Here is a 67,931-nt window from a genome sequence, read left to right on the forward strand (position 1 = left end):
CTACATATACATGTACGTGAAATCAGAGTCGAGATCACACCCTATCAAAGTAATTGATGAAAAGATGTCTTCCAACTTGGCAAATTAACTCATTTCTGAAAACTTTTAAAAGGCACATCAGATAGGAAACAATCAGACAGCAAAAGCTTCAATAACACCAGTGAGATCTTAGCCTGCTTTAAACAAGCTGGATACATGATGCCAAATGAAGAGATACTGACACTGTCAGGAGGGTTGGCTAGATATTGAAGTACCAAATAGAATGAATGTTAGAGAGCAAAATGTTTACAGCTATGTAGTTCCTACCTCCTGGACTTTTCCTGCTGTATAACAGGATGTAAAGACCTTACTTTTCTGTGTGTCAAATTTTCAAGTGGTGGAAAAGCTGGCTCAAGATCCTTTAAGCCAGCTCAAGCTCCCTTTTCATCTAGGAGATATTGCAGATATTATTTGTAGTTTTTTAATCCAGGCAAACATTATCCCATCTTTTTCCTCTTCCCTTTTAATTGGATAATTGATTAATTAGTACTATCATATGTCAATGTGTGTTCTTACTGTATGTATCACAAACATTTGTATTCTCCAAGCTTGCATTTTCTTACTGTCCCTATTTCACAGACACTTATAATTAAGCTCATATTCCGTGTAATAGGCAGCTGAATCATCTACAGATTTTTTATTTGGGTAAACATTTCCCAAAAATTATTTATTTTAAACATAGTCAGTTTTTTATTTATATAGTCAAAAATACATATAAAGTAAATTCTCAAAAAAATTCAACTGCTATGTTTAACTAATGTTTTGCCTATTATAATTCTGAAAATTAGGAGTCCTGTATTTCAGGCTCCAAATTGAAGGAAATTCTTCCTCCCACATCTATTATCACCGAATGACAGCTCTCTAGACTTTCCCAAAAGTCATTTAACATCAATGTTAGCACTTCTTAGTTTTGCAGCAACTTACAAAGTAACCCAAAATGTGGGGATATGAGTAATATTGATTTATTTTGTTTTCTTAGGCAGTTACCCAGTTGTAATGCTCTGTCATGTCTTTGACATATTACAAAATAAAGCCTTTTAATCACAACTATGTGCATCATGCTTCTCTGCATTAGAGCAGTTTGTCCCCAGCAATTATCAGATTACAGCAGTCCAGATTTCAGTACTCATTTCTATCAATTTTGTGAACAGGGATTTATTCCACAGTGCCTTGATGCTACAAACCCACCATACTTTGTTATCTTTAAGTTCTTGCAGAATGAGAACCTGCTTGAAAATTTCTCTGCATGGTTTGCTATCCCTTTTGAATGACCACAGCTCCTTCATCTCAAGCACTGTCTTCTATTTCATTGCAGACCCACATACTCTGGGCGTGGTGACCTCTTTAAATATCTCACCTATAAACCTTTCATTCTAGTGAATGCTGCATACTGTGGCAATTTGTCTGTTGGGATCATCAGTCTTGCTCTTGAGGTTCACATATGCTCTCTTCAGATGTCTTCATCCAGGAAACACCACATCTCATTCTGCTCACAGATCATAAGATTCCTCTTTGGTTTAGGTCCCTAATCCCTCAGACTCAGAGACTCTTTTAACTTGTAAGAATAATACAGAAAGGGTAAAAAAAGACAATAAAACTGGATGTAACGACAGCCAATCAGTCAGTAACACCACCACCTCCCCCTCTGCCTTATATCTCCCTTTCCCACTTACAATCAGCAGCAGCTGTAGTGCAATTAAACTCAGCAGGTGTTCGGAGGAATTACATTTTATCACCACCATCCCCTCTCCTCCTCTGCTCCCCCTTTTCTCCCCCCACTCCCACAAGACCCAACTGCCTTTCTTTATGGGTCTATAAAAAATAGAGCTAGTCAGATATATAACAACAGTAAAGTATCCAAAGAATTAGTAACAGAAGAGGATGATACATGAAAGAAAATGTGTTCACAGACATTCAGGGGGATTTTTTGGAATAAAAACATTAATATTCCTTAAACTGATAGTTATAAACTCTTCAGGGTGTCTTCATTGCCTTTTCACTTCATGTAAAGCCCTTAACTTGATTGTACAAGGTTCTGAACATTCTTGTCTGGATTCAATAATGTGATTCATCATATGATTACGAAAGCCATGATGATGCTTTCATGTGGGCTACTTGCCTGCTTAAAATTACCTAAGAATGCAAGTGCACTGACGATCATAGTGCTTAGCACCTTGCAGAATCAAATGTTAAATAAGTAATATTATTATCAGCTCTTGAATATACTAAATCTGAAAGGGTTGGATGGAAGACCCAATCTTCTTGTTACTAGCCACTACCATTAGTCAATGAAAAACTAATTCAATAGATTTTTTATACAGCATATTGCCCATTAGAAGAGAAAAAAAATCTTATTTTGGGTTTCTTTCTCTGATTCTTGTTCAGTGTTTCCTCATTTTCTTAGGTTTCTTTAGTCTTTCTCTATGATCAATCATCATGTTTTCTAGCAGATGTTTCCATTTTTATTCATTCAGCTTTATAGGATACTGAATCACTGTAGGACAGTAGTCAGGCAGATGACAGTGGAAGTGACAGAATATTCTAATAATAAAATGACAAAATAAAGTTACCATTTTATATTAAATTTCAGTCTTTTTTACTCTAAAATATGACTTCGTTAAATCTCATTGCATTTAAATTGAAAAGCAGAAGGACAAATTGTAATTTTTAAACATTCTTGTTGATACTAATATTATAGAAACAATTATTTATTTTAAATTGATTATTTTAAACACTTTCAGAATTTAACATTTTACTTTACACAACTTACATTTCTGTGTGCTGTTGTTAATGCAGAAGTTTTTTGTTACAGTTTTGCCTAAGAGCTTATTTAAAACTGGATCTCATGCTCTTCTGCTAATAAAATTTACTGGGGTGAAAAATAAAGGAGATTTAGTTTGCAGGACCGCATGTTTCAGCATCACAGGGAACATTTGTACCACTGACCTATGTACCCTTGTAGGCTGGAGCTGTGTATGCCTCTGAATTAAGTATTTTAGAAACACCTAGTAACAATTTTAATATTTTGCCCCAAAAATACATTGATACAATCTTCTAAAAGTTTATATTTTTTTCTTTAAAATCTTTAAAACACCCAGAAATGTGAGAAGTTTTTTCTCTAGTGAGAAATATGTACAGATCTGAATTATTTTCTAGTTTGCAGTTTAATTTTATGTAAGATGTTGAAAGGAAGCATACATTCAAATGGACTAAGTCAGTGCAAAGGTTTTGTACTGCTCAGGGGATAAGCATGAAAAGTGTGAAGAAGACACTCAGTGACAGGAAAAAATACACTTAAAGGCAGAGGGACATTGCACAAACAGATCTAGCTGCTGCATTTCTAGCCTCACACTGTTGAATATGATATTCTTTCATCATAGCTTTTTTCAATACAATTCTCAAGTATTAAAGAAACAAACACATGAACAAGGCAGGCTAGAGCCTTATTGACTCCTCTGAACAACTTTAGCAGGACTGGAATCTTTAGAGTTAACAAGACTTTTCAACAAGTAAAGCTTTGGAATGTTATAAATAGTGAATTTTGACACATTATACAGATTGATCAATATAGTGGTACTTGGCCCTGTGATAAAGGGATCTAGAACTGCTTCACCCCTAAATCAGAAGGATTGTTGAGCATCGTAAGAAATCCTGGGTGGTAGTTTGGGTTTTACAAGGCAGTGTGCTAAAGATCTTTTTGTTCTCTCCATCCCAGATTTCTTCTTTTTTTTTGCCATTCCTTTTGCGTCAGTCTGTCTCTTTCTCCCTCTAAGCAGCCAAGAAATCAATTGCTCTGGCATTCCTTTCCCTCTACATATAGTTGGAACATTTCTAAACCTTAGTTAATTGTAAAATTTTTGGTTTGGCTTGGAAGTTATCAAAAGATAGACATTTCACCACATTTCTCATAGCAGTTTAAACTTCTAGAAGGAACTCATTAGAACTGAGTGAGGCATAAAGACATAATTCACTTGCCAAAAAATATGACTTGCAGCTAACAATGGACTTAGTTTGAATTCACCAAATATTTTCCATTTTTCAATGTTAGATTTTTAAGTTTGTGTAGGTGTAGTTTCTTCTTTTACACTTTAGTCTTGTGGCTGAACAGCCCTCAGGGTTAGGAAACCAAGTTTGATGTAATAGATCTGAACTGCTGTCTCTCTTCTTTGTCTCAGTGGTACATTACATAATGTGGAGTATGGAAATGGCCCCAACAGAATAATTATTTTGTCTAAATTAACTGGCAGCAATTTCACTGGGACATCGTAGTGAAAGCTCATTAACAGAGGAGTATTAAATCTTTATCTTAGCATTTCAGGAGTGGTATTTGAGGAAAGAGAAATAAATGTCTTCCTCCTTTTTATTTTATTTTTATTTTTTACCTCATAAGCATCACATCAGGCATTCTGCAATGGGATGTGTTAATTCCAGTAAACAGATGCTGCAAGTCGAAGATGTTAACATTATCCCATCTTTTTATAATAAGCAATTAAACAAGGTCTGGGATTTTGAGTACAAAGATACTTTGATCTGTCTCGCAGAAATTCCTGTGTAAGTGATCACAATTCAGGAAAGAAAGCCTTTTTGGATTATTTCTAAAGATGGAAAGAAAAACATGACAGTAAAGCATTTCTAAAAGGTAGCATGGAAAAATGCTTTTTATTTTAACAAATTTTGATTTTGTCTTCTTTGCTGAAACAATCTTTATAAAAGAAAACCTTTTAATACTGTAGGTTAGACTGTACTACGTACAGTTCTGGTCACAGTAAGAAAATATAGTGGAATTAGAGAAAGTACATGTAAGGGCAGCTAAAGTGGTTAGGGGGATGGAGAATGTACTTTGTGAAGGGAGACTAAAATGGCTTGGCTCTTCAGTTTGGAGAAGAGACAACTTAGGAGTGATGGTTTATAACTGTGTTTTACAGAACTGTAAACAGTGCACAAACTGCATGCAGAACTGTTATTCATTAAATCCTGCAGCACAAGTAGAAACTGCTCAGTGCAAAAAGTGTGTGTCTAGTTTAAAACAGTTAAAAGGAAAGCAATAGTGAATTTATGGGGTTTGCTGCCATAAGACTTTAGAAGCAGCAAATATCAGTCAATTTGTAAAAAGGGGTTAAGACTAATACATGGACAATTGGTCCATAAATAGATACTAAAAGCACTCAGCATAGATCTACCTCTTACACCTCTAGCAAAATAATTGTAGGCATTGGTGAAGGAGATGGACTGTAGAAAGTGTCCAGTCTTGTACATTCTCCCTGTAGAGCTTGTCCTATTATCACTGTTGGAGACAGAAAACTGGACTTGATGGTCTGACCCTGAAGAGCATTTTTTTATGTATCTGTCAGTGTCTCATGTGTGATTTCAAAAGCTGGAAGAGCAGGAAGCTATATCATCTTGAGTGAGAGAGTGGTATCTACAAGCAGCAATGGCTTCCATCTTCCGATGTTATCTTAATTCAGAACTGTGTACCAAAAGGGAGTTTCTGTTTGTCATAGCTGTACTATACAAGCTGAATATCAGCTTTTTTCCTTTTTGGAATACAGTTTTCTAGTCTGCTAAATATTTATCAAAATTCAAGCATCTTTTTATGAATGAAGAATACAATACTCCATATCATATTTGACTGTTACCCCAATTTGAAGTCATTAACCATAGTAGTAAATGGGTTTTTTAAACACAGTAGAGGCACTAAATTAATTTGTTGATATTAGCTACTCATCATTGTCTGTCATTTCACTTTGCTCTTAGACCATTCTGGATGGATTGGATTGAACAAAAGATAAGAAAGATGTAATTAAATAGTAGGCTCCAGTTTGATTTACATCACACGATACATTAAAAATCAACTCTATGCATGTGTTACATAAATATAACACATTTTGTCTAAGAGTAAGGGAATGCCATTAAATTCTGTTTTATTTTAGACCTGTTTGAGCAAAACATTAGGAAGTTACATGCAAAAGCATTTGCTCCTTTTCACAGAGCTACATAACTATGAGGTCCAACATGGCCAGAGTCCTGTGAAGTACATAACCAGACCTATGGGTCATGATTACTGTTCACTGAGGCAGGATGAACAGTGAATCATAGATTTCCCTGGTGCATTTTTTGTGCGTGTGAAAACTTGAGATTTGTCGAGACAACAAGCTTGCTGGATTTGGTAGTGTTAGGTTAATGGTTGGACTCAATGATGTTAAGGTCCTTTTCCAATTTAAATGGTTCTATGCTTCTCACACACTGGCAAGCCTCCTAGTGATCTGTTATTCCTATATTCTTTTGTGCATTCTCTTCACCTGCTGCTATTAAAACTTAGATTGCTTACATCTGTTTGTCTCTTAATTCTTTCACAGAAGCTTTAAAAACCTATAGTCTTCCAAGCTGTACTGTGTTTCATATTTTCTGCTTCCTGGAGGTTGTTCTGGGGAAAGGCTTATAGATGTTGATTTGGAGTTAAGGCTCTGTTCCGTTTTCCTGCCTGTATTGTAGTTTCTCTCCTACCACTTCTGACCTGCCAGTGGCTCAGCATCTATTATGAACTTCATTGATCTTTCTCACCACTTCACTCTCATACAGATTGTCTACTCATCATCCTAGACAGCATTGCATAAATTTACATAATGTCCAAAAATATTTACTCTTGTTAAAAAACATAGCTAAGACTCCTACAGTGAAGGAGCAACCTCCTACAGTGCTTTCTGAGCCACTCTCATTCTCTGATCTCCCTGAGAGGGGTCTAGGTCTTAATTTTCTTTGTCACTTGAGAAGGGAGAATCATTTTACTCCTCTCTTACATGAAATCTCTCCGAGTCATCTTACCTGCAGTCAGTTTTCACATATTTTTAGGGACAGAAATCTATGTACTAGTCCTGCTCTTGAATCAGATGAGCATTTGCTGCTGAATTTTCTAGTTATGGAAACTAAACAAGCTAGTCACCAGGGAGTGTACAAAGTATAAATGTTTTATCTGTTTTCCACCTTATCCTGTCAATCTTTTCCTGAGGCCTCTGGTATTGGGAATGGCACTGTTGGCTAACCTCAAAGACTATCTAGATATTATATTTCTTAACAGTGTAATTCACTTTACAATAACAGCCAAGGGAGTAAGTCATACTTTTTGCTGGTTTTTTAGTTGTGGACTTCTAAGTAATCTCTGTGTGTATGCTTAATTCCATGCTTTTCCACCCCAGTTTTTCCTTCCATTTTTCAAATATTGTAATTATCCATTAGGTTATAGAGGTGCCTCTCTTTGAAGTACTAATTATATTTATTACTCTTTATGATTCTCTTTTTTCTTTGACCATATTGAAAGTTAGAGCTTAATAATCATGAATTCTTAGCTAACTATCAGTTTCCAGCTCAAAAATTAAACAGTCTTTATCTCTTATGATGATGGTCAAAACACCTTTAATTACTATAGCATTATGCAGTAGCCATATTTCTTAAAAAAAACACTAATGATGAGTTATTGGTAGATACTGTAACACTCATTTCTAATCATTCCTTTTCTTCTCCTTGCTTCTTTGTATACAACTCTGACAGTTTCCATTCTGATTTTTGTCCAAGTGCCAGAAGCAGTTTCTTTTCAGTCCTTAATTTTCAGTTCTGCTGTCTGTTACCATTACAGCCTCAATGTGTAAATAGCAATCACAGCAAATTCTTTCAAGTTGAGCTGAAAACTGATCTGTTTCAGGTGGGCTGTTCAAGAAATTTCGCATCTGGGGGACACATCATGTTACTGGGTTTGCCTGCATGGCTCAACCTTGGCAAAATGCTGGGATAACAGCAACTGAAAAAGGCAGGAAAGAGTTACAGGATGGGTGAGTGTGACAGTCAGACTATTCACCACAGACTGATAATTCTGAAGAGAAAGATGACCATCAGCTGGATTATGTGCTAACCAAGGGACTTCTGAGACTTTTGAAACAGAAGAGTGAGCTTGAAAAGAAATACAAAGTATACGAGAAGAGAAGCTCTGAGACCTGTAATGTGGGGGACAAAAGGGAGCACAACAGGCAACAGGGATGACATGATCTTAGTGGATATGACCCGGTGGCCCTTGGAGCTCTCACTGGGCCTGGCCACATGACCTCCCTATGGATGCCCCGAAGGCCAGCATGGACGCACCCAGCTTGCATTTCATGGAAGGGTGTTAGGCATTTGGACATATGTGATAACATTTTGTAGTGTTGTGGTTTATCTCTTGTGTTGCTGATATATATCCTAATGTATAGATCATTGCTTGACAGTTAAATCTTTAATAAATCAATAAACAAGTTTAAATCTGATTTGATCGAAATAATATGAATATTTTTTCCTTTTTTTTTTTTTTTTCCAGTGTATACACACTCAGTCAGTGTGTATACAAACTTGAACTAAAAAAGAATGTGCAAGTAGATTATTTTTGGAATTAAATTAAGCCACACTGGATAATACAAATGCAGCACAATGAATTTTTGGAACTCAACAGACAATCAGAAGTTATTGAGTTGCCACCTATCAGCTGTCCAACTGGGCATAGGCAATGTCATCTGTTTCATCACTCAATAGCAATTCAAAATCAAGTTTGAAAGCAAAAAGCAACACATAATTTAATTGCATATTTGATTGCAGCAAATTTCCCATTTTTACATTAAAAAAAAGTGATTTTACTGATTCAAGCTGATATAAAATTTTCATCACTAATTAATTTTCTACATTTTTTTTTACTCTTTAGGATGTTTTCTCTAAGACATTGCTGAGGGAACATTTCAGTATTGGAAATGAGCTCTACTTTTTAATAAGGTTGAAAGGGAGAATTTAAAAGGATTATAATTAGGTAAACTCCCAGATGAATCTCTCCTCAAAAATAATTAATTGTAAGGACTTAGAAGGAAATAACCTTGTAATTTCTGATGTCTTTGCTTGTAAAATTCTGGTATTTATATTGTATTAGTTGAGAGTCAAAAAGGTAGAATTTCTTTGTTTCCATAAAGTGATGTTTGAAATCAGACTTCTGTCAGACTGAATAGTGAAAATTAAATCTCTCATGCATCTCAAATATTGTGTGTCCAGTCTTTTACACAAGAACTTTTAGGCTGGGAGTTGAAAATTATTGTGTTTTTTCCAATACTGTACTAAAAGTGGGAAAACCTTTGCATTATAATAGCTAAAATATGTCTAGATTTTTCTTTGAAAGGGCCATATAAATATTCTTTTAAATATAGAAATATTTAGAATATAATATTTATATTATATAGAATATTTAGAATATAATATTCTAAATAAAATATTTAGAATATAATATTTATATTATATAGAATATAAATATAGAATGTCAAGAAATTGAAATCTGGAATTTATTTTGTTGTGTTATTATTTATTTTGTTGGCTTTTTTTCCAGGAGGTTTAAAATTTATTAAAAAAAATTGAATTACCAAGACTATCATTATGGTGATCGTGTAGTGAAATAGTACTAAAAATTCTTTCAGAAATAATTTGGTGGATAGTAGTAACCAACAAAATCTTTAAAATACAACAATGCAATGACTTTCAAGAGTTGAACTTTGGGGGTCTTGAACTAAAACCACAAATATTTTAATTTTATAGCAGGAGAATAAACAGAGTAACTCTAAAGCAAACAGGTCATTAGAGTAATCTCACAAAAAGTGTGTTTGGAAATATATTTGCTATTCATGTTTCCTAGACGTTACTGAATTAGTTTTTTTAATTTCAGAAATAATCACAGAAATGTCAATTCATATGTCTTATCATTTGCCAGTAAATATTGGAAAACTGCTTTCCCTTGAGACCCACCCAAGTGTGCTGAGGGAGTTGGCAGAAGCCTCTTTCGATCATTTACCAACACTCCTTGTTATCCTAGGAGGTCCCAGTGGACAGGAACACTAGCAAATGTGGTGCTCATCTCCATGAAAGGATGAAAGGAAGGTTTGGAGAACTAAAGACCTTTCAGTTGTGGAGGAGATTATCTTGAGCACCATCACACCGTATACACAGGACAACTAGGTCATCAGGCTTGGTCGACATGGGCAGGTTCTGCTTGACAAACCTGATCTCCTTCTATGACAAAGTGACCCACTCAGTGGATGAAGGAAAATGCCATGCATGTTGTATATCTGGGTCTTAGTAAAGCCTTTGACACCATTCCCCACAGCGTTCTTCTGGAGAAAATGTCTGCTTATGGTGTGGATGGCTGCACTTTTGGCTGGGTGCAAAACCAGATGGATGGCCAGGCCCAGAGAGTGGTGGTGAATGGAATGACATCTGGTTGGTGGTGGTCATGAGTGGTGTTCCCCAGGGCTGTCTCGGGGCCAGTTCTGTTCAACACCTTTATCAGTGATCTGGGTGAGGCTATCAAGTGCAGGCAACACCAAGTTGAGCCTACATAATGAAATCGTAGATTTAGTGATGATTATCTCTGCTACTTTGTGGAAATACTTGGAAAAAGCTAAATTTTTTGTAGACTTTAGTGAATTCCTTCAGGTTTTACAGTTTTGATGAACGTGGCATATATAGAGAGAATTTCCAGCCAGCAGCACAAGTTCTTTCAACACTGTTAGCCACATAGTTAAAAAAAACCCTCATAATCAATGTCCTATTTTGTGTACTTTTCTAGATATTTGTGTTAACTCATTATCATCTTTTTTTTTCATAACTGTTTGTATTTTTTGAAAGAGAAAGCAAACAAACATTTGTTTTTCTATGGTTTTGGCTGTTTTCAGTATTCAAGCACACAGTGTCAAGACGCAGTGTTACTGATTTATTCTTTGAGGAGCTGTGGAAAGGAGGCAAAAGAGGACTTACCTTTGCAGGGAAATAATTTTTGCTTTTCAAGCATTATCTTCTGCCTTTGTGCACAGAGCTGTCATTGGTCGGATGAACATTTAATTTCTTTGGAATATATTTATTTTCTTAGTTTCTATATTTCTGTATATCAGTTATGTCAGACTCTGGCAGTGCTTCATTCCTTAGTAGGATATGCCAAGGCTGTTATAAATGTTGGTGACATGTTTCAATCATGTCCATTTTTACAGAACAGAATTATGCCAGCTAAGTATTAAAATATGCTTCCTTCCAACCACTGTAACTTCCCTTTAAAATTATTTAATACCAGCTAATATTCTTTAAGGGAGTAGAGAGAAGAAACACCTTTGCTACTAATGTACTGGGCTCTAGACTAATTAATTTTAATTTTCATCTCTTTGTCAGAGGAAAATTCTGGTCCAGTATACATAAAAGTAAGCAAAAAACCACCCACCTGGAGGGATTTTTCCAGTCAGTTGTAGTAATCTGCATCACAGAACTTGCTCAGAATTTGGTCATCAGACAAAATGGAAATCAATTCCTTCCCTCTCATTTTCTTTTGAGTTACTATATTATACCTATTGAAACACTACAGTAGTGCAAAAATGGCTCTCTCAATCTGGTTAGTTTGCTGAAAGCACCTGAAGTTAGAAGTATTATCTGGTTAGTGATGGGAACAGTATAACTTTCTCATGAGGAAATCAAGCTGGTCATGTATCTGTCCATATTGACTGTCCTGAAATGATTGATCTGGCTGTGAATATATAGTGAAACAGCAATGTCATTTCAAAACAGGCAATATCTGTATTTCACTGTCAGTAATTTTTGCAGAAGAAGGCTGTGCTTAATATCTATCACTATCTTTCAAGCAGTAGAAGACTTAAATATGTAGTACAAAGTACAAGAATAGAAGGTAATTTTTCTTAGACTCTATAACACAATTGTCTTAATTTATTTTCTGTGTTTTCAAATTTTATCCAGACATCATGCTAAGCTCTTAAACATCATTGTATTTACCTTCTTATGCTGACATGTTTCCTAGGTTGTCAGTTGAACAATTCAGTACTATTAGACATGAAATTTTAATCTGACAGTAAAATCAAACAAAAAGGTGGTTTGGGCTGTCCTTTGCTTTTGGGTAGTTGCTTTCCCTTTCCCTGTCTTTCCTGTCTGACCATTGTATACTTTAATTGTTCATAGGAAATCCTGGCTTTAGCTTATATCAGTTAGAATTTGGCCATCAAGCTCAGTGTAGAACAGATTGACACTCAGATTGTCTGTTGATTCAACAAGTAAAAGATGTAACCACTTTTGGTGAATTTTATCAAAGAAGTATGTTAGTTCATTTGCTATTTAATAGAATATTATTTAGTTTCTCTTTTCATTTATTATCTTTCATTAATTTTAATTAAACTGTGTACATTTCAATTAAAATACAATCATTTCATCATTAACTTCACCGTAATTTCTAAAATATCTCAAGGTGCTCTAGGAATAAGCTTTTGGTTTTTAAGCAAATGGAAGCCACAGAGACATTCTTAATATCAACATTTCTTTTTGTAAGAACATTTCCAGCCTAAAGATATGGATGAAAAACTTAAATGTTTTTAAATAGAGACATTTTATAGGTTCCAGATACTTGTTTTATCTTAAAAAATGCTTGAGTCACAGTGAATAGATATTAAGGAGTAAAAAAAAATATTGAAAGCGTGGACCCATTGCTCCAGAGAACCTCAGCAATTAAATGCCTTCATTTTTGTTATCTAAATATTTATAAAGGCTGAGGTCAGTAAACTGGACCAGAAAGGGAAAAATCTGGTTAGATACATAGGCAGCATGTTAAATGCAATGAACAGGAAGATCAACTAAATCAAGTTAAGCAAGTGAACCCGCAACTGGAGCATGAACAGATTCATACATAACTGGTATTATATTCTTCATTTGTCTTTATGTACAACATACATTCACCTAGAAGAGAGCTAGAGAGGTACTCTTTACAAGAGCATTTACTGATGTGAGAAAGGCTGAAAAAACCCACAACTAAATGCTGAAAGAGGATTGTTTAGATTACATTTTTAGGAATATTAGAATTATAAGATTAGATATTAGGAAGAAATTAATTACTTTGAGGGTGGTGAGATGCTAGAAAAGGTTTCCCAGGGAGGCTGTGGATGCCCCATCCCTAGAAGTATTCAAGGCCTGTTTGAATGGGACTTTGAGCAACCAGTCTAGTGAAAGTTGTCCCTGCCAATGGTAGGAGATTTGGAACTAGATTATCTTTGAGGTCACTTCCAACTCAAACATTCTATAGCTCTATGATTCTATGGGGTTTTTTTCATATAAAGATATTATGATGGGTTCATATAAAAATTATACTTATCATAGAAAGGGCTCAGAGGTTCAGGGCTAAGAAAGCCTTCTCTATTTTAGGTGGAACTTCCTTCCAAATTGTTATGTAATTTCCAATGTGTTTCAAGTAATTTCCAATGTGTTTCAAGTATATATACATGCAGCCTAATGACATTTGAACCAAAAGTTGGTCTGAAACCAATGCTGCCATGCTATGCATTAAAATGAAGATAGTAACAACTTAATGTCTACAGTGTCCTTACTTGGAAATGGCTGATGGCATCATTATTGTTCCTTACACATTGTTTTGGCACCTTCTGTAATGTCTCAAAAGCAGGGAAATAGCTTAGGGTGTGACAGGGTTTGCTTACTGGTGTTTATTCAACTGTTCAAACCAGATGTCCTGCCAATAAAGTTGAAAATTATACTGAGGCATACATGGCATGGATACTGATGTGCATCTGTTGCAGGTTTTATCCAGAAAAATGATGTCCTAGTCTAATAAGAGCCCAAATAGGGAAGACTGGGAACCTATGACAGATTCAAACTTTCAGCAAGAGCTTTTAGAGCACAAACAGTTGACATAGATTTTTTTTTATTTCTTAAGACTCCTATATATTTTCATTCTTTAAAAAAATAAAGAAACCTTAATACGCAGCAAAAAAAGGTGTGTGAGAAAGCTTGAAATAAGCAATATGTAGCAAATCATAAGTACACAGGAAAACATAATTTCATGGGTATCTCTTCTCCAACCTTTTGCTGGGATACCATGTCTGGACATGACTACTACCTGCTGGGGTGAGCGCTCCCTGAGTACTCTCTCTGCCAGTGCACAGAAATGCTGGTTGTAGCAACCTTTTCATATTTGTCTGCTACTGTGAATTTACACTAGGCAGAGCAGACACTTGGAAAACAGTGCTAACTTCTGCAGCTTACTATCATTAATGACATTTCTCAGTTCTGCAGTTTGTATACAATAGTTCTGGACAATCAGAGTGAGTGGAACTTACACTGACACACTTGAAAAAGGATGAATGTCTTCTTATTCTTAAATTGAAATCCTCATAGGTGTTGTCAACACAGCTGATATTGCAAGTCCATTGATCTTGCCTTGAGAGCTTTGGTTCTGAGCCAGAGGCATGGTGGGTTTTTTAATTAACTGACATGGGATTGCAATTAGGCACAGTGTTTAGAACAACACACCTCTCATAGAGTAAGAATCAAATTTTTGCTGAGAACAAGGTCCTAAATGGACTGTTGTTCTAACAGAGCACCTATCACCTCACAGTAGTAAACTGTTTAATTGTCAAAAGATCTCTCCCTGCCTCTCCAAACTAGCTTATGAAAACAGAACAGAGTTTATTTTTTCGTGCCTGCTCTCTTTCCTTGTAGTTTTGCTCATAAAGCTGCTATCAATGTAGATGTTCTTCTGTACTCTGAGCAATGTGAAGAAACTTGGATATAATATATTTAAAAAAGCTATTTACTATTCTTAAAAAAAAGAAGTTTAAGGATGGATGACTATTGGACCAAAGATTCTACCTGCAGTTCTACTACCTTCTAACAAAAGTCCCATGTTATCATAAGTGTAATTCAAGGACAAGACAATTGTAAAACTCATATAAAGGTGAGAAATCAAGAAATACTTTAGTGAAATGTTTAATTAGGCAAGAAAACATCTATGGTTACATAAATATATAAATACATAGCCCTTAGAAAGAACAAATGCTAGCTACAAGAGAAGGTTAGACTAAATAGTTATTTCTTTTGGGGCTAGATGCATATTTTTGGATAGAATTCTGAACACATATTTTGATATTTAATTAGTAGAATTTGAAATTTATTTTATTCCCAAATAATGTACACTGAAACATTGATATATACAGGAATCTTTCCCTTAAATTTCTAAAAGGGCAGACTGTTTAGTCATCCCAAAGATATTTAGTTTTAGAAAAACATATTAATAAAAAATGCTATGTAGTTTGGTCATAAAGACACTTTAATAGTATGTGTCCTTAATGTGATTTGCCCACCACACAGTCAGGGGTGAGTTTTCTGTGCAAAGTGGACAGGAAGTCGGTGCAAAGGCATACAAGTGAAAGATGTTAGTAAGCTACATACTCTGTATGAGTACTGTCTTCATCAGCTGGATTCTCTTAGTTAATGTGATTAAATAATGAGCTCTTCTAAATTGAATTCAACTTGAGTCATGACATTAAATTCTCATTTCCTGATAAGTTAGACCTTGCTCTTGGTTTGAAGATAACTGCCTTCCTTGTACCATACTTGTTTTCTGTGGGAAGCAAGGACATAATCTGAAGAAGTTTTCCCTCTCCTGAAACCTAGAATAGAAAAGTTTTAGCTCTACACTAACAAAGTGTGTCAAAAACTGTTTATTACTTTCAAGTCTAGTATTTCATGGCCCTATAGGTTAAGAAATTGGAATTCACTGCTATTCGGGGTAATCTTCTGAGGACACTATGAAGAATGGAAAACTTTATCAAACATGTAAGAGCATTACATAAATCATATATGGGAAGAACAGAATGGTTGATGTTGGAAGAGACCTCCAAAGTTCATCTGGTTCAACACCTCTGCTCAAATATGATTGCCTAGAAGCAGTCACCCAGGACCATGTCCAGACAACTTTTGAATATCTCCAAGGATGGAGACTCTACAACATTCCTTGGCAACCTGTGCCAGTGCTTAGAGTGAAAAAAATATTCTGGTGCTCAGAGGGAACCTCTTGTGTTTCACTCTGTGCCCCTTGTCTCTGGTCCTGTCACTGAACACTACTGAGAAGAGTCTCTTTACACTTCCAGGTATTCACGGGTCTTGATAAGAACCTCCTGAGCCTTCCCTTCTCTGGGCTGAACAGTCCCTGCTCATGGGACTAAATCATATTTGTGGCCCTTTGTTATCTCACTCTCGTATGTCCGTGGCTCTTTTTCAGTGGGGAGCCCAGGACAGAGAATTCCAGGTGTGGCCTCACCAGCACTGATTTAAAAGGGAAGGACCCCCTACATCAACCTGCTGGCAATCCCTTGCCTAGTGCAGATGAGGACAACATTCCCCTTTCTTGCAGCTGGTTGGACACACTGTTGGCTCATATTCAGCTGGTTTTCACTAGCAACTCCAGGGTGTTTTCTGCAAAACTGGTTTCCAGATGTTCACCCTCTAGTGTAAATTGGAAAATGAGGTTATTTCTCCTTTGGTGACAGACTTTGTACTTCCCCTGGTTGAACTTCATGGTGTCCTTTTTAGCCCATTTCTCCAGACTGCCAAGATGCCTCCAAATTGCATCATGCCCCTCTAATGTATCAGACACTTCTTGCTGTTTTGTTATAAGCAAAATTACAGGGAGTACATTCTGCCCCATTATCCAGATTCTTAATGAACATGTTTAACAAGACCTTTGTAAAAGTTCTTCAAAGCATTGACATAACAGAAATCCCTACGCCAAATTTATGATAAATCCTGTTTGATGGAAGATTCTTATTAAATACTCTGAAAAAAAAATCAGAATTTCTTAGAAAACTTTTGCATTAGAGCTAATATTATTACCTGGAGCACAATTTTCCAATGCTGCCATTATCTTGTTGCAATAATTCCAAAACATTAGACTCCTACAAGTACGAGGTTGTTACTCAGCTTCAGATAAACCATTAGAATAAACCTCAGATTAACCATTAGAATGTGAAAAAAACCCCCAACTAATTGAAGTCTCATATATACAGAATTCATATCTAATATTTCTATCTTATTAATTTATAAACTACTGGACGATAATTTGAATAAATAGTATAGTTCTAGTTCAGTACACATCAGATAAAAATTAATCTGGGTTTTTTAGTTTTATACTACCCTAATTTTTCTTTTTTTTTTAGTGTTTAGTAGATTGGGTGGAAAACTAAGGCTTTATCACATTTACATCTTTTATAGCAAGCATAGCTGCACTGACACAATAGACAATAGCAAGCAAGATAATAGTTGTCTTGACTTTGCCTGCAGAAGCTATCTGAAAAAAGCATTTACCTTTTTGTTTGTTTTCTTTTCTTTTTTTTCCCTAAGATATCTAAAACTAAAATACTGCAAATCCTCTTTACCTTTTGTTTTGTTTGTGCGTAGAGCATAAACCACATTTAACACATAATTATTTATTATGTATTTGTTGTAGTCATTTTAGAAACCAAAATCACTTCCTGTCCTGCTGTTTTCAATCTAGTCGCTGGATTCACCAGGGCTAGAGGCTGGCCAGTACAGTAAAGAATAAGTGAGAACTTTTAAATCAAACTGTACTGCGTGTACCAAATTCACAGCTTTAAAATAAAAAATGACATTATTTTGGAAGGCACCTTGGTTAGAGATTGGCTAGAAAAGCATTGAAATTATTGATGAGAGAAAGGAGACTACAAAGAACTGATAAATAAGGTTAAATATACAGAAGAAAAAAATAAGATTCTGAAAATATGATTAATTTAAGGGGAAAAAAACGGAATTCTGATGTTCTCTTGCTAATTGAGGAGGAGGATAAGATCCATCACTATGCAGATAGCTGCAAGTGTTAAAATATATTTGGTTTATGTCTGAAAAGCAGCTGAATAAGGCTGTGGTTTTCTGAGTAGCCAGGCGGTGGTTATGCCCTAGGCAAGGCTCCTTCATGTCTCCTGCAGATTTTTTTCCTAGAGTTTCTTCCATGTGTTTTTCAGACACTGCTGTTTCTTCAACCACAGGATAAACCAGGTCAAGGAGATTACTTGGAGCTATCAAAAGTAGAAAAAAAATGCAGGGGGATTCTTCAGCTGGATCATCTTCCATATACAATCCAAACTTTATTTTGTGTTTTCTGTCAAAATCGAGTTTACTGAAATACCATCCAGATAAGAGCATTTGGTTCAGGAAGGGTGTTTGACATCTTGTCAAGCATCTGACACCTTGTCAGATCATCACTGAACAGCTATCAGAAATACATTCATGGATCATCACCATTAATTGTGTTACAACTCCTTGTCCATCCACTGGGACAAAGTTTTTCGTACTTCTGGTAAGCAGGAAGGAAGCATCTGTGTGAGGGAACTATGAAGCAGAATATCTGCTTCATAAACTGCCTTGGCAGATTGGGGGGAAGGGAAGGATTTATTACCACACATTAAAAGAACTACAAATGAGAGAGACCGAAAAATTTTTCAGCCCTTCAATACGGCCTTTATTTTGACTATGCACAGTCACAGTAGGATACATCAAATACAGTAACAATGACCTGAAAAATTGAAGATGATAAACTTGTAAATGTAATCTAATGGAGCATTAGTGAATTTTCAGAGGGACCCCTTTTGTACATTGTCAGTGGTCTGGAAGAAGACAAGATTATTGCTGTTATATTGTGTACATGGAATAAAAATGCCGAAGTGCTAAATGAGAATTTTTAGGTTTTTTTTCTTGGCTGAGTTTTTGTTGAGATCTCAAAAATATCATCCTTGAGATGTGAATTTTACAAAATTATAGTAGAAAGAAAGTATGCTGGATTTTATGCAATTAGTATTTAATTGTTGGGACACAGTCTTGGCATGATTTTTCATCTATAACTATGGCAAATTTTAATACAATTACAGAGACATTACCAGCTTTTGTATGAAGACAGAGGATGCTGTTACTTCAATATTGTTTATTTATTGATTGTCTGATACTTTGAAGAATAGTACAGCAAATGTTCATGGTTTCAGAAGAGTTATTGGAAATATCTGAAGCCTGAGAACTAACTTATTGAGAGACACAAGAAAAATCTGGTGACATTAATCTTTGTAGAAATATCAGAAGAGTTTATTTTTGCACAATGTCAAGCAACTATAGAAGTAGAAAATTAGTGCTAGAGGCCCTCTTAATGAAGCAGAAAGCAATGAGTTTCAAGGATGTTGAAGAGAGAAAGCTAGAAAAATTCATATCAGAAATTAAGCTTTTTTTTTAACAGTGTGTGTTACTGATGTTGAACAAGCCTACCAGATTCTAAAGTAGATTTTTCATGCACCTGAATTGTTTAGTTCTAAATTACATGTGTTTTTAAATAATAAACATTACCTAAAAGAAAAGCTATAGGAGAAAATAAATACTTGAGGAAATTAATTGCTTTGTATAGAACAGATAGAATTGCCATTCTTACCTTAAAATATTTATTTATGATCTTGAGTATGAAGAATCATATTTTATATTTTTTGGAATAACTGGGCATCTTTTGAATACTCATGAGCAGGTTTTGCGCTTTTTTTTAAGGCTACAGAAAGCAAGTTCAAACTACCTTAAGGGCTAAATGAATACCACATGCTGTCTTAGATCCTAACACGTTTTCACTTCTGAAGAATAAACAATAAATGGGAATTAGCCTTAAAATTTATTTTTTTAAAACTCTCTGTCACGTAGCTCTCTGTTTGCTTTGAACAAAGGGAATTCAGTGAGTTAGATTTCAAAAGAACTCAAAGAAATGACATCTCAAAGAAATGGCCAAATAACTTGAAACTTCTCTCTCCGTCTTTGTGTCTGTCTTTGTGTCTGTTTTCCTCTATCTCAAAATTACATGATGAGGGATGCTTGTGACACAGGCTTTTAAATAAATAGCCAAACTGTTACCTAGAAAACAGCTGAGGTAATTTTGAACTTTAAGAAACTCTGTAGCATTGTGATCCCAGGTTGAAAGACAAAATCCAGGGAAGTCATAGAAATTATATCCATCCTTTGTCCAAAAAATCAACAGTTAAATTCAGCAAAACAGTCTTAGAGTAATTTCTGGTTGTCTTTAAACTTGTTTTCTTATCTAAATTGCATACAAATCAGCCCTCTGGGATAGCTAATTTGATGGCTAGTTGAGTTTTGCCCTTTTTAGCAAGAACTCAATCTTAATTACGAAACTGTGAAATGGCAAAAGTTTTAGCAAAGATATAGCATTTACAGATTTGGTTAATATTTTCCCTATTATATTTACTAAATAATGAAACAAAATACACATATTGGAGACAAATATAGGATAATAAAACGAGTTATTCTAAATATTTAATCACTTTAGATTTAGAAATATAAAATTATTATTTAAGGAGCTCACATCTGGGACATTCAAAGTCTTATTTACGTTTATAGTAACTGGAGTTGGATTAGGAGCAAGAATGAAATAACCACAACTGTGCTTATGTATGTTTTGCTATTATATGACTGGACATACTTTTAATTACCAAACAAGTAAAAGTGAGCAACACTTGACATACTGGTAACTGAACTCACCTAGTAACACCAGATGTTTGAAAATGATTGACCAGCTGACTGAAGATCTGTCTTTATCACAGAGGGGTCATAAAAAAAGCCCTAAGAAACAGTCATGCTCAAAGAATACTATAAACAATATGCCTAAAAATTCAAAGGCTTGAGGACTATCTTCAAAAGGCAATTTATTTAGTTTTCTTTTTTAAACCAGAAGTAAGCATTGTGATTTTTAACCATATTCAATTCATGGTTTATCTTATGTATTGTATATATCAGAATATACCCTGTACTTTTAAAAGATTTCTGAGAAGGAGAATGTTGCATTTCAACTGCAGTCTGATTTGGCAGATACCAATCCAACAGTGGATATTTCATGTAAAATTTATGCGCTTGGATTTTTTCAAAAAGATAAGTAAATACATTGCATAATCACTGAAATTAATTAACCCAACCAGAATTAAATAAAATTAATCAAGTAGTTATATAGACTTTTTGGAGTCAGAATAATAGTACCATTATCTAATTGTGTCTTTGCAGAAAATGAAGAGATAAATCTGCTTTTTAGGATTACAAATGAGAAATTTCTTTTACATATAAATTTAATAAATCTTTCCAAATATTCTGTTCACTGAAAATAAAATACAAATCAAAGGTAGAGACATGTTCAACATTTGAAATCTGGAAATGGAGCTATAATTTATATTTGTTAAATGATAGATAACTGACTCAGGACATCTGGTATAATGCACAATAATTTCTAATATAAAACATGAGCTTGTGATGTTGAAAAATCAATACAATGAAAAATCCTCTAGAGTTGAAGAATGTGAGTAGATCATACAGGAACAAAAAGCTGAAGTTGCTAATATACTTGACCAAAATAAAAAAAATGTCTGTTCTTGAAATTGAAAAACTAGACAAGACCTTGCAGTCGCTGCATCTGGATGTAATAGCTTCCCAGCAGAAACACAAAGTGGAACTTGCTCAGCTAGAACAGCAGATAACACAGCTTGAAAGAGACCTTAGAGATGCCAGGAATTTATTGTCAAAATGATCAGGTATGCTTTTGCTATGAGAATGAGCAAAAGAGCTCTCTCTTCAGAAATCACATTGCAAATGTGAAGAAGCCGGGCATGCACTACCTTATACACATTTGTTATGAATTCTTCGGAAAAAATACTTTATCACTAATTTTGTAAGTACATATATCTCGGGTTTTGTCTCTAAATTCAAGATATGTTAGAGTTTGTGATAGCAATGCTAACAAAATGCATACTGATAAAAATAAAATTAGTACAGTAACATGACTTCTTCCATTATGTTTGCAGGTATTTTTATAACTCTATTTGCCAGTTTTAACTATAAAACCCATTCATATACATTTTCAGTGTCAGAAATCTATCTTGTCATACTTTTTCTTTGGATGAAACGTACATAGAAGTTTTATTTACTCTTTTCACTTTTCGCTGCGGATGTTTCGTGCACAAAAAATGTTCATAAGATGGAGAGGTTTGGGCTTTATTAATAGCATGATATCTCTATCAATAAATGCACAATGAGCAGAAACTATTTCTACTTATTTGGGAACTTTGCCAAATATATAACTTCAATTGCCAGTGACAGCATTTAAGATACTCTGTTTCTGTTGTTAATATTTTGTTTGGGGCTTTTTTTAATAGTATACTCAAAACAATAAAAATTAACAAGCCCTTAATTTTCTATTTGGTTTATGAAAGAGATGTACAAGGTATAAGACATCTGCAGAGAGCTTTGAAATCAACTAATGAGGAACTAGTGCTGATTGTTTAATTTCTAATCTTTTGTTAAACAAAAAGAACAACAGAAGGGAATTACCTTCCAAACAATCTTTCCCCTGTAATTAGAACCTTTTCATTGTTTACCAAATAAACAGAAAGAAATAGAAACATATTACTGCAGCAGGATATTGTACCCTGTCTATTACATTTTGCACACCTGAAAAAATATGTTAATACAAATAATTGTTGTCATGTTAGCATCACTGGTTTCAAGCTGTCTGAAACAATTTTACATTCTCAATAAGGAATATTTAACATTTGAACCAAAAACAGTACAGCACGAATAATTAAAGGCTTAAGTTAAATACATAGACAGTCATTTAAATTTAGATCTGCAATAACATTTACTATTATTCTCTAAGGCTTTGACTGTGCTTGACAGAAACAAAGTACTCTGGGATTAATTTCAAGAAATGGTGCCAACTGTGCGCAATTTGCTGTAATTAAGACATGAAAGAGTACTAAATATTCAGATTAAAAGAAGCATGATGGAGCATGATAGAGAATCAAGGTGTGGCATCAAGCCAATAAAGCACAGTCAGTCATGAATGCTCAATAGTGATTGATATGAAACTTATACCTATAAACTTGTAGCATGTACTTAACAACTGTGCAGATAAAAATTAAAATCATGGCACTGTGTTTTAAGGAAAAGGGCTCTCCTAAATCGAAAGTCCAAAGTGTGTGTAACATTTTTAAACAATAACGAAACAGAGCCCAATAATGTTTAATTTTACGCAAATAAGATGCTTAAACAATGAAATAGGGAAAAAAAAGGTAGCAGGGTAGTTTTTTTCCTTTGGGATATCCCTATGCTTTGGGATATCCCTATGGCTACATCAACCTACAGCATTCACCAGAGTGCCAAATGAAAGAGGTCTGTAGCAGTTGGAACCAAGAGATTAAGTACCCCCCTCCTTTTTTTTTATTCATCAAACATTTTCCCTTTTTCTTTAAAGAAAAAGTATTCATTTAGATCAAACTGCATTTCCCATTTTTCTCTCAGAATTAGATGGAATATTTCTTCTTGCCTTTGAACTTATAAGTATTGATTAATGATGTATTTATTGTAATACTGAATCTTTTCTTCAACAGACTTTTCTAAATTAAAGTCCTTGTAACTTTTTGATCCTAGAGGAGATGTGGGTACTTGACCCAATTGCTAATGAGGTGCTGTATAATCTCATGTATCCTATAGCTCAAAATAGCAGGATGCAGTATAAAAAGTACATCATGAAAGGCCCTCTTGGAATGCCTTTTGTCTTCACAGGCAATACGCAAAAGAGATGACCTTGTGAGAAAGTCGGAAGCCGATTTCCTGCGGGCAAGAGAGGGTATCAAAGCAAAAGTGGCTGAGGTGGAGCACCTTGACAGTGTGGTCAAGAAACTGAAAGCCAGTATCCAGGACACACAGAAAGAAAAGAATCAGACAGAGACAGCAACCACCATACTGAGAACTGAGATTCAGCAGCTAAATCAGTAACTGCAGGGTGTGCATAAGCAGCACAGAAAGACAGGTAATAATGTACAAAAATAGTAATATTACAGAAATATGAATTTTGTACAGTCTAATGGAATAGAATTTTCAATATGGGCATATGATTGTTGCAATCAAATGAATATAAAAGGTTCCCTGTTCAGCTCTAGGGTAAATTTACAGATACAGACTGTGACTTCATCAAAACAAAACAAACACAACCGGTTCTTTTTTCAGTAGTTCTATTTCTGTCCTATAATCCTTGTATTGATTTGGTGAAACATCTATTTCTGTGCCAGAACACCTGTTCAGTCATTGGCAATGGAAAATGCAATTAAAACGTAACAAGTTTGATATAATTCCTAATATTTTAGGTGACTTTTAAAACTGATATGATTAATCCCAGTATAGATAAGTTAACAACTTTAGCAATAGTGCATTGATGCATGGGGTATTTTTTTTCAGGAGAGTAGTTTACACAGAAGCAAAACAAGATGGAAAAACAAGGAATCATTTCATTATGGGCAATAAACTGCTTTAAAAAATTTTTGGTTGATACTTTTGGTTTTCACAGTAACATGTGCTAGAACTAGTTTTCAAAAGTAAGCAAATGCAACAAGGAAATTGCATTATTAATATTTTGAAGTCACAGTATAGTAGAGCTTGAAATATACTACTTTTACCAAATAAAATATTAATGAAGTCATTTGGAACATAATAGACAGCCTGTGTCAACCCCTTAATTTTCTCTTCCACTATTCACAACATTGCCAGATACGTGTTTCTGGATAAAACCCCCTAGAGGTCTGCTGCAAATTCTTTTTCAATACAACCAGATCATTGCAGATAATTGTATTACACAGGGTATTGATCCAAAATCGTTGTGCACCGGAAACATCTGAAAAAACATGATTATAGCTTTCTGGTTATTGTTCGTACATCATATAAGCAGGCTTTTGTGTGAATCACCTGTAAGAAAGGCAAGGTGGAAACATCAGAGAAATTACCTCTTTACAAGAATCTATTGATCACTTTAAATCAAAGAAGTATGTTTGACATAAGATTACCTGCCAGTTTGAACATTAGGTACACTATGTTATAGCCTGGGGCAGTTGTAAGTCTGACAAAGGGATTGTAAATAAAGCATGCAGCTGCTAGCGCCTCTGGCTTGGGATCAACCAAGGCTCAAGTCCAAGGCATAGGTAAACTTAAAATAATTTAACCCTTTTTTACCAGGACACATTGTGAGTTGAACCTGATTATTAAAAGTAGCGATTAAATCACCTTGTGTATGTTTAAATAGCTATGCAATTACAAAAAATACGTTGTTGGATCTGTTTACAAAGCAAAGCAGATATAAATAAAATAAATTTGTGAAGATTGTTCTGTCTCCGCACAACAGATCACAGCTCTAAACTACTTCTAAGAACTTCTAAAGCACTGTTAAGGATCTGCTTCAGGATAATACATACAGTGCTATTTCACAAAATTGACAGGAACTTAATAGGTTTTAAAATTAAAATAAACCTAATTTTTGATATAAAGGAGTGTCTTCTGGAAAAACAATTAAACAGAGCAACAACTGGAAAACTTTTAATGGCAGAGATTTATATTACATGAGAAATATTTACCCTTCTTGTGATTTCAAAACCCAATCGAATACTTGGAGCCCACAGATAAATAAGGTTACTCAAACAAGTAGTTATATTATTTCCAGAGAGACAATCTACCACACTAAAGTTATTAAAAAATATATTGCAAAAATGGGTCCAAAATGCACTGAAAATATATTTTATATATATATTATAATTCTTTTTGACTGATGACAGCTTATGTTTGACTTTACCAGTACTGCTCATTTTTTAGATATGAAAGCAAAGTCGGTTATGCGTTGTTTTTTAAGCTGTACATTTTTTTAAACACGTGTTGACACTAATAACAGTTTAACTCATTAGTTCACAAAGATTCATATTTGCTTGATATCCAGTAAGGATGAACTCTGGGTGATACCTACTACTTGTTAAACATTTAGTTCTTAATGTTAGCTGTGTAGCTTTCTGATGCAAAAATTTAAATTTAAACAGTTTATATACAGCACTTTTACTCATGGAAATGGTGACTGTTGCTGTGTTCTGTGATAAGTCAGGATATGTTATGTCAATTAGAAAAGAACAAAGCAATTTCTTATATAAGGAAATTGATCTTCTGAATGTTCTGAATTCATAAATGAAGATATGATAGTTGAATTTAGATCCTGTGCATATGGTGAATGTTGTCAGACATTAAAGACAATAAATGCAGAATCATGTTAACAGAGCACAAATGTTTTTCTTTAAGGGATTCTTTCAATCTAAACCTGGAAAATACTGTTTTCTGACTTCATTGAAGTCGAGTGTATTTTCACTCTTTAATATTATATTATGGCACATTAAAACCAGGGGTTTTAATCTATGATCACATAAATGCCTCTTTTATATATGTATTTATTGAACTGCTATCACTAACAGATTCACAATTTCTTATATTTTTCTTTTGTCAAATTTCAAAATAATTTGAATACTGCAGAATAAAGGAACGATGTGCTATAAAATGCTTGTTGTGAAGCACTTGTTTTAAGGCTTAGTTTTATTCCACAGTATCCTAGACCTGTGCACTACATGTGTCTATATGTCTAAAGTCATATATTTATGAAAGAGCATAAAAACAAATACATGTATGTGGATTTATGTCTGTGCAGGAACACATACACCTGCACACTAACACAGACTCATGTGTGCACATACTAAGGGCTAAATATTTAAATTAAAGTCTATGTACATGTATCTTTTAGGAAAATGGTCAACAAAGAACAAAGGAAAAATGTCTTTGTCTTAAATCACTTATTTTTCTGAGAGCTGGCAGTGCACGGCTATGGTTTCTTTTGGTCTAAGGAAAGATTGCCATCTATTGGATGACCTTGGAAAAGAACGGGTTTTTACTATGCATGGGCTCTGTAATTCATGAAAAAATATAATGAAATTGAAGACTTCAAGATTAAATTGTACATGTTACTATTGTTAAATGGTATAAAAGCTGCTTTATTTTCAAAACTGTGATTTTGAATTCTAGATTGACTTATACTGCAAAATACAAAGGCAATAGGTGTTTGCTTCAGAAGGAATGAAATACTGGATGTGCATGTATACAGTAAGATCTGATAGCAGTTTAAATGTTTTCAGTATATTGAATCCAAGTTTCTTTATTTAAGTTTACTGTAATACAATGAAAGAGACTTAAGCCAGCTCTTAATAGATTTATAACATATTTTCCTCTCAAGATTTGGGAATGGAATGATGCTCTTCTCCTGAAAACAGTATTTGCCCAGCTCTTACCGAGGGTTGCACTGCATTGCATTTAAAACAAAAATATTGCTCTGCTTGAGCTTAAAATGCAAAGCTTTCTTTTTTTTTTCTTTTTTTTTTTTAACTTACAGGCAAAGAACTTGCCAGTCAAGATGAAAAACTTCTTCTAATGGAATCCAGCTTGAAAGCAACTCAAGAGCAGCTAAGTGAGCAAATAGCAGAAACAGTTCGCCAAGAACAGAACAGTAGAAAATCACAGACGGAGAGCTGAAGACCTTGAGAAAACATATTCTAACTTCTGAAGAAGAAATGAGTGATTACAAGTGAGTTACTTATTTTTTGGTATTTGAGAAACAAAAGACATTAAAGTCAGCAGTAAATCCTTTTAATATGTACTGTATTAATCCTTTCTCTCAGGTACGATGCAGTGTTAATATGTTCTGTAACTCTATTGAATAAACGATTAAATCTAAATGATCGATTAATGTATGTTTTAAAATATGACCTGCACTTAAAAAATTGAGTGTTAAAAAGTACTATTAGTAGGAGTCTGGTTTATTTTTAAAATTGATATTCTTTAGCGCTGAAGTAGAACAGTATGTGTAATTGTTTATTACCTATCTGTTAATGGTATTCTCATCTTCCTCTTTTTAGAGACCAAAGGTTACATATGGATCTTATTGTCTTTTTTTTTTTTGTTAGAGAAGCTGCCTCTAAGCAAGAGGCTACCAAATTAAAGAAAATTTGGTGTTTGAACTTTTAGTCACAATAGCAAGGCATATATGAAGTTTTAACATAAAGGGAAAAATACAAACTGTATACTTTAAAAGAGTTTACGCTGAAAAAAGTACTTTTGTTCTAACCAGTCAAATTTACTATCTATTAGAATGAAGGCAAGCTCTTAGGATTTTATCAAAAAGTAACAATGTTCAAAAATTCGATTTTACCATTTAGCTTAATATAAACTATATTTTACATTGAGCCACAAAGTGATTCATTTTTAGAGTCCTTGAGATTCAGACTACGCTAAAAAATTACTCTGTTATTTGATGCTTTTTTCATGCAGTCATTCTCTTCTTATTAAAGTTATGTTGCATTAAGCAATCCCTATATATACAGACTGAATTTCAAGCCATTTCATAATATCATAGATCATGATGAACACTTTACACTAGATAATTTGGCTGCAGAAAGAAAGTCTGTTCATTTGGAGGTGGATTGAACATTTAGAGCTAAATGTTTTATCTCAGATTTGTAGCAATCATAAAATATTACCTCAGCAAATGTTTTCTGAGGAAGACTTGCTAAATTCAGATGCAACAAACATCACATATCTAAAGCAAAATATTATATACTCTTAGTATAAATGACTTTTAGACTGGAACTTTATCCATTCTTCAGCTCAAATGTTTTAAGTTAATATTTATGCTGAAGACTGGGAAAAGCTTCATGGAAGAAACACTGTCTTCAGTTATGTGTCTTCATTTCTTTAAATAAAATAGCTTGGTTGTTTTCAACCTGTAGTTATATCTCTAAAGACATTTCTAGTACTTCTCTAGGGAAAACACTGTCACTGATTTACTTTCCTAACATAGCTTGAATCTTTTGCCATAGTGGGTTTTCTTAAACATTTGAAGTTATTCCTCAGTTTACAAAATGCCATGTTATGCCTAATCTTGTAGATAGTTCTCTGTAAATAAAAAGGATACAAACTTCTAGGACTACTGATTGTGGTAACTTAGTGTGCGATGGGGGGAAGGAGGGGGGAAGTGGAATTGAAACTCCCAGCTGTAGCTGATTGACTGTGTCATGAAATATAGCTTTTGAGAGAGCAGGAATTTTGCAAAAGTTCACTGAAATGAGTTTCACTAAGGTTGAAATAGAAGGCCAAATGATAATCATTAAAAGATTTTTCAGAAGGACTTTTTATTAGATTTTTTATACCTTATATGAACAAACAAAACTTGAATGAATGTCTTCACATGCAAAAATTATTAGCAAACTGACCTTTGTGCTCTTGTATTTTTTACACTTGCTCAGTGACTTTGGAAGTTTGTTAATTCAGTGCATGAACATAATAAACTTTGATTAAGGAAAACCCTTACTTAGTTCTATAGATTATCAAAACTATTTTTTTTAATCATGCAAAATTTTGAATTTATTTTTTATACCGTTGCTTTTTAAAAGTACTCTGATGCATTGCTTCAGGATTGCAGTAACCAAATTATTTGTTGAATCTGAAAAATTAAAACTGCAAATTCAAAACAATAGGTTTAGTAAAGTGTAACTGATAAATCTAAGAAATTTACAACAAAGTAATTTAAATATTGAAACTTACTTTTAAAACAACATACTGTGTACCTGAAAACAGTAATGCTGTGCCATCCAGTATCTGCTCTGTTCTGTTCCTTGGGAAACAGAAAGAACAATGGATCTCTGTCCCCTGGGTATTTTGGGACAGAGAATGTCATAAGGGTTATATTTAGTCACTAGGAAGGGTACTGCATGTGTCATAAAGTAGCATCCCTTTGGTGCTGACTTATTCAAAGTCATACAGTCCTGGACTTTTCTTACCTTCCTCCTTAGTGAATCTGACAAATGCAGCTGGTATCAGGGTGAGAGCACAGGACCATACAAAGAAAAATACAGCACAGCATAAATTGGTCACTTAAAACTACACTGAGTCCTGAGATTCTGCTATAGCTGTTGTGAGGCCTTTGAGGGGAAAGGTTCATTTCTGTATGCTTTTATTTCCTTGTTGCGCAGTCCTTGTTATAAGTTATTTTTTCATGGAAGTGACAAAAAAAGGAAATGATTGACTAGGATTTAAAAACAATAAGCAACCCTTATATTCATTAATTAACCAGAATAAAAATATTTATTTTTAAAACAGGGCAAAACCATTTTCTGTTAATTTCGCGGGTGCCCCTAATACACTTATTTCATAGGGAAGCAACTAAAAGTTTTTTGAAGTCACAGGCTTTGTTTGTTGTATACTTATCCTGGATGAAATAGACCTGAGGAAACCACAACCCCAGTCCCACTCCCCAGCCCTCCACCCTGCTTGCCTCCCCCCAGTATAAGCCTGTTACACCTGAAAGATTTGTTCAGAATGTCCAGTGGGAACCTGGAAATCGTAATAATTTGTAGTATCGATTGTGTGAAGCTATGCAGCTGGGGCCTCTAGTGAATAGACAGGAATAGACATTTTATTGATTAACTTTTACAGTCATATTTTCAGGACTCTGCTGCAACATAATTTTCACTTCCCAGCTTTGTGCTGCTGCATCATGAAACTTGGATTCTTCTCTCTTAACATTTACCCACCTGAGAGAAACAGTACAGACTTTTCTTTTTTTAGCTGTGCTCCACAGAAATGCATAATATTTAGTGTAGCGAATTCTTTTAAATTTCGCCTCTGCTGTCACAATAAAATGAAAAATCTTCACAAGTGATGTTAGTAAGTATTGAATAAGTTGCACATCCTCTCTAACCCCCACATTAGATGCTATTTGTAACATCTTCTCGTAATTCTATTTCTCCTTTGCATTTTCATTCTTATGTTTTAAATGGATAAGTTTCTGGCAAAAGCAGCCTTCCTCTTTACATCCACAAATTCCAGAACTGCTTAAAAGGAAAACCAGAACAGCCCCATAATAAAATCTATGCTTTTATTAGTTAGTGAAATTTTAAAAGAGGAAGACAAAATGCTCACTTGAAAATCTGAAAGGAATTATCAGAAAAATCTGATTCATTTTCAGGAGTGACATACTGCATTAACTAAAATTGCTTATAAGATTACTGAGAGGACTGGATTTCAGTACAGTTGCTAATAATTTTTTAAAAAATCTGTAGATGTACTGAAGTCTTATACAAGCAAATCTCAAAAAACTTTTTTTCCCCCATTTCTGGTGCTATTAATTTCCAGAAAAGAACAAAAATGGCATTGTGCCATTGTGAAAAGAACTGTTGCATATTTGCTGGTTTCTTTAGTACGGGTTACTTTGTACATTAGATTCCTAAGCCATTTCTCTTTCATGCACTTAGAAAATTACCAGTGAAAATCCTCATCCCTTTTATTCATTTAGTGGCTGTTTATTATTAGTTATTTTATGCACTTTCCTGTGAACCCTGTTTTTGACATAAGTTTAATAATGCCTTGTGGGCTAAATATTCACCACCCCATCATCACTGATCTTAGTATGATTTAAATGTCTGTCACCCCACTACTTTCTCTATTCTGTGTTGCTATTAACATCTTCTAATTATAGCAATGCTTAAGATATTCGTGGTCATGTTTCCTTTTGTCCTTCCCCTCTCATCAGAGACATGATGGTGTGCACCATATGGAGCTACAACTGAGGCAGAAGCTCTCCCATCCATCACAAAAGGTTCACTTTGTTTACCATTGCCAAACTTATGACTGAATAATTCCTATTTTGTTTCAAAGAATCAGGAAAGGTGTGGAGGACTTAAAGGTAAGAACAACAACATCAAAGAAGGAGGATAAGTAGCAACTTTCTTAAGACCTCAGTGTCTACTGGTCCTGGATAAAGTAGAATTAGTCTCAATCAGGTGAAGTACTAGAAAATTTGAGGTGTTTCAGTTTGTTCTTATGCATGGAAAATTAATGTATTATTTAGCAAACTGATTAATAGTAGTATCAGATTTTAATGGCATCCTAGGCTCCAATATTTCAAACATACGTGAATGCAAGTCACAGTTTCACAGTTTTGTGAAACCAATTACCCTATAAACATGTGAAAAGCTGTTCACAAGCCTGCAAGACTGAAGATGAAAACTTTTCTAAGGATCACTTATGATTTTGTTTTGTAGTCGTGATGTTGTATTATAAAAGTATTGAATTATGATATAAGGAATTACAGGAAATCTCCAAAACATCTGACTGTATTTTAATTTAGGTTAATTTAATAGAAATCCAAATTAGTGTTTGTGTGTGTGATTTAGTTAAAGAACAGGGAAATGGTATTCCCTCTTCTGAATCTTTGTGGAGATATTAAATAAGATCAGAGTAGTGTTTCAGTAACTTATATATTCTAGGTAGATAATCCCCTAAATGCTTAGGACTCTGTGCATATCATGTTAACTGAATTTCTAGATTTTCTATATAGTTTCTTTCTTCTTTTCTATTTTGACATATCTATGCTAAAGCTTCTTACAGTTGTGGTAACCTTTTAATTATGAATTAGGCAAGGCAAATTTAAAAACTTTTAAAGTAAAAACTTGAAATTTTTTAAATGTTTATTAAATAAATTAGATGCAAAATATTAAAAAATATTTCTTAGAGCATTTTTTTACACTGCACAAAATCAGGACTTACTATAGTTCCCAGTTTTAACCAGAAAGTTCTAAAGGTTATTGTGACATAGCTGAAGGCTGCTTGACTCCATTACTTTATCTTTTTCTCTAAGAGAAATTGCAAATCTGAAATATTTTAATAAGCTTGTGCCATTTAGTTTGATTTTTAATTTCTAAATATTAATGGAAAAAGTAAGACATTAAGTAAATAAAAATTTGTGTTTATAGGATATGATCCTATACATTTGTGTCTTCCCAGACACTATAGTTATGACTGAGAAAAGCTGAATTGATTGCAATGGAAATCTACCTGACAGTAAGTATTTGCAGTGGCAGACGAAATTATTTAAGAAAAGAGAATATAAAATTAAGAAAGACAGATGGACTCATAAGAGTGAAATACAAATAGTCTGAATCAGGATTGATTTCAACATAATGTGGTGGAGGAATCCCCGCTTATTGATCAACTTTAAAGCCCATGCACAGCACTTAAAAAGATAAAGTAAGCAAGGTCAGATAATCAAAGCATTTAAATAGTAAAAACAGCAACTGCCACTGTAGACTGCTAAAATAAATCCATAATACAAATTGCTTTAGCAAAAAGTGGATGAGCAGCTGATCTTCCTATTGAACTTTTATACTGTTCAGTGACCACACTGGGGAGAGGATTGGAAGAAATGCCTTGAAGATCAATATTGAGTGAGAGGTAGCAGGGATTCATTCTGAACATGAAAGAATTAGGAGTATGAGAGTAGAGATCCTGAGGAAATGTCATCAAGGAAGGACCGATCTTTTAAAATATCACACATATTATATGAGCATAGTATTATTTGATATCCTGTTATGATCCTTGAGCATTCAAAGCTTACTAAAACAGAAATTAACTTATTGAAAAAAACCAAAAATATGACTAATGATTTTAATGAAATTAGTTCTAAGAATTCAGTAACCTCTGTCTTCAAAACTAGGGGAATTTTAATCTTCTTAATTAGTATGGTGTTCAGTTGAGGCTGCTACTATCCAGCCATATGTATTACAAGTTTTTGCTGAATAGGGATAATGAACCAGAATATTGTATTTTTTATCTTTTTTTGATCTTTTTGTTTTTTTCAAAGATCAACATGCACCTGTAATTAACATGTTTAATGTAAGTGCTATTTCTTCAGATCTATTTGAAATACTATTTTTGCAGACATTTTAATTATTCTGTGGAAACTACAATGCTGTAATGCAAGTGCTTCAAATTTCAGTTTTTTCTAAACCTATTTGGGATTTTCATTTTAAAATAGGTGTCAAAAATATTTTTTATTTATACATTAATTTTTTTCAGCAATATTCAAAGAGTATTTGTGAGAAAGAAATACTAGAAGTGGAAGTACTACAGTAGCTCATTGTTTCAAATATGTTGTTTTCATTCACTGTTTTATTATATCATTGTATGAGAAACACTGCATTTTCATAGATATATTATCCCTTTAAAATGAAGAATCCTTTTTTCTTTATTTTTGACCATGATCTTCCTTTATTTTCAGGCTCATTATCCTACCTATAAAAAAGGTGCTATTGTTGGAAATTAATAATCCAAGGTGTGACAGTATTTGTATTTTAAACAATAAAAAAGGAACACTAAAACTAGAGTGTTTCAAGGATATAGAAAATATATTAAAAAAAAAAAAGAAAAAAGTAAAGTGAGCATTTGTGTTCTCTTAGAAGATCTTTTTTGACAAAATACTTTAGAGTAACTGATTTCCAAAATCATGACGTTTGTTCTCTGTGGTAACTGTACCATGCACCTTCTTGTAATGCATAATTATTTACAAGCACTATTGGCTCAATTTTTGCTGTATGAATTGCTGATTACAGCAATTTCAATGGTAAAATTGTGAAAAACCATATTCATAGCTGTCAAAGAAAGGTCAGCTTATTTGCATTCATTAGGAACTTGGAGGGCCATACCACATGCCTTTCCTCTGGGATTCTTACAGTTATTGATTTGTATACAGCTGCAGGAAAAATTAGTTGGAATTATATTTCACTTACCACTGGAGGCTGTATATTAATAACAACGGAGTTCTACATTAAAAAAAATAGAACCAGCAAATTAAATAATTGTCATTTTTAAAAACTAAAATTGTTATACTTAACTTTTTAAAAATAATCTCTTTTGAATAGCTGGAGGAAATCTTTTAGTGAACTTTTAAAAATACTCACAGTACTTTTATTTGCACAAAAATGCATAGGTACTTATACTAATGTGACATAAAGTATTCAAAACTTCATATTTAGTAGTGGTCTTTACAGATGCTTGTAAACCAAATATGCTTAGCCTTCCTTATATAGTGAATTTTTCTTTTATAGCTGTATAATTACTATCCCCAAAATTTAAAATATGAATAATCCTGTCTTTAAAAAAATCTTACATTTGTTCTCTAGGCATTAAAGGCCTTTCAATATCAAGAGCTGTGTAAAATCATAAGGAAATGTTATAGCCATCCTTGACTGCTATCTTAGGTAAAAAAAAATATGGCTTATGTCTTCAAAAAATGTCTGCATGGGTAATATACCAACAATGTGAGGTCAGGTAAAGCCCATTGTCAAACTGTTACAAACCTTTGTCTAAATGGAGAAAACTTCAGATTTACAGATAGCAATGATGCTCAGGTGGTATGCATTTGAAACCTTGTTTGTATTACATTGATAAATACTGTACATGATTAGTGCATATTTCTGTGAACTTTTAACACTTTAAATGGATTAGAATGTCTTATTTTGATCATATCCATATTGTTCATTAAGATAAGATTAGGTACTTAAAAAATGTTTGGCTTGTTTCCATTACACTCAAAAATGTTTAAAGTAGAAAATACAGAATACAGTTTTCCATAGTGTGCATATATAACACATGTTTGAGATTAATCAAATCATGGTCACCTCTAATTAGCAGCAGGGATCAATTCCAACATGGGACAGGGCCAGATGACTAAGAAATGAAGCATATATTTAAAAGATGCAGCATACTAAGAAAAGAAAAATAGGTTATGACTTATGACTTAAAAATACTGCAAAGTTTTAAACCTGTGGTTCTGTGCATGTGGTTTAAACATTGTATTTTGCTTTTTTCTTTTGCTGAGCCAAAAAATTTCATAACCCTACAGTTTTGTAGGTAAACACAGTTTTCTTTCAAAGTTAATTCTTTCCATTCTTCATAATTAATAGAGTAAAAAACCCCTGAACTTTGCAACTTCAGATGAGCAGCTTTTTATTTTCAAACTTTTATTTTCTAAAAATGCCTGATTTGTATGCCAAAATTCTCTCCTTTACCATGGCACTTGATTAACACCACAGGAAAAGCAGTGATCCAGGACATACACTGAAATAAGTTGAATCTTTTCTCCTGTTTTTGTTTAGGTTTTTTTTGTTTGTTTGTTTGTTTGTTTTAAAGAGGAAGTTTTATAGCTGATGAAGAAGAAAACTCTAGGAAAAGAAATGTCATTGAGTGATGAAGACAACTGGAGACTTAGACACTTTCCCGTCCTTTCCTTCAGACACAATGAAAATACTAACTCTAAATTTTCTGAATATCCAGCGTGAGATGCTGCTGCCTGATCTGTAGCAAACTGAACTTTGCTAAGAACTACTGTAGCCAATGTAAATTTGCTTTGAACAGTTAAAAGTCTTTACAGAGAAGAATTAAGAAAAGATATGAGAAAACAATGTTCAGTTGTGTCCTGTCTCTGACTGGGAGTTTGTGCCAAGGTCATTCTCATTGCATTTAGGGCTATAGCTCCTGAGCACATACAAGTTTTTCTGTCTCTGAGAGATTCAATAACTGCTAAACTTGCCTATGAAAAGGGGAAAGCACTACAAGAAAGTCTAGAGACCAATTCCTTTTAGATCAACATGGAATAATGTTAGTTCAAACGGTTAGTTCAAAATAAAAGAGAAATTAATCTCTGTTCTCATATATCCCAAATGAGAGCACTGATAGAAAGCATTTCACAATTTATTTTTGCTTAATGTGAGGCTCCTTATCTTCTTTTACCCCATGTTCCCAAATCCATTTACTTCAGCTGCCCATGCATAAAATGATAATAGAGATGTGTTCTCATATCATGGATGCTGATATTTATGAAGCACTCAGACGCCATTGGGTTGAAAATCAGTGGCTTTATTTATGTTGTCTTTTTTGTTGTGTCACAATGTGAGCTTTATTTCTCAGTTTAAGTCATGTAAGCTGATGTATAGAGACATTAGCTATAGGTTGCAGATTCAGAATTTGCCATTGAATGGACTAGAACTTGGTTCCAGGGTCTTGTTTTGAACTTAATTATTTTGTGCAGTGTCCATGATTTTTAAAAATAATTACATGAGTATTAATTTGTAGGTTTTGGAAACTCAGATAGAGTGAAAGATATTTTTTCATCCATATCAGCACTTGAATATTGTACTTTACACACTAAAAGATAAATTATAAGAAATCAAAATGTTTAAGTATTTGTCCGCTAAGTGATAAAAGATATCATACAAGCTGGGTGATTAAATGAAGGGATATTATCGAATTATAAATCTAAAAACATGTAAATATGCTTACATAGGTTAGACAGACATTATTACACTTGGCAACATTAATTCTCATGTATTTGGAATGCTGAATATTTGAATTTGCCACACTAATGTTTTTTTAAAGTAAAATCAGCATCAGAGCCTGGTTCCAAGTCAAAGAGAATTCAAGAGGCACCCAACTTAAAAGTAAAATTGGATTCACCTCTTTTATATGGATATTTTTCAGAAGGAACACCTGTGAAGGGGTTCCTTGCTCAGTGTGCTGCATTTTCTGACTTAATCAGATCAGACTAAGGTTTGGCAAGTAGTTTCTCTAGCAGGGAAGTCACAAGGTATCAAGAAGACTCAGGATAATTAAGGGCCATAGCACAGCACTGACCTAAGGACACAAGAACTTTTCAGCAGAATGGATGTAGAACTTAGACAGATGATCATGCACTCTCTCTCCATGCACATTCTTTCATATATTTATTTGTTAATATCTTCCATTGAAATATAGATATAATTTTCATTTACACGTTTCAAGATAATTTGGCCTCAAGCATAAACCCAGCAAGACAAATTTCAATCCAAACAGAAGAAGCTGAGCAAAGCTCTAGGAAACTCAAAACCATGTCCAATAATGGGAAATTTTGTGGTAGGTGGAAGAATGATAGACAACTGTAATGGCACCCTGACAATCAATGAAGCTACAACAACTGAGGTTTTATAATGACATCAGCTTGCTGAAACTGGTGAGTGTGCAGAGGATTTTTTGCTCATAGACATTAAATGAAATTGAAAATAATGAATTCTAATGAAGAAAATTTAATCTTGAGGTAAAAATAATACTGCCTTGCTGCGTTCCGTGGGTTTCTGGGCTTGTATGAATCCAATCCGGCCAGCACGAATCCAAGCCCAGCACGGAACCAGCATAGACGAAGGACAAAAGACAAGGAGCGCTCTTCCTCCACGTGGGTGTAGGTATCCGTTTATTAGCTTGAGACAGGACGTGAGATGGTGCAGCCACCCAGGTGAAGAAAAAGAGACCCCAGACCGCCTGCTATGGGGTTTTGTCCAGGGGAGAGGGGGCGGGGAAAGAGGACCGTGGCCAATGGGATGCCAATGGGGAGGGACCACCCATGGGACAGCCACCAAACCGGGTGTAGGAGGGAACACCCAGATGCAATGCAACACTGCCTTGCCTATGCTTTTCAGAATTATATATTAGCCCTTCAAGGATAAACATCATCAATATCATGCAAAAATTCAAAATAATTTTTTAAAGCTGGGAAATAATCTTGTTATTTTTTCATGAATATTTTTTCAAAATTTTAGTCAGAGCCTTATAAGGAATGGACTTGAATTTGTCATATATTGCTGTCTTCAACACAATGTACAACAGCCAGCACTTTCTTCTAGAACCAAGAAGATGATTGAAAGAGTGCCATAGTTCTGTTTGATTTTACCTTTGATTTTAAGTTAATTGATTTACATTAATTTGGAATTCCCTTTCAGATGGATATTTCAGTTGTCAGAATTCATAAAGGCAATATACATTCTCTTTTTAAGTCTGGTAACCCTTAAGATTACATGAGAGCCCTTTTTGAGGCTAAAGGAACTTTTGGCCTGCAAAAAACCACTTGAATGCTTTGAAGTAGAAACTTTTATCATAGGACATGACAATACTGAGTCCATCCTTTTTGTTATAGATTTTTCACCAGATTCGAGTGTTTTCTTGTGGATTGTAGTGTTGACAACTGTTAGCCCACTCAATTCCTATCAAAAATGAATGGAATTTGTCTGAGTGGCTTGGTGATTTTGTTTTGGTTTCATGGGGAGTTTGTTTGTTTGTTTGTTTGTTTTTTGTCTGCAGCTGTTGTGGCCCAGTTCTCTTGGTGCTTTAAGGGGAAGGTTGCTTGATTTGCTCTGAGTGGTGCAAAGGACAAACAACAAAATTCTTGGGTGATTCAGTATCAAACTTTTACTTCCAAACTTTAGAACATTTAAGGTAAAACAAAGTACTTGGCAAATTTAAAATGTAGCCATTTTAGTTAGACAATCAATAATAAAGAGCAAAAAATTAACTTGAGAAAATGCATAAGAGAAAAGGAAAAAAGTGAAAGAAAGTATAAAAGTAGCAAGGTATAGAATCAGCACCTGTGGATCCAGAAATGAGACCTGATTGTTGAAATTTTGAGGCCTCTTGGTCAAAGAGATGTTGCAGTCCTGATCCACCAGGGGTGGAGGAAGCCTTCAGTTTGGAGTGAGAAAAATAGTTGCAATATTTCATACCTAATGATATTTCTGTATGAAAAAAAATTACAAATTTTAAAGAATGCATGAACAATAGCTGTGGTGATAACTTCTAACTGTTATCTAGCAATTTACATTCAAAGATGTTATATTTTGCTAAGGGTGTGTAATTTAAGTCAATTTTTTTAAAGAATACTAGAATTTTGTATAGATGCGTGTGTATTTATGTATTTATTGGGGAATAAAACTGATTTTTATAGATTGGGACTTTGGAGCACAAGACAGTGAAGTGTCTTGTCTTAGGTATCACCAAAGATAAAAAGAACAATACCATTTGAATAAAGGAACATGAAAAAGACCAATTTATAACAGCAAATGAGTATGGGAATCCACAGGAGCCACCTAGTCTACAGAAACTCTCTGTAGGAACTGAGAGTTCATAGGAAAAAAGGCAGTGCCTTTTTAAAATTTTTCTTTCTATAAGAAAGGGAACAGGCTACTTGGTGTTTATTAAAGGGGGAAAATGCACACAGTCTGACAATATTTGCATTCTGTTTTACTCTTGTCCGCTCTGGAGGTTTGGATTAAATTCATATTCTATTGATAAAGCCATGTAAACTCAAGAAAACTAGTTTTCTCTGCCTCCCCTTCTCTGCATATGTATTTATATAGAGATGTGTCTTTTTTGTTTATTTATTTATTTTTACTTCTGACTCAACACAGCTGTGTAAAAATAGTGTAGTTTGAGTGCTTATCCTTTTCATCTGTGTAATTAATACACAGGAAAGAAAGCATTGAGATAAGTGGAACAACACAATAAAATGTTGGTTGAAATGAGATACTTTTAGAAAAAGAAATATTTTGCAGGAATGAAAGCTTTTCCATCTAAATTATACCATGTAATCTAAACTGGTTTTAAGCTTAAAAAGCATGCAAATCACAATAAAACTGGAAGAAGGGATTGGCTGGACACAAGGGAAACATTGCCATTTGCAGGAGGAGCTTTTAGAAGAGCAGTCTCAGGTGAGAATTCTCCAGCTGGACTAGGGCTCAGAGAAAAAAATGATAAAAAACTATAGTACTCAGGTAATAGCCTCAGTACAGTATATGAAATTGAAGCTTAATATTTGAAGTAGCGTAAATGAATGCTCCTAACTTAATATTCCACTAAAAAAGGAAATATTATTTAAATAACATTACCTGCAAAATTCACTTTCAGCACACGAGAGTTATTACTGAAAATATTTAGTCAACATGAAAGAACGTTACTTCTTTTTAAATTATTGTGGGTGGGATTCATCTTGTCTAACTTTAGATTTCCACTTTAGGTGGAAATACAGGAGCGAGGTCCCTAAGTTCTCGTTATGGTTGTTGGAGAACTTTATCAATTCAGGGAGTGGAATCAAGAGCTGAGCAAACATCAAACCAATCAAGTATTTGTTGCTAGTCTAAAAAAGTCTCCAGAGAAACATTCAACCAGGCCTCCACTCAATGCAATGGAAGAATATGTATGCCATCACACATAATCAACTAAATGCAGATGCACAAATTGATGATCTAAAGGTGAGTTACCTTTTCCCAGAAATTCATTAAATGCTACAAATTATTTTATTTATTTATTTGTTTATTATTATTAAATGTTTCACAGGCATTAATACAGATCATTGCTCTAAAAATATATATAAATACAAGGATTTAAAAGGGAGTGATTTATGACATAGAGGAAAAAAATTAAAATAGTAGATGATCTTTCCTGTGTCTGTGTCTTTTATTGTTTATATTTAGGGTCATTTTTTCTCTTGTATTTGGGTTTGTTTGTTTGGTTTTTGACAGTGTATTTTTTAATAGAAAAAAGGGGTTGACAGAATCTAAGACATGAGAAAATGGACAAATAGAAAAAATAGTAGAATGACTAATATTCTTTTCCACCCTACTGTTACCATACCAAATCAAAGTAGATTGATTATTTGCTGTATTATTTCACTAAAGAAGTGTATTAATTCTGAAGCTTGACTGAACTTTGAACAGAAAGAATATAATAATGTTTATTTAACTGAAATTTGTTGCCACCTGTGAACTAGATGGGTGCAAAATGTTTCCATTGAAAACCTTTAAACATCAGAGGAAAAATAAAAAAGATAGCAGGTTGGATAAAAGAAATATATTTTAGTTTTTGAAGGTTTCACTACATGCAATTTCAATGGAAAGAGTAGTTGAAGAATTTCTACACAACATTTAGATTAAATTTTTCACTTAGCTTTATAATGTTTTCTATTTCCAGTGTTTCTGACATATAACCCATCAGGGTACTAAAAAAAAATTTAAATACAGTAAATTTGTAGTCATTTCCTTGAATAAGTATTTCATAATAAGGTGATTTGAGAGAAAAGAAAGATTTAATGAAGAGGTAAATATGCAATGAAAATCAAATCAAGCAAGTGAAATAGTTAATCATGCTAACACTTGGATTATCAATGTATCATCATGCTAATTTTTTTATGCATGTGGATTCTTCCCGAATAGAGGCAGATTGCCACTGGGAGCAACTGGTGCCACTAAGCTTCCAAATTAGTCAGTTCTCCAGCTAAGTAGCTTGGGAAGGTGTGTTGAAGGTTTCATCTTTCTAAAGGCTCTATTTATTATCTTTACTTATGTAAAGAGTTCATTAGAAAGAATTTTACATTGAAATATGGTAACTTTTTAGCCTCCTTTAATGCAGTCACGCGTCTTTAACTAGCAGACATAAAACTGCTTAATTCTGCGGATATTAATGGATTCATATGTCATAAAGCCAGAAGAAACAGTGTAATCGAGTCTCATATGTGACACAATACAGGCCACAGGACTTCAGTGAATTAAGTGGCACATCATGTCGAAGTAAATGTGACTGAAATGGAGCATATTAAAATACAGCATACATTTTTAAAATACATTCTTGACTTAAAAAAGCCACTGAAACAGAATTTGTGACAATCCTTCATAGGTTCTCTCAATAAATCCAGCTTCTGAATACATGCAATATGTTGATTCTGTATCATTTTAGCCTCTTACTCAAAATGTCATATGAAACTTAATATAGAATTAAAGACTATTGTCTTTTCATCTTAATGAACAGTACCTGAAATCTCTTAAAACCAATACAGCTCATAGTAGGACAAGATGTGTTTACAGTACAGAAACAGTAATTTTTATATTTATATTAATCTAATTATATTAATCTACATGTGTTCTTTATATCTACAGTCAATGCAAATTAGTATGGATTTATGATATCAGTCCTTCAATAGTTTGAGTGGGATAGATTAGTAAACGCCAGGGTGGATTTATTTGAATCTCACAGTTAGTCTCAAAAAAGTATTATCAGAGAATTAGTAGATCATTATAGTATTAATTTCTACTTTTTAAAAAAAACCTCTCACAGTTTCTAAGACCATACAACTTAAAATGGTCTAGAATTTTTATTTTTAAGAGCTCTCCAAAAACTCTTAGGAACTCTACATAGGGAAGAAAAAATCTATATGTACTTCTGTGACTGGAAGGGTTTTTATACTAAACCAAGTACAGTGAATTCCATTGTTACTTTTGATTTCTTAAGTGTCTTCTTTTTTGATGGGGGAGAGATGCAGCTGTATGTAATGCCATTGAACAAATTACAGAAAGGATCTTATTTTTATACTGAAATTATTTTGATTAATTACATCCCACTTACTTTTTTTTTTTTTCTCTTAAGATACGTTTTGTGCACATGTGCAGTGTCATATGAGTGTATCTATGCAAATCAATGTCTATGGTCATGACTATATACAAATGGTCACATGCAATTTATAACAACTTTAGGACATGTTTGCACCTCAAAATATGACTTGTTCAAGATTCCTCTTGCCAGAGGAATTACTAACTTCTAGTTTTGTAATTAATTCTTATTCATGTGTTTTAAATTGATTGAACCAATCAAAAATAGAATCATTCATAATTTTAAAAATAGTTTTATAATTGGTTTAGTTTATCTGTGGGGGGTGTTTTTTAAAATGTTTTAAGGAATACTTTGGCAAGCATAGTTTAGCATCTCCAATACACTAATTTTCTCTGAAGTTTCTGAGAAGAGCTCAACTTCTTTCTTCCATGTCTAGTACTAAACCCCATGTTTTTAAAATCTTCACAAAGTTAATTTTAAATGTTCAGAAGTCTGGTAACTTAAAATAGCTTAACTTACCTTGCACTTGATTTTGCTTATCATGTTTTTAAGAACATTGCTCCATTACATATTTCTAAGTCAGTAGCACTAAGATATCAAATCTTTCTAAGCAGATCAAATTACTTGAATGGCTCATTTGTTTATTTGTTTGTTTGTTGCTGGCAACGATGATTAACTGGTATAGTGATTATGAGAACAGCATTTCACAGTGTTAGTATTCCATTTGAACTTGTAAGTAATTTTCTGTAAACAGCATTATTAGTAAACTTCTGTGTATTATGTTACTCAACACAATCTTATAAGTAACTTCAGATTTTAAACTGTATGGACTATATCTATCTAAAATAAGCAATATGTATCAAATTATTCCTTTTGATTTTGTTTCCCTTGAACAAAAAGTTTCTGTCAAAAGTGAAAAGATCTTTACTTTTCTAGTGGAATTCCTTTTCATTTCTCTCATTGTTATGGATCCATAAGTAAGCAATTTCACATTTTATTACAAAATAAGTAGAGGCAGGTGTCTAGAAGATGGGGAGAATGGCATACTCAATTTTCTTGTGGCATATATTAAAGCTTTAGGAACATATTTGCCTGGCCTTCTGCTGGATTTAGTCAAACTTCAGCTGATGGGTAAGTAAGCATTGTATAAACATTTTCTTTGTTGTACCAAAGTTTAACTTGTCTTCATTCCGACTTCATGATTTCTTCATTTTTGCATATAGTTGAGTGTTGTTAGCAACCAATACAGGAAAAACCAAACTGTCAATAAGAAAAGGCAAATAAAGCATGAAAAAGCCAGACATTGACTTACATATTGTTTTAATACAGAATAAGCAATATCTAATAAAAAAGTTCCATTGGCTTCCTTGTTGGTATTTAGTGTTACTGTTACTCTAACAATAGCTGTTATATTGCAGTCTTTTTTTTATGGTTGCTGTAAGACCATAAGTTTTACACATCTTCTAACTGCTCTATTTCTTTGAAACAGCTTTATCTTTTGAAAGGATAATATACTCAAGTTACACCAGTAAGCTGGCTGCAGCTTAAAATGAATTCTATTCAAGGTGATGTAACTACCTGTACAAAGTGGAATTAAGGGTATATGATCCACTTTTGCTTCATTGCATGCTTAGTGTTGTTGGGCAATTTAGGTTTATAAAAACGCTTCTGAGTGAGCACCAAAAAAAGAGCCTGAGAGTCATGGCTATGAAGACTCTTCCTTTCATTTCTCCTTATTATTCTTTAATCAGAACTATTGCTTGTAAGTCACGTGAGACCAATCTCCAAAATGCATGCCAATGAATAATTTACTCCTGATTTGGTACAATCTCAGGAGTCATTCAGGAAACCCACATGATGTATGCTGCTAAGTAGCAACCTGAATGAGGGGAGCATGCTGCTGCTTTGCCATTTCTGCTTACATAAATTTTAACTTCTATATCTAAAATACTTTATAGATTATGTTTTCATTGAATTTATACTTCCCTTAATTCCTCAATAATTGTTTTCTTTTCCAGATTAATTTTAGGAAATCTGTAGACAGCTCCATGCAAATGCCTTGTTTCAAAATGGAAATTTCTGTAATTATAGCCTCTATACACTGAGACACCTGACATTCTATGTATTGTATCTACTCTACAACAATTTATGTTTAGGTAAATTGGGATATAGAATAGTTGATGTTTTTTATGTTATATCACTTTATGACTTTTATCTTCTAGGTCAAATATAATTGAAAAAATATCTTAGTCTTGCTAAATTGACTTTACAATGCAAAAGGTAACTACACAATGAAGTAACGTTAACTTGGAGAAAACATTATTATATGAGAGGAACTTGAGTGGGAAACCATGTAGGCTAGTACCACTTACCTCTTTCTATGCTGTCAAGATGTGCACACAATCTCTGTTGCACTTATGTATTTAGAAAAGATCACACTCCAGTAAGGTTATAGCTGCTGGAACAGTTCCACAACCATTGTGAAAATTAAAGAATTGAAGTATACAATTTCTATTTCATTTTTCATCATCCATATTAAATATGCTTATAGATGGCAGCCAGATAATATTTTATATGAGGGAAAAAGCCCTGAGTTTTCAAATATATCATCCATATGTCTGATTTTTAATTTCCTTTCTTTGAATATATTTGCCAATAAAATATCCAGTGAATTTGACAAAGTCTTTTTATTTTTGGGGAATATTAGGTCATGTTTGCAGATGGGGAAGAGCAGAGGATGAGAAAATGTTATACATTGAGAAAACATTATGATTTCATGCTATGTGTTCTGATGCAGAAAAAAATCCAAAATTGTCTAGTTCCGTGCATTCAGCTAGATTTAGGAAAAGATCTTTAAAAAGAGAAATTGAAGTAATCATGCATATGCATACATATAATGTTTATGTACCTTTCCTGCAGAAGAAAATGTGCATTAGTATTCACATTTGACATCCAAGGTATGTTGAAATTACTAAAATATTCAATGAGCAGGAAGGAAGGAAATGTCATGTTGTGATATTCAGGAACCTCTAGATATCCACAAGAAACTGTAAAATTATGATATTTTACAGGAGGTCAGAAATTACAGACTATGACCTTGTGCCTATTTTAGTGTGAAGAGTCTGTTTAGTCATTAAATAATGAGGAAATGGACCTCCTGCAAAAAAGATCAGTTAAGATCCACTGAGATTTGCTGCATGCAGTGCTTCTCTCTTTTCTTCAAAGAAACGTATTTTAAGGACTGAGTTTTATGAATAATTATTAAAAAGGCTGCAAGGGGCCATTTAATACATAGCAGTATATGTATATAATATAGCATGAAGAATCCTGAACTCTTTTGGAAAAGAATATTCAGGATTTAAAAGGGCATAAGTTTTTGATAAGATAACTGTATGTTCATCAAGTGATAGAATCACAGAGTGGTTTGGGTTGGAAGAGACCTTAAACATCACTTACTTCCAACCCCCTGTCATGGTCAGGGACACCTTCCATTAGACAGGTTGCTCCAAGCCCCACCCAACTCTTCCTGGAACCTTCTTAGGGATAGAGCAACCACAACTTCTCTGGGCAACATATTCCAGTGTTTCACCACCTGCACAGTAAAGAATTTTCCCTTAATGCATAATCTAAACCTACTCTATTTCAGTTTGAAGCATTTCCCCCATATCCTGTCACTACATGTCCTTGTACAATGTCTTTCTCCATTTTTTTTGTAGGTCCCCATTAGGTACTGGAAGGCCACAATTAGGTCACCCTGAAGTCTTTTCTTTTCCTGGCTGAACAAGCCCAAGACTCTCAGGCTTTCCTCACAGAAGAGATGTTTCCATTCCTTTCATCATCCTGGAGGCCCTCCTCTGGACTGGCTTCAACAGGTCATTCTTCCTGTGCTATATGTGCTATAAGTTGACAAGGTAATGCTTTTGTTTCACCCCATAGCACTGTGTAATCATTTTACACAAAATGTTGCACACAATTATAAATAAAGTCTTCTCAATATCACTGCTGACTCAGTATTTGCAATTAGGAAAAAGCAGAGAATATATTAAGTGTCATTGCTATTGACCCTTTATATATATAAATTTATATATATATATATATATATATATATATATATATTTGTTTGTTTGTTTAGAGAGAGAGAGAAAGACTGAGGAGTAGATGATTAGCTGTTTAGTAAAATAAAAGGTTCAATGTTTTTAATACAAAATCCATTCTCATTGAATGTCCAGCAATTCTGCAGTCTTTCCCTCTAATTAATTTCCATGCTTTCTTCTCTAATTAATTTCTATGCTTTCTTCTCTGTTATCCATGATTCTTTCTCATTTCCCTCTTTTAAAACAATTTGTGAGGTTTTCTATTATTTGATTACTTAACTTCAGACTTCCAGAGTTTCCAACTTTCCCAATTCTAACTGCCTCACATCTTTCTGGCTAGAGTGTCAGGCTGAAAATTCTCTGAGGCTTCTGTGCTACAAGGGCAGAGTGGTGTAAGAAGTTTGGGTCATTGTCCCCATTCTGAATATGCTATGTATATCTTAACTATCCTTGTAGCCATCCATACTAAATGACAGTAAGAAAGCAGGGAGAAAAAGGGAGTTTTTTATTTTTTACTGAGCCATCCAAAATTTTGCCTACCAAATTTAGCAGGCACAAATCATGTTTTGAAATAAATTCAAAATTTTATAGTAGGTCTGAAGGTCACAAGAGATCTTCTGTTAGTCAAATTGTCTGGAACAATCAGTCAAAGGAAAGTCTTTGTCAGTGCTCCTGAATCAGTAGGGACAAAAGACATTACATGTTTCTTAAGAGGTTCTTAAAGATATCTATACTGTAATGTCATGTTCTACATTATTGTACTAATAGTTTGGTTATAGATTTGCAGCAAATATTTGTTCCTTGTTCAACACTTCTAATCAATTTAATTTCTCTGTTTTGTTTTCTGTGTTGCACTTCCCTTCATTTAGTCGTTCTCTCCAAATCTTTCCTTAGATTTTTCCTAGTCCTCCTTACTTCAGGAGGTCTACCATGGATTTGCACTGCACAGTGTATTTAATGACTTATTTGAAGATATGACAGTGTTAAAGTGTAGTGCAGAAATATTTGAGTTACATTTTTACTAAATTAATTACTCCATTTCTAATTGAAACCTATACAGAATATTTTCAGTTCAGTAATAACTGTAAATCATAACTCACACCCTCTGAAAAATAAAAAAATGTGTGGGGAAAGTTCTTGAATTTTATTCTATATTGCAACTGCTATCCTGTGACTGGAGCCCAAACAATTGGATATAAATCTTAGCAATGTATCCCCGAGTGCTACATTAGAGACATTCTTTTGTCTCTAATGTTGATGAACCTAACAATTAATGTTATGAATTCTTTGGATTTTTATTCAATAAGGCTGGTTTTTAGGCTGATGGCTCACATCTGTGCAAAGAAAATAGTTTCAACACCTGCAACATCTTTGTAAGCAAAGGAAGAGATCTCTTGTTGTCTGTTGTAACCAAAGATGCCAGAATTTCTGCACAATAGCAAAACCTTTGTTCTTTTCTTCTCAAGCCCTGCTTCTTGCTGTGCACATTTAAATTTTATCTCCTCTTCTCAGCACTAGAAGGCTCAGACACTGAATTCTGTGTGAAAATGAATAAACTGACTTTATACTCGATTCCCATGACAGAAATAAGGGCACTGGGGACTGTAGGACACACACACAAAAAAATTTGCAGAGGCTTTCCAAGTCTCACTATAGCTAAGTTTCTATGTAGCTTTTAGACACTGTATTAAAAGGGAGTGAAAATAATTTTGCTACTGATGTTGACTTTTCCATATTAGAAGAAAGTACTATGTATGTTTGACATAATTCTAATAATAGAAAAACTTATTTCTTCTTTCTGTTATTGGAAATTGTGTTTCCATTCTTTCATTTGTGTGACAGCTGTAAAGCATATTTTATCTTTAATTACTTTCAAGGGAAAGAGGTGAGCTATTTGCCCTGTTTCAGTTTTTGATATTTGAGTGTTAAAGGAAACGAAGAACCGCGAGTAGAATAATTTACTTTGCTCCTATTTACAAAATCCTGTCTTCTTTTTTTCAAAATTTATTAGTTTTTCTGTGATTAAGTGTTCATTATTAAATAAAATATGTTTTAAATTGCTAAACCTAATTACAGAAACATTCTGCAAATATGCTTAAGCATCAAATAACTTTCCAATGACATTCTGATATTCTTGACACTCTGATATTGGTTATTCTTTTGTTTTTGAAGGATTTGTGTTCAGTCTGGATGTTTTATTTATTGTCTTGAAATATATTTATTGTTACAAGTAGTCTAAGCTGAGATAAAATCCCCTTGATTTAGATTTTGAATAATAACTGGTTTGTTTTAAAAAAGACTTGCTGACTGACTTGACTAATTTAATATTCTTTCCCTTAAAATAGTCACAGAAACTCAGCTGCACTATAGATCTGTAGCTAGGATTTGGGACAGATTCCATTTTGTCAGACAGGAAAGTATAAACCTATGCTTTAATGTAATCTTAATGAAGACTCTTTTGATAATTTCTCTGTATGCTCAAAGTTCTTTTGATGTTGTTTTTGTTGTTGATTTTTAGGTACAAGCTGTCCATTAAGCTGTGGGGCTTGGCAGTAAGGGACAGAATTGCCATCCTTTTCTTGTACAGTAGAAGCATGTACTTGATAGGACATAATGAATCCCTGATTTGTTAGGAAATTTAGTTCTTTTCCTGTCTCACCTGCTTTGGCATTAAAGTCTGTAAGCCTATCTATTCTGTTGTTGTAAGTCTGAGGTTTTGCAGGTGTAAATCCATCTGATTCTAGAAGTGGTTTTAAAGTTTTATGCTCTACTATATAGTGATAATTCTTAGGTAGTTGTCACAATGTCAATTGCTCCAGCTGTTCTGAAGTCTTTCCAGAGGCACAGACAAGTGCATTAAATTTAATTGATACGGAAATATTTTTCACCAGCTACATAACTCACTCTTTCAGATAATGTAAAACAAAAAAAGCCCCAAAATTCATAGTGAAGCTTTACTGAAAACTCATCTGTGCATCCTTTTATGTGAATGAGCAATGTCCACCTGTTTTTCAACATTCCCAGCAAGACTGTGGTATTGTTAAAGGCTGATGTGTTCTCCATATCTAAACCATTTATGTTAAATGTATATACTTAATATAATACTTAGGAGTGTGCATATATGTATATGTGTGTATATATATATATATCTATATCTATATATATATATATATATATATATATCTGGTTTATTGTTTCTATCTTCTAGGTATGTAAAAATTAGGGTCATTAAGACAGTAAAACCTAATTAGGTTGTCCCAATGCCCTGACCCAATATAATTTTGTATGCTTTCCTCCCTCGGTGATCGCTGGTTCTTTTCTGGCTTTCATAACCCATTTGTTTAAAAAAAAATAAAAAACCCAAAAAAACCTGAGTAGAGCTGTCAACTTTTTCTTGATACACTTTAGGTACATCTTTAGGTTCACTCTTGATATAGTCTCATAATTTTCTCTTTGTGCAACATGGTAAAAATTAGAAAGATGAAGGAATTTTAAAATGTACCTCTTTTCTCACATCTGCAAATAGGAAATGAGATTTTGAATTGAGTCTGGGTGAAATGAAGTTAACTTTCTTCATGGCAACCCATATGGTGCTGTGATTTGCATTTGTGGCTAAAAGTGTTGATAACACAGTAATCATTTATCTATTGCTCAGCAATGCGCAGCACCAAGGCTTTCTTTCTTCACCTCATGCTCTTTCAGAATAAGTAGGCATGGGGTGGAAAAGAATTTGAAAGTGAACAGAGTTGAGACAACCAAACTGACCAAATGAATATTCCATACTGTAAGCTGTCATGCTCAGCAGTAAGAAGCTCAGGGAAAATAGTAAGAAGAGGGAAGTTTGTGATTGTGGTCTTTGTCTTTCCAAGCAACTGTTATGCATGCTAAGGGCCCTACTTCCCCGGAAGCAGCTGGACATCTGCTTACTAATGGGAAGAACTAAAAGGAAATTGTTTTTCTGTTTTGGTCACTTAAGTTTTTTTGCCTAATTTATTGAGCTGTCATTATCTTGATCCACACGCCTTCTTGCCTTCTTTCTGTTTTGATCTCATCCTGTGGAAGATGGGAGGGAGCAAGTGCCAGGCATAGTGTCTGGCAGGGATTAACCCACCACAGACTTTACATGGGCAGACAGGGAGACTGCATAAAGGTAAGGACACAAACACAAACACACGTAGATATGGATAAATGGATTGGTGTTGAGTTTATTCTATGGTTTTTGAAATAGCTTGGTAATGGTATAGTGTGAAAAAAATCACATAATAAATTAATACCTATAGAAATGAGAACACATTTTTTTCCATCCGAAAAATAAAAAACCATTAAAAACATTTATAGATATCTCTTTGCATAAAAAATCTGTGACCTGAAAAGGGCATTTGTTCACACGGTTGGTATGAGGCTTAGATCAACATTTTTTAAGTAGCTAGCAAATACCTCAAACCTTTTGGAAATAAAAATCCAATGAAAGTTTCCTGTGGTGTTTATCTTAAAAACAGAGGTAGGAGATTAACAAAGCAAACAAATCAGAAAATACTCAAAAGGTTGGACCACATAATCCTTAACCATCAGAGCACAATATATATATTAAAATATGTATGCATTTATATGTGCATTTACTATACTACCAAAAATGTTTTTCTTCCATTTGTTCTTTTGTGTTAATAGAAAGGAAATTTGGAGGAGAGGTGAAACCTGTATGACATATCTGTCAAAATATTCATTACAAACAAAACTCTTCACATTTTTTAACAGTAGATGTTATTTTATGCAGAAGTTTTGATGTCAGCATGATTATCTCTTTGTCATTCCTAGTTTATAAGTACTCTTTTTGCCTAATTTGACAGCATTCATTCTTCTTCTGTAACTTTTTAAATGTCTATTCCTTCAGAAAAGCTAGCATTCTGTTGTCAAGTAGATTTTTACAGTAGTAGGTAAATCATCACTGACCTTTTCTAGTTTGTCTGCAATGTCCCTTATTTGACATGATTAACACTATGCAATTTATTGATCATATTGTATTTTATTTCATTGTAGCTTTTATTATGTTCTGCATAGTAATTAAAGTGAAGCTTACGCTGTAAATATAATTTTTCTCTCACAATAATTTAGTCCTGATGTATACTTTTTTCTTTTTTGTTCCCTTCACTCTAATTTCTTTATTATTTTTTGGAATTAGGAAGTCATTAAAGAAGATGGCGAGAGACATAATTATGAAAATCATAGAATCATAGAATCATGGAACAGTTTGAATTTGAAGACATCTTTACTGGTCATCTAGTTCAAACTTCCGTTACAATAAGCAGGGACATCTTGAACTACAAGAGGTTGCTAAGACTCCCATCCAATCTGACCAGTAATGTTTCCAGTGATGGGATATACACCACCTCTCTGGGCAACCTGCTCCTGGGTCACACCACCCTCAGTCTAAAATACTCCTTCCTTATATCAAATATAAGTTGACCTTCTATGTGCTTAAAACCTCTTGTCCTATTGCAACAGACCCTGAGAAAATGTTTGTCCACATCTGTCTCACAAAGTTCTTTTAAGTACTCAAAGGCTGCAATGCGGTTTCCCCAGAGCCTTCTCTTCTGCAGGCTGAACAACTCCAACTCTCTCAGACTTTTCTCATAGAAGAGATCTTTCATCCTCCCTCCAATCATCTTCATGGCGCTCTTCCAGATTCACTCCAACAGGTACATATCATTCCCGTGCTGAGGACATCAGGGTTGGATTCAGTATTCCAGGTGAGGTCTCCCAGGAATGAAGGGGAAGAATCACCTCCACAGACTTGTTGGCCACCTCTTCTCCTGATGCAGCCCGGGATATGGTTGACTTTCTGGACTGCAAATGCCCATTGCTGACTCAGGTCCGCCGTTTTGTGCCCCGGGACCCACCAGTCCTTCTCAGCAGAACTGTTCTCAATTCTCCAGCCTGTAAAATTATTAAATTTGATCTTCATAAGATCCATTAGACATCCTCTATGTATGAGTTATTGCCTAGCTGAAAAGCTAGCATAGAAAATTGTTATGATATTTTCTCAGTGTTTTATTTTGGGACATTATACCTTAAAGTTGTACCATCCTGAAAAGTAAAAATTGAATCAGGGTTAGAAACTGGAAATGGACACATCCAATATTGTGTGTTAAAAAGTAAATGCAGGGAAACATTTTTTGAGCTCAGGGAAATATGTTTTTGAGCTTTATTTGCTCAGTGTAGCTTAAAAGAGTATGAGACGAGTTCTGAAATGGCACCTGTCTGCTTATCCATTTGTAATATTGACAGAGCATAGATTTGTAGTATGCAGAGTTGACAATTTCCAACCGGATGTTGAAGCACTGATCTACATGACAGGAATTGTGATCATTAGTTGCCATGCTTGAAAAGGATGTGGACAGATTCAATGTGGTTAGGTGCAATCAGTCCTGAAATTAATGCATAAATGGAAGAGACACTTTTTCATTATTGCCTACTTTGGGGGAAACAGTGGGTGCACTACTGTCAGAGTTCAGACTGATAGATATTGATACAAATCATTTTTATATGATCTGCCTATTTATTAGAATTGCTTTTCTGCTCTCTATATGGAAGTCCATGATGCATTGCATTCTGAACTTCCTAATGTTCAGATTGCTGTTCTCACTGCAAGAAATAATGAAATGGATTCATTACTTTATTCTTAAAATATTCTGATTTATTTTAGGCTATACCTTCTTCAGGGATTTCATATACCCTTTTGTTGTCTAGTTCATTTATTTTATTGTAGATTCAAACATATTATACATATTTTGAGGACAAAAAATTTCAACAAATATTTTTAGATTATTCATGCACATAAACGAAACAAGGACAAGGACATGAGAAGATACAAATTCCTAGTAATATTTTCAGTATTGATAAACTCAATATTATTAATGTAATGATGAACAGAGCGGAATTAAGATGACAGGCAACTTCTTTTTTAGTTGCATCTATAGAAAAGAAGCAAACTTTTTGGTATAGTTTTAAATTTTCCTTTGAAATTATGTTTTGCATAACATGGTTCTCTCACTTTGAATTTAGAAATGAAAGTTTAATTCAATAATAATCTATTAGTACCTCAAATTTTGCATATGCGGAGGATTCTACTTTATTATTTATCTTTTGAATTCAGAAGATGAAACTGTGAAAGCTGAAAGAAACCACTGTAAGTTCTCTGGACACAAAGATATTAAAAGGAAATTAACACTACTACAGTGATACAAACTATCTGATTAAAAATGATTTATTAGTCCAAGCCTGCAGCACTACTCCTGGGCTTCAGGCCAGTATCCCTTTGGAGAGTTATACTTGTGGAGGAAAAGAAGAAAACATATCCTTCACTGCTAATTTTAAAAATATATCAAACTATTTTGAAGTTGAATATATGATTAGAACACTAAAAGTAAGAGCAGGAGGACAAAATGCTGGTAAGATATACAAACACAAATGTGCCATTAATGTAAGCCTGAGAACAACTGACCTCTTTGGTATTTTCAAATGGGTTTAGGTGCTTGAACTTTACCTTCATCTCTACATTATTTTTAGAGAGAGAATTGTACATGCATTTCTTTCAAATTCCTCCTATGCCTTATTTCAAATGTTGAATATTTGTGTTATTACCCTTTATCTCTCTTGCTACTTTAATAACGCTTCTTTTGTCATGTCATCTAAGATCTGTAGAGACTTCACTTTTTAGCTTTTTTATTTGATTAGAGTCTGTTCTGTGACAGGTAAGGTGTTTTTCTTTGTATAACTTCATGAAGTAAATACCTGCTTAGAAGTACTTCCTGAAAATAATAATTGCAAATGAAGCCAGGAAGTCAGCTCCGTCCTGGGCCCAACTTAAATGCCTCTAACACATACGTTGGGAATAAACAAGAGGAGTCATCAAAAACACGTCTACCTGCAGGGCTATGATCTTATTGTCATGGAGATGTGGTGGAATGGCTGCTGTGGAATGCAAGGATATAGGCTCTTTTCATTATAGTGTGGGCCTGGGGCAGCCCACCCAACAGAAGACTGAGCTTATGAGGCCCCTTACAGACAAATAGGAGCAGCCTCATGTTCACAAGCCCCTGTGGGGGACTTCAATTGCCCCAATATCACACCAATTATTCTGTGTTGGAGGGAAAACAAAGACAGGCATAAGCAAGTTCTTGGAATGCGTTGGTGGCCCTCTCCAAGTACAGCAAGGAGATGTTGCACTGAACCTTTTTCTTACCAGAAAGAAGGAGCTGTTGAGATGGAGAACATAATGCTGAAGGGCAGCCTTGGCTGTTGTGACAACGAAATGGTGGACTTTGAGATCCTTAGTGAAGTGGGAAGAGCACACAGCAAGCTCACTACCCTAGACTTCAGGAAAACAAACTTTGGCTTCTTCAGGGTTCTGCTTGGTAGAGTGCTGTGTGATAAAGCCTTGGAGAGAAGAGGGGCTCAAGAAGGCTTGTTAATATTGAAGGATCACCTTAGGCAAAAATAACAGGAGGCCTGTGTGGATTACCAAGGAACTCCTGAGCAACCTCACACACAAAAAAGAAGCCCACAGAGAGTGGAAAGAGGGCCAAGTAACCTGGGATAAACACAGAGAGATTATCCAAGCAGCCAGAGATCAGGTTAAGAAAGCTGAAGCCCTGATAAAACTAAACCTGGCCAAGGACACTAATGGCAAGAGAAGGTTAGGGAAAACATGAACCCTCTCCAGAGGGAAACAGGAGACCTGGTTAGCCAGGATATGGAGAAGGTTGAGGTATTTAATGACTTTCTTGTCTTGGTCTTCACCAGTAAGTGTTCCAGCAACATCGCTTGACCCGTAAAAGACAAAAGCAGGGACTGGTAGAATTAAAAACTGCCAGCAATAGGAGATCATGTTTGATACCATTTAAGGAATTTGTATGCGCACAAGTCCATGAGATCCAGTCAGATGCATCTGCAGGTCCAGAGGGATCTGTCAGAGGAACAGTTAAGGCTTATTTTTGCAGCATTCTTTGAACTAATGTTTTCCTTTTATGATCTGTTGATTTACTAACGCATGATGACTCAGTAATCCATGAGGTCTGTATTTTCAGTACAGATTAAAGCAAGCAACCAGAACTCATATGTTGATGTACTGTGGCAAAACAGTGAATAGCAATGCCAACTCAGATTCCCACAAACAATGCAGATTTGTTGATGCAGTGTTAATGACTGCCTGGGCTAATGAAATTTCTTTCTCAGCCACTTCAGTTGGATGAGGCATTGTACAAATATAGTTGTACAGCTTCTAAATCCAAGATTGACGCACTTAGCACTTGTTTGATTATATCTGATAATGTTTTACATTGTTTATGGACTTATATTAAAGTTTATGCTAGAGATTATGGACAATAAATGCTGGACTGTGTTGCACCAGCCAGCCTTTGTTGTATGGGTAGCAGTCATGAGACACATACTGCTCATTATCTACTTCACATCTGATAGGCTCCTATTTCATATATACACAGAAAATCTCAACAGCTGCTGTTAACGTTGAGCTGTTGTTTTCTATCATGCAATAGACTGGTCAGCCTCAGAAGTAAAGAAAAAGCAATATGATGTCAGAAGGATGACTAGACCAAAAAATGTAGAACCTCTACTTCAGTCATGTATACTCACCCTTGTATTACTGGACTGGGAATAAATGTTGCTTAAGTGGGTGACTGAGAACACCAGTCAAATTTTAGGGCATAATATATTACACTGACAAGGGCAATTTAGGAATATTTTCTTTATATAGAATATTTATTTATCTCATGATTTGTGCCAGGAAAGCTTTCATTTGCATGATACAGTGTTAACATACAAAGAAAAACCAAACAGCTGTATTCTAAGCTGAGAATGAGTTAAAACAATATATAAAAAAAGGCAAAAAGAAAGAAAATCATGACACTGATACAGGGAACAAGATTGCTGGTACTCCCTTTGAAAGAAATGTTGGCTCTGCCTTTGAATGTTTTCCAAGGCTGCAGTAGCAATAAAATAATGACATACAGAACAAGGCTAATGTTCCTTTCTAGCCTAAGTGACAATGAGATCTACTCCAAATGACATTATTTTTATCATCAAGATCAGGACTGAGCAATTTCTTGAAAATGTTTTTGGCATGATTTAAAACAAATTATTCATTAACAGCTTTCTTTAGAGGGAGAACATGGATGACAACATTGAACTTGTTTATAGTTTCTAACAGCACAAACATCCAGATTTCAAGATCTTGTGGACCTGTTTAGGTGTATATCATTTCTCTCAGCTGAGGTCTTTCCCTCTGTGCAAGGTTCATCTAGGTTTGAAGAAGGAAGCATTCATCTGAACGAGCAAAGCATAGAATTAAATAAAAAACGATTAATACATCTAGGAAGTTCCAAAAATCATGGGGTTGCATGGAGAAATTATGTCTGCAATTCATCTGAAAGAATAGCTTTTAATGTCCTTTTTTCTCCTCCAAATCTCTCACAGTTTTATCTTTAGGACTACTTCCTGTAGAAGCTGGAAAGAGGCTTTCTATAAGGGCATGTGCTGATAGGACAAGGAGTAAAGGCTTTAAACTTAAAGAGGTTAGGCTTAGATTAGACATCAGGAAGAAATTGTTTTCTGTGAGGGTGGGGAGATCCTGAAACAAGTTGCTCTGAGAAGTTTTGGATGCCCTGTCCCTGGAAGTGTTCAAGGTCAGGTTGGATGGGGCTTTTAGAAACCTGGGGTAGTAAAAGGTGACTGAGACCATGGTGGGAGTATAGGAGCTAGATAGTCTCTAAGGTCTTTTCCAACCCAAACCTTTCTATGTTTCTGTGAGTTTCCTTTGCAAATTCCTTTCTCTCTCTGTAAAATTTTATAGGACTCCTCTCATTGTCCTTCCATATACCTGTGCACTTTATTTTGTCTCCTTCAACAGAAATTTATTCCAGGGCATTCCTTTCTGGAAAATGTCATAGAAACATAAATCAATTTAAGTTTAACGAGACCTCTGGAAGTCATATAGTCCAAATTACTGCTCAAAGAGTTTCAATGAGAGTAGATATGTAAAGACTGTATCCACAGAAATTTTAAGTAAACCTCTCCAAGGGTATCTCCAAGGAATAGGGCTGTAACTGAACAAATGTCATGATATAGGAAAAAATTCCTTAAATGTATTCCAACCTTCCCATGATGCAAGTTCATATATCACTAGGCATCTCCATACTCTCCAACCAGGAAAGAAATATACTGAGAAAGGTAAAAGAAGACAATATTGTTGAGACAGAAGTCATTAATTGTTCAGGGATTAAATAAGACAAATACTTGTGGGTCCCTTCCAACTCATGATCTTCTATGGTTTTATGACTTATCTGAAAAAATATAAAGGATTAAAAAGATCCTCAATAAACATGATGATGATGATGATTAATGTCTTATTGGCAGCAGTGAATATTGACCTTTACCCACCTGGCAGATGACTGCCTGGTCACAAAGATTTCTTGGTTGTCTCTTTGGGCTTTTTGAGCCAATAAATGTGTGGTCTAGAAGGTATTTGTTCCAGTCACTCGTTCTTTGAGCATCGGCCAATAAACTATTGCACTGTTTTTTAAGTTTTGCTTATCTTACTTTATCTCACTGCCTGATGAAGGATATCCAAGGAAAAGAGATGCTGAGAGAGACAATTACAGATCCAACATTACAAGAAGATTGTTGTAGGCAGCATGAATGTTCAGTCTGAATATTCTGATGTGCTTTAACAAATATAGCAAATGGGAATTTATGCTGCATGACTGCCCATTCCTATACTGAGTTTCCCTAAGCAAGAAGTTTTCATATGCTTCTCAGTTTTGCCTTTCTTTTCACTAACAAGATAGTATGAGACTTGGGAATACCAGGTGGTGCCTTGTCTGCTGTATTGCGAGGACAGACTGCAGCTCTTACCTTTGTGGCAACTGAGAAGGAAGATAAAAGTTATTAGTACACATCTTGTAGCACTAATTGTTTTCATTTTAACTGAAAAAAAAAAAAAACAAATGAACAAACAATGGAAAAAGATGCCTTTCACTCTCTTTGATCTTTAAGATGTTGATCCATTCTTAACCATCCTTGGTTTTCTGTAGCAAATAGAAGCAATTTTGTGATCTTCCTTATTCTTCTTCTATTTGGACACAAGAGCAAGGAGAGATTAGTCTTTTCATCTCTAACAAACTGTTTTCCTGACAAGCCAACTGATTACCTTTAACCGTTCTTCTTCTGGTCCACTTCCATTTGCACTTAGCATCTGGAAGATCACAGAACTGGTTTTAAGCACTGTAAGGGTTTCCTTAGCATGCTCAAAATATTTTTTGAGCTACATCATTCATATAAATTATTGTACCTTTGATTTATGTAATTTGTGTGCCTGAAATGGATGATTTGTTTCATTGACATCACTATAAGAAAAAACCCCAAACAATGTTACAATTAAGCATTAATAATTCATACATTTTTAGACATTTGTTTCAGTTAAATAAAATAGAAATGTAGCCACATAAAAATCCATACATTTTTAAGCTGATTAGATCAATAAAGTATGATCTCATGAAGGATTTTATTATTATACTTCCTTTCTATGGTAACTGACTTTAGAAAAGCAGTTTCTGTACCTATTTTTGTTTTGAAACACTGCAAAACTGTAAGTGGATTTATTCAAGATCATTCAAAACATTCTGTTACCTCAAAAGAACTGTTTTTTTGTAATGATTTATTATTGAAGATATTATAAAAATAATAATAAAAATAAGCCTAAACATTCTGTCCAGATGGTTTAACATGGATAAGTTAACAGCATGAGCCTTCACAGTGGAATAAAATGTTTCAATTTCTTTTACAAAATGTGATTATTTAATTGAAAATACTTCTAGAATTTACAGCTTCAGAGGTAAATCTGGAGAAACGTGTGTCATAATATCCATCTCAGTCTATAAGGGCCTTCAAGAAGTATTTGTGAGGAAACCAATACTTAAAGCAATAGTTTTTTATGATTTAAGGTTTCACTGATGATGAAACAACTGCTGTTTATTGGTGGGCAGCAGAAAAACAAGACAAAGGCAAATATGTCTGAAAACATATGAAAGTAGGGAATTTTAAAAAACTATATGTATTTACAGTCTGAACACCACCATCTATTGACAGCGGCATTACACCAGGAAGAATTTCATCCTTAGACACAATTATGAAAATCTTCAAAATAAAGCTAACAAGACACATATATGCTATTTGAATATAACTCTCATATAAGTGCCTCTAAATAACCTACATGCAACTAGAATGAAAGACTATAATTTTTTCTTAAATTTAACTTCTTTATGAAGTTTGCATAATCTGGAGCAAGACTCATTATAAAGAAAGAATTAGTGTTTAGTTAATTCACCTTCTCTTGTGATTAAATGAAAAGAGAACCAGGCAATTTAAATAATTAATACAGTATCACAGAATTTTATAGATTATTAGAATTGTGTCCTGGGGTGACTTTGTGATGCTTGTATCCCTCTTTGTTTGGCCTAGAAATAAGTTTTGCACCTTTAAGACTGGTTCTGAGAGGGAAGGGAGAGGAGAGAAGAAGCACAGAGTTTGTTTCCAGAAACTGCACTTGCTCGCCCGCATCCTTCTCCTGCACTGTGCTGTCTGCAGACAGACAGCAGGACAGAGCTCTCCTTTGCTTTTAGTAGGTTTCTAGCTAGCTGAGGCAGAGAAATTTCCTGGACTGTAGTTTTCTTTTTTTTTTTTCCTTAGAACTCTTTAGACCTACTCTGGACTGAACACCCAGAACAGCACCTGCAGCTCACACCTGTGGCCCAGCGCTGGAGGGATTGATAAGAGATTGAATGAGCCGAGCTACAACCCATGAAAGGAACTTTCTGAGTTTTTCATCTTTTTTAGAGCAGCAAAAGGTTTTATTGTTTAATGTTGTTAATTTTTTTTTTGTGCTAGTGAATGCTTTACCTATTAAATAAAGAGTTTTTTCCACTTTTCTCCAAAGAAATATATTCCCAACCCAGTCGAAGGAGGGGCCACTTGAATCTGCTCTCTAGAAAAACCCCTTCAGAAATTTTCTCACAAATTTGCCCTAAACCAGGACAAACTGAAGAACAGAAACTGTGTTTACCTAGCCACAATACTATGTGTATTCCTGTTCTGATACTAAAAAATGCCAACAATTCAATATGAGTAAGTCCCATATACTTCCAACGGTATCAATAGTGAGGAAAGGGAAGAATGACGTGGAAAAGCTCCATTCTGGCCTAAAAAAAATGCCATCTGACTTTAAATTAAAACTGTCCTAGAATTGTAACCACTGAGAATTGAAGTCCCGATTTTCACATGGTTAATAAAAGCTGCTCACAAATTGAAGTTGGGGATACAAAAAGGAAAAAAAAAAAGGTTTTGATGCAGCTATAGTTGGAAGGCAGATTTATTTATTAGTAGTGACTCTTGTAGCTTCCCTTCCCTCTCATGAGGTGTGGAGGGTGCAATTTCAGTGACTCTGCTGTAATTCTTCTATAACTCTTCCACAGATGCTTTAATGTCAATCAATCCCGTCTCTCTGTAGTAGCTGACTGTCTCCCTAGCACTGCAATTCTATTCATTCAATTCATATTGAATTCTATGGATGTATTAAAGGGACAGTTGGCTAGCACGGGGAGGACAGGGTTGATTGACTAGGCTTCTGTGCAAGAATTACAGTAGAATTACAGCACAGATGCAGAAATTGTAGCCTGCTGCTCCATAGAGGAGTTTGAATGGAAATGGTGCTGGAAGGGAAGAATTGTACCTATAAGAGACGTTGCTAATAGTAGGAAAGTCTCCCTAAAATTAATTTTCATTAAGACAATTTGAGGAAAAAATAAGAAAGATAAAATTCATTTTGAAGTACAGTGGTTTTGAAAAAGAATACAAAATCATTAAAACATACTTTTTTTTTTAAACTACTGTTGGAGAAAACTGTTTTTCTAAGGATTCTAGTAATGCTATGCTGTTCTGACAGCCATACTGTTCTATATCTTTGATCATCTAAATATCAGGGATATATTAAAATCTAAATAGCAGATTTTGTGCAGAGAACCAGTTAAAGTGTATTCATTAAAAAAACACAGTTTGGCATTTCCTTCCTGATTCTTCATTCCAGTGACAATTTAAAAACACACATACATAGTTTTTCATTTCTAAACTGGAATTTCTTATTTCAAGTGTAAAATAAGCAGATATTTTTTGGGAATTTCAGATGTTTTATTAACATCCACAGACCAAAATCACAGACTTTAAAACAGGCAAATCTTCGGTTTGTCTTTTGAAAGTGATTTAACAGAATTTTAATGCTTTTGATTGAATAAATGTGTGCTAACTTAGTTATATTTTATGATATTAAGATCATTATATGCATCTGGGCATAGTGCAGTTGTTGAAAAACCTCACTGACTGTCATTGGGCTTTAATTTGCCGTGTTATGAAATTCAAAAAGATATTGCTTATGCTATGAGAGACACATTTAGTAAAAGGTTTATATTATCCATCTATACCAGTATCTTCAAAATATTTTTGCAGTATGCTGTAGCTTTCAGCTGCTTATTTTTAATTTTTGATACAGTAGGGATCTTATATAATTTTATATAAAACAGTATTAAGTCAGGAGATTCTTCCATTCAAATCTTCCAATCTAGAATACATTTTTCCTACAACTTGTAGATTATTACCATCATTACTCTTTTTACCTTTTTTGACCCTTTTCTATTTTTATTATAGGTATTTCATTTTTTATTCCTTGGTCAGTTTCATCAATTTTGTACCCTGAAATAAATAAGATGCACTATGCATTCAGATCAATAGGAAATAAAATTTAGTGGTATTTTTTTCTTGATAAAAAATACCTGCACCAGAACAGACGACATAAAAGATTTTTACTGAAGGAGTATTACAAGCTTTGATTAACTGTTGTACAAATTAATAATATTGATACAAGTTCTCTAAGATACCAACTTATAATTTTTAGTATGGGTATGGATAGAGTTAATCAAACCAGACTTTGGAAGATCTAGATACCTTTGTTCTCTCTGATCACAATTACTGTAGGCATAGTTATGTGACTACCTCATAGTTAATGACTGGATGGAGTTGTGTTCTGCTTCTGGTAGGGAATAAAAATCTCAAGATTCTGAAATGCATGTTTTTGACAGAGAAACAGAGAGGATTCAGTGTTTTTTTTTTTTTTCCAAGGGGCTTATTTGCCCTCCCTGCTGAATTATTAACTCTTCCATTGGCATTACTGCACCCTATGCATATCACCTGTGTTTGGCTGATTGAAGAAGAAAGTTCACCAGTGATGGATGCTATGTCCCACACTATTTGCCTAGTCTGCACTTACAACTGTGCTTGTCTGTGACTTACAGAAACAGTGTAAATCCAAATGGTGAGCTGAATAATTTCCATGCTTCAATTTCAGGAACTCTTCAGGCACAGGAGGAAGCTCAAGTCAGCTCCTTTGATGAGGTAGCTCTGCATCATGTGTTTACAGTCTGGAAGACTCAAAAATTTGGTTTTCCATATAATAATAGGTTGGATTGTGTATCCTCCTTTGTCTTTGCTTCTCCAATTCCTTATCCCCCAGATTTCAGCTTCATGCCATTTCACCGATGCTTTTGTAGATCTGGTGTAGCTGTGGACTTGAAATATTGTATTAAACCACTTACTAAAAGGGCTAGAAAAAAGTAATATTTTTAACAAATGAACTTTTCCCATCACTTGCTTACAGAAGGACACAGACTGAAAAAGTACAGAAAGGGTAGTGCAGGGGCAGGATCAACAAGGCAAAAGCAACTTATTCTACAATTATTTTATTTTTATGGTATAAAGAATGCCCCTAATTATTTTAGAATTTCAGTTAGAATTACCTGTTAAATGTATTCCCTCATGTTTGTTTACTAATACACCTACGCAACTATTAAGGTTTTATTTTTTTGGGTAGAGCTTTTTCTCCTGAAAGCTAGCCCTTATTTTTCTTAGTCCTGGAACCCAAGGTTTAAGCATGCTGTCTTAGGTTTCTTGTATAAATTCTATGCTTTTAATAATTTCATGTGTTTACTGCTTGCTTAATATTTTCACATTTTACTTCAAATTTCTTCCTTTACTTTGATACAAGGGAAATTTCATCAAGTTTGTTCTCTGCCTTGAGAGAGGGTGTTCTCTTATCTCTGGGCCTTGCTTGAACTCAAGAGCAGTTAATTTCTTTCAAATATATAGTAAAGATGTGAGAAATTCTTGCTCTTCCATTTGGTTTCTCAAGGGAAGTTATGTCAGTTATTTTTCTGTTACTTGAACTCTTTGACATATAAGGAAAGTCATTCAGAAATCTAATGAGAAAGCATATGATATTATTCTTCCATTATGCATCCTCACCTTTACTGGGAGGGTTTATTTGTATGCAAGTTACACTGCCTTTGCCAGCTGAGCAAAGGTAAAGCTCTACAAGCTGGCTAGCATGGATGCAAGTGTACAAAACGAAAATAACATATACTTGTTCAGATGATGATTTATGTGTTCAGACAAGGTCTTACAGTGTAGTCTTCCTACATTTGGATGACACAGGTGCAGTTAAAAAAATAATCATATTTTTTTTAGCTGTAGGCTGACTCACATCTGAGCTGTGCAATATAATATTGCCCTTTGGTGCCCTTAGATGAGAAAATATGTTATGATGTCAGGTTTATGCACTGAAATCTATTTTTTTTTCCATGCATGCCTTTAGATCTCCATATCAGGTTTTAGGATATATAGTAAAAAATTCAATGGAATTCTGAAACAAACTACCAAAGCAAATAATATATAATAGAAAATATTATATAAATAATGTCATATCATGACATTTGATTGTTTCGTTACTATCTGTGGCATAATACAAAAAAAGGACATGTTTAATGAGAATATTAATAGTGTGATGTTGTAATAATTTTGACAAAAGAACATGAACATGCTGTGCCAGCATTTGACAGAATTTGTGTGACTGTTTTAATAAGAAACGGCTTTTACACGCCTCACTGATACCTGCACAGAACCTGTGCTCGTATGAGACTCGTCTAGACAATGATATTAATGGCTTCAGCTAACATGAGGTACGGACTGGGAAAGAGACAGGAGCTGTCTAGTTTATGCTCATTGTAAAAAAAAGTAAAGAAAGCATAGCAGCTTCGAGGAAGTAATTAAGGCTCAAAATAAAAGTGAAACCCCTGAGATTTATTAGATGTTCCTTACTTAGAATTACTGGCATAGTTTTGGAAATTTAACTGTTACCGGTTGAACACATAACAATGACCAGCAGTGCTTTCCGTTTCCTGTACCTACTTAGAAAATTGCAACCTTTTCTGCCAGATGTGTATATTAGAGCTGTCCATTCCTTTACTGTCTCCTCATTGGGCTACTGAGAAGACTGGTATGACCAGCAGGGAAACCATTCTACTACTGTGCTCAGCACTGGTGAGGCCACAACTTTAGAACTGTGCTCAGTTTCAAGCCCCTAATTTCAAAGAGAGCATTGAGGTGTTGCTGTGCAGAGCAGCACAACAAAGCTGGGGAAGAATCTGGAGCACAAGTCTTCTGAGGAACAGATGAGGCAGCTGGGATGTTTGGTGTGCAGAAAAGGAGGCTTAGAGGAGACCTCATTGCCCTCTACAATTACCTGAAAGGAAACTGTAGTGAGGTGGTGGTGCATCTCTTCTGCCACATTTCAAGGGAAATGATGAGAAAAAATTACCTTAATTTGTGCCAGGGGAGGGTCAGATTAGATATTGAAAAAGTTGGGGTTTTTTCACTGAAAGGGTTGTCAAAGCATTGGAATGGGCTGCACAGGGAAGTGAAAGAGTCACCATCTCTGGAAGTGTTCAGCTGGTATGTGTATGTGGCACTTGGAGATCTGGTTTAGGGGTGATTATGGTGATAATTGGTTGACAACTGACTGGGTGATTTTGAAGGTCTCTTCAAGTCTTGGTTTTTCTGTGATTCTGAATTACTCTCTGTAAAAATATTACTATTGTGATTATTCAGAGACTGAAGCTGGATTTGGATGTGCTGCTCACATTTGTGCCAGGTTAAAACATTTTGTTCCTATCCCATTCATCTCTCTTTTCCTATTTTTTTTTAACTTGCCTTCAGAAGACCATATTCTACCTAAAGGAGGAAAACCTTGCTATTATTAAATACTCAAGACTTTTTTTTTGTCTAGACAGAATCCTTTTAGAGAGTTATGATACATGTGCATCTGCCAGCAAAGCAGAGGAGGTCAAATTAGGATGTGGTGGGTCTCCGTGTGACCTGGGGAAGATAATCTATTTGTAGAACTCTGCTGCATCCAGAGAAGTTTGCCTGACCAATCTGATGTGGTCCATAGTGACCTTCAGTACTTTGCAGAGCACTGACTATGTCTCTTTTCCAGATGGTGCTTAAGTATGTGTATTTTGACTTTAATATACAAATTGAGCTACACCTTTCCTTACCTGAAAGATTTTCTCACTTTTTCACAAATGAAATGGTAATAACTTTTTTTGAAATTTTAAGAATTCAGAGACAAAAGTTCTCTACAACACTTTTATGACACTTTATTTGTTAATATATCAACAGAAAACATTCTCTGGTATGCAGCTTGAACTTTTTCATTTTTACTTTAATCCTATATCTGCTGTTTAAATCCCTGTTTATTATCCTGAGTGATTCTTCTGCTGCCTTGGATATACACTCCCAAGATATTCAGGAACTGTTATCAAGTCCCCTCATTTCAGCAAGGAAGAAGCCATGATATATTTAATATTTATTTATTTATTTATAATTCTATTTCTGCATTGCTCTACCTTCCCTTCAGTTTTGTGACAGTTTCTGTTATCCAAAGTGCTTTTAGCTTCTGGGTAGAGTTTTATCAATAACAAATCTACAGAACAGTGTGAATTTTAGCTCTTCTCTTTCTTGAGTGACAAAAACCCCTATGATGGTTTAAAAATTAGTTTTACACTGAGTACAAAGAGAAAGACTATGATTCTAGTCTATAATATGTCTGGTTTCTTATGAACATCCCAAACCAATGGTGCCTTTATAACTTGTGTCTAGGATGTTAATTATGTTCTAGTACAAATACTTGTCCAATTCAGTTCTGTGATCAGTGCAGTAATTAACTTTTAATGGCTGCATTGTCACAGTTGTGTAGAAAACCAGCTCTGACATTCATGCCAGGCACCAGAGAAACACAAGAACAAGACAGTCTTTTCAGCCAAGAGCTCACAGTCTATATAAACCCAAACAACTAAGAAAAGATGGCAAAAAGAAAAGAATGAATAATAAGACAGGAATTAGAAGAAAACAAGAAGACGGAGTGGTCAGCATAGTGGTTGCTGTGCTTTCATACATGGGAAGTCCTGTGGCTTTCTTAAGACAGCAACATTCTTTCTCTCATTGAGTAGGTTTCAAGTAATTTTGTTTCAGATGTTTGCATTAAAGAAAAATCCATGTTTCATTTTCTGTATTTCTGGTCTGTCCAGATGACATTGTGTTAACTGTTTTTCTAACTAATCTCTTCTTTGTTACTTTTCTCTCCTCATTTCTTTGATTTGTATTTGGTCATCTCTCTTAAGTATCTTCAGTACTCTCCAATCTCTGCATTTAACAGGATAACATATTGGTAATAATTTACACGTTATTAAAATTTTAGAATGTGTTTTTGTCATAGTAGATATGTGACAGCATTTTTAAAATTTTCAGAGAAACAAACCAAAGCAGATACTTGTTACTTGCAAGGAATGCATACAGGTAACCTTGGCTGCAGCAACCTTTCCTTTCAAAAAGTAACCAAGGCCTGAATGTAGATTCACTGCTAAGGAGAGATGTAACCTTAGCTGATGGCTTCTGAGTTACAAATTGATGTAGCTCTTTTAATAGTAAAAATAGAAATAA

At 34.3% G+C, this 67,931-nt stretch overlaps 1 long non-coding RNA gene across 6 annotated transcripts; it reads left to right on the forward strand.

The window, feature by feature from the left end:
- The first annotated feature begins 26,688 nt into the window (after window positions 1-26,688).
- Window positions 26,689-60,316, forward strand: LOC115913634. Of its 6 annotated transcripts, none has more exons than XR_004061399.1 (4): window positions 26,689-26,796; window positions 27,206-27,397; window positions 31,400-45,041; window positions 46,602-46,944. It is a non-coding gene; the product is annotated as an uncharacterized LOC115913634 (long non-coding RNA). The 6 variants fall into 6 exon arrangements; XR_004061397.1 differs by lacking the exon at window positions 26,689-26,796 and adding an exon at window positions 26,804-26,919; XR_004061401.1 differs by lacking the exons at window positions 26,689-26,796; window positions 27,206-27,397 and adding an exon at window positions 52,159-60,316 and having other exon boundaries at window positions 27,786-45,041; window positions 46,602-46,796.
- The last annotated feature ends 7,615 nt before the right edge of the window (window positions 60,317-67,931 follow it).

Source organism: Camarhynchus parvulus, chromosome 2 (genome assembly GCF_901933205.1).
Source record: "Camarhynchus parvulus chromosome 2, STF_HiC, whole genome shotgun sequence".
NCBI lineage: Eukaryota > Metazoa > Chordata > Aves > Passeriformes > Thraupidae > Camarhynchus > Camarhynchus parvulus.